Source organism: Scleropages formosus, chromosome 3 (assembly GCF_900964775.1).
Source record: "Scleropages formosus chromosome 3, fSclFor1.1, whole genome shotgun sequence".
Lineage (NCBI taxonomy): Eukaryota > Metazoa > Chordata > Actinopteri > Osteoglossiformes > Osteoglossidae > Scleropages > Scleropages formosus.
The window spans coordinates 25,498,536-25,570,624 of NC_041808.1; the positions used below are offsets into that span (position 1 = coordinate 25,498,536).

The following is a 72,089-nucleotide window of genomic DNA, read 5'->3' on the forward strand; positions in this document are numbered from 1 at the left end:
TACATTGTTAACACTGATTATAGATACATTATGAGATCCAATGTGTCCATAATAGGAAAAATGGACAGATTCATCAAAATGTTACTTCTCATGGAACTCTCATATGTATATAGAACACTGTAAGGTTATTTTTAAGCAATTTTAAAGTAAGTATTATGTCTATATAATGTAATTTACACATAATTTCTAAAACAGTATTATAGAAATCAATTTTCTTTCAGTTACTTAAAAACAATCAGAATAAGATAAGAATTACCATGGATAACAATTCCTAGCAGAATGACTAGGAAGTGCTCATTTGGAATAATAGCAACAAACTTGAATAACTTTAAATATAACATGACTTCAGTAAAAAAAAAAAAAAAAAAAAAAAAAAACATAACACATAACAGCATCCAATATGTAATAAGATGAGTTTATATGTAGAATTTGTTTCTATACTCTATTATTAAAATTCTGTGGTCTGTGCAGCAGGTGCAGCATTTCTACCTTTGACTTGTGGACTGAGTGCCTGAATGATTATGTTACTCAAAGGTCATCAAGCCTTTCAGTACAGTACGTATAAAAGTTCCTTAGCATTTTTAATTTGCCTTTACATTAGCAAGTAAAATGGAAGTGACATTGTTTTAAAGAACTGAAACTTATTACAAATAAGTTTAAAACAATCTGATCAGTAAATCTGTCCTCTGTTATACAATTATATCAAATGCTCAAGTGTATAAAAGCAACAGCATGTTCACTTGAATGCCATATGATAATAATAATACTGTTTAGCTAAGTTTCACATCAGTATAATACGTTGTTTTATTATAAACAGATGTACATTGTAATACAAACAAATTGGGTCCTGAATTACAGTCCCTGTGGAGAATCATGATAGCATGTCAATTAAACAGAAACGCCCAAAAGGTGAAAAAAACTCTTTTCAATCATATTCAGCTGACCACGTGAATTTGTTCATTTTGAACTGAAAACAGCTGCAGTGCTATTGTAATTCACATCTGCAAAATCCATGTAATACCCCCCCACCCCCCATGCAGCATGTTTTACTGCACTTACCTGAAACTTTTCTCCAAAGCCACTTACACCATTAAGGTACATACAGTTATTTGTCTGTTTATACAATTGGGCAGTTTTAATGTAGAAATTTAGGGTAAGTACTTTGCTCAAGGGTATTAAAGCTAAAGATAGGATTCAAACCTGCACCATTTGGGTCAAAAGGCAGCAGGTCCTACCACGACACTACCAGCTGTCCGACATGTCTATCAATTTTTCTGTTATTTGTTTTAGTATCAATAAAGGCATTGCTGTAGTTTAGTATTTACAAATCAGTATTTAAAACAGGCTAATAGCTTTTGACATTGTGAAAAGAGAGACAAAGCAATATTTCTGTGCAAAGCACAATGACTTTAGCAAGTACCAGTAGTATAGCGAGGAGATAAGCTTTGGATGGTATGGATTTAGAAGATACATGCAGACCACATGAACATTTACCTCTCCTGAGGTGTAAGTTTCAGAAAAACAGACAAGTTTGTTTTCTGACTGAAATCACAGTTGCCTGCAGGACTGAGAACCTGTCGGATAGCTGAGCATGCACACACAACACAGATGTAGACCTGAAAGGGGTCTGGTAATAGATCCTAGAGAAACCCCATGATTCCAGCTTTAAAGTCACCCTTTCCTTCAAAGTTTCTTCAAATGGGCCCTAGTTTGACCCCACGCTTGCTTGAAAACAATGAGGCAGGCAGCTGCTTTGGGATCCCGCCTCTCTGGCTTTGTGTTAAAGTCTCCTCAGACCATGGTCATCAGTGCACGGGCCTGTCCTCAGGCTGATGTCATCAATGGCGATCTCTCCACTCCGTCCCCGTCCACGGTCACCCTTCAACATCACCTTAAACAACATGGAACAGAAAAACAAGGGTGTTCATTTTCACCTTCTATCTATCTATCTATCTATCTATCTATCTATCTATCTATCTATCTATCTATCTAATTTAACACTTTTCCTGCTGATCATTGAAAGCTGCAATTACAATCCTTTTCGCAAAGTTTATGAATGTAACTTACTTTGCAGGACACAATGAGCAAATGTCAAATTCAGAACACTGAAGCTGAAATTACATAAACATTCAAAAATCTGGAATCAGCAAGGAATTTTCATGTTTTTGATATAATTGATACTCTTATTTACAAATATAACATTGAATTGACCAGAAATGATAGTCAGTCCATTGACAATGTCAAAACATTATTTTTATTTCATCTAACTGTTCTCTGCATCAAATTTTACATTCTTCAAAGATTTCTCCATTTTGCCAGCCAGTTCATAAAAGACAGTACTCTGGTTTCCTGTTTCTTCACCAAATAGGTTTTGCATAGCTTATAAGTATCCTTCAGATTGTTTACTGGTGTATGATGAAATTTCACCAATCAATAGCTGAGTGCAGGGAATGACATGATGCAGTAAAATAGATTGGTAACCTTTCTAGTTCATTATCTGTTGCACTCTGTGCAAGGATCCCACCTTACCAGCACCATAGCAGCCCCACACCATTATACTTCCTCCACCAAGCTTAACAGAAGGCGTCAAGCACTCCTCCAGATTCCTTTCCTTTTCTCTACCTCTTGCATATGTTCTCCTTCTTGATCCAAGCACTGCAAACTTAGACCCATCCATCCATCCATCCATCCATCCATAAAACTCTTTTCCAGCTATCCACCATCCAGTGTTTGTGTTCTTTAGCCATTTTGCATTTTATTTGCCAGTTTCGGGTGTGGCTTTTTCTTTGAAAATCTGCCTCTAAGGCCAGAACCTCTGAGTCGTCCTTCCACTGTTACACATAACACTAGGATTTGGCATGTACTTTTTAAGGAAGCGGCTAACTCAGGCGTCTGCTTCTCAAACTACAGACTCTGATATATTTATCCTCTTGCATAGTAATAGCCATTTGGGACATTAATAATGAAGTCGTGGCTATATTTTTATATCAATGTAATGGTACCTTGATAAAAAAGTATCAATACTTTCAAAACCATAAATGTTTCTGAGTGATTTCAAATTTTTTAATGCTGATGTACCTCACTCCTTCTCTGGCTTTTATCTGTTAAAACTTATACTATTTATATATATTATTAAGTTGGATCTTTTAAGGCAGCAATTTAAGATCAGTACATTTACTATTGAATAAATCCTACAGACATCTAAAGTAACAACTGACACACATTTCAGCATATAGTATATTTAAATGTTATAAAAATCACACACACCTGATCCAGTAATAAATTTTATAATGTCCAATGGAAATCATGGAGACCAAAATGGCTATTTCCTTCTTATTATTTAGTGCCATTTTTTGATTCACTTTGTAAGCTGAGTATTTTCTCAAAACCGACTTAGAGCTACTCACTTGTTTGCTGTATCATGCATTTCAAAAGCAGTGTCCTGATATCTAAACCTTCAGTTAAGTTCATGACCTTAAAAACTATGATCCCTCTTCCCAAAATTAAATTCCTAAGATTACGCCCTCAACCCTCACATCCCTGTCCTCCTCCCCTCTTTGTCAGGTGGCGTACTCACGCTCTCTAGGCCGGATGCCCACAGTGTGATTTGGGTGCTCCTCCAGCCTTTGCCCCCAGTCCTGCCCCACACTGCTGGGCTGTTCTGCTTCCCCTTCCCCACAAACACCTGCAGCATTCCAACATGATGGCCCTCCAGTTTGTGCCGGAAGGACAGGCAGATGTTTCCAGAGTTCCAGGGTTTTGTCAGGGGGAGGACCAGGCATGCCCCCCGCCCCCTTTTCTTGCCCACCACCTCAGGGATTGTCAGGTACTTCCCACCTTCACACAAAGGCATGACAATCAGCATCACTTCAAAAATTTGTATACATGTCTTATACATTTATATTTATTTATACAACACTTTTCTCCAAAACGACTTACAACGTTAAGCTATCTACACTGTACTCATTTATACAGCAGGGCAATTTTTTCTGTATCAATTCAAGGTAAGTACGTTGTTCCATGGGACTACAGTGGGATTTAAATCTGGGTCTTGAGTATGTACAGCACTGGATGTGATCTTTTAATAAATTAATTAATATTGGTTAGATTATATTTTTCTGTAGCAAAATGTGTTTTACATTAAATAGCAGAGTAATTGGTTCCATAGTGTTTTTGACACTGAATAATTGCTAACGATATATGTAAACATTTATTTTACATCTCTATGTTAGTAATTATGCAAGTAAAAGCCAGGAAGAAACAATGCAATATAAAATTAAACTTTTTGTTGTTGTTGTTGTTGTTGTTAATATGCCTTAATAAACAAAATTTTACAAGCAATTGATCATCCGTTTCTTTACCTTCTCTTTTCTCTGGTCTCCTGTTTTAATTTTTTTAATCAGTAATTACAGTACAATACACCAAAAGATCTAAGGATAGGTTGAAGGTGCTGGTGGAAGAACAGATGAAGGTTTTGACCTTGTCTTCACCCATATCTTGTACAAACACAGCTTAGCCTCTATCTCTGACTGACAAAAGCCTATAAGCTGCAGAAAACTGTCACTAAATCTCTGCTGAGCCAGCCTGCTTATATGTCGTGTGACCTTTACAACAATAAAGCTTTACAAAGCCATGTAGCTTTATCCTATTCTCGGCAGGCTGGACTGTTTGCTGGTCCTTGATCATGTTAGTGAAAGCAGTAAAATTAGGCCTGTGCTTTACTTCTTTAAAGAATCAAGCTCATTTTAAATCAGTGAAACGATCCATTTCCACTTAAATTTCACACTTTGCATAATTTATGGCAACTATCCTTGTCATCTTACAATGTTATAAAGAAAACCTTTCATAATTTCACATCAACCATTTGTCCAATGCAGGGCTTGTGGTAGGTGGTCCAATTCAAGTTTGTGGTGGTCCAGAGTCTATCTTAGAGGCATAAGGTGTGAGAAGGGACCACCCTGGCTGGAAATCCAGTGCAATCATACAAAGTCTGGGCAATTTAGGTGCACCAATCCATGTCTTTGGACTGTGGGAGGAAACCAGAGTATCCAAAGGAAACCCACCTGAGCACAGAAGAACATGCAATCTACACATAGATTGAGTCAGATTAGAACCCATAGCAGAGGAGCTATGACTCACCAGAACTACCCACTGCTCCACCATGCTGTCCCTAGAGATAAACCCCTGTAGCTTAATACAAAGAAAAAAAATACATGATATATCAGCAAAATTTATGGACAGTTTTCCACAGCTTATAGGCTTCCGTCAAAGTTGTTGACATCTATCCAATAACACTAACCATTTCATCCATTAGTGCTGCCAGATTTTGCACTACTCATAACTACAATTCATAAATGCCTTGTCAAACAACTAACCATTTTAGGGCCATACCTGAGGGATCTGTGATTGTTTCCCAGTGTAAATCTCCTTCTCTGTCTCTGATCCAACCACACAGGCCATTATCAAAGGCACAGCTTAGGAAACCTGCATCTACAAGAGAAAACCCGAAAGGCCATTAATGTTGGTTGATTGAAAATGAACTCTTTCCTACATATTGAGGCACCATAATGACTGCAGTTAAGTAAAGTCCTATACTGATTTAAAATTAAAAAAAAAAAAAAAAACAATCAGTCTTTAAAACCAAACCCTAACTCTGTAAAGCTGTTTTCTTGCATTAAGTTTCAAGAGCTATGGAATGTATTCTGTTATGTTGCTCACTTCACAAGCCTATCCAGGCCCATCTATATCCATAACTGAACTCATGAAGAACTGTGTCTGACTGCTGCACACCTAGACTGAAGCCGATGAAAAAAATACTCAGGAATGAGACGTTTCATCTGCACCGGGCACTCAAGCCTTTTTTTGTCCAGGAGCTGCAGTCATTATTGTGAACTGGTTTACATAAAATTTAAAAATCAGTCAGTGAAGTATTGACTCTGAATCTTATACTTGTCAAAAGAAAGCTTTGTTTTGCTGCAGTTCATTTATGCGTAATGTATACTTTTACATTGGTCTACTTTTATGGACATGTTGGACTTACATTTGCATTTATTCATTTAGCAGATGCTTTTCTTCAAAGCAATTTACAATAACTACAAGCTTACCCATTTAAACAGCTGGGTAATTTTTACTGGAGCATTTAGGATTATGATACTAGTGTCCAACAGCCAGAGGTGGGGATCAAACCCAAAACCTTTGGGCCCAAAAGGCAGCATCTCCTGCTTTAAGGGTTAGCCTCCATATAAGTGGGACCACTAAGCGGGCAAAGGTTACAGGGCTTCATCAAGTGTTTGGATACTGTCTTACTGTCATTCTTTTGAAAACTGTTTTCTGGAAAGCATTCCAAATTTTCTAGACACTGCTAGGAGAAGGAACTGCCATGCTTAGAATTGATAAATTCCCCTTTTCAGTTACTGGTGTACTTTTTGTGCGCAGCCTGACATGTGGGCACAAGGAACCCACCAAGAGCAATAAACAAATAATCTGTACGTCAGCCAGACATAAACGAACACAGACACAAATTCTAAAGTAAATTATGCAGAAGATGACAGAGTCTGGGGCTTTTTGAATACTGCAGAAATTATTGATGCCGTGCTGTCTTGTGGGGAAGTCATGAAATGACTTTGACAGCACAGGACTGCTGTAACCTGGGCTCTACTGGAAAATTTTCAGCAGGATAAACAGAAGCTGACATGAAATAATGAGCCTAAATATCAACTCAGAAGTGTATAATTGTTTTGGGAGATGGAATTTAGACCGGAGAGTTCATAGGACAAATAACACCCCTTACAAGTGGGGAAGATAAGCCATCTGATGTCCATCGCTTCTGATACATACCTCATGTGGCCGTGAGTTTAGCAGGTGCTGGATTTAGCTAGCCATCTTCAGCTTTTGGGCCATAAATTTTACACTGAATGTGACATTTAGTCATTTTGTAAAGCATCAAAGTGCTGCAGTTTCATTCTGCTCTTTTAGGCCAGGATAACTGCTTAGTCATAAGTCTTATTATTTCCTTTGGCTTCATTTTCAAATGCTTCAACTTTTCAAATGAATTTTTGCCCCAATTAGACACAGCAGGCAGGGAATTGACAATGTTTCTGAGCATTACTAAAGGTCTCCTTCAATTTGCCTAGGGCACCTGTTCAGCTCCTGCTTCTTCAGAACTTAGCATCTGCGCAAATGCTTTGCAGTCCCACCTGGATAACTGACTTAAGAATGAATATAAATATGGACCTTTCAAAAGAGTGACAAGGGTTTACCTGAATCGTCTCGCAGCTCCTCTGCAGTGTTGCCCAGCTCGATGTCAAAATCAAAGACGTTGTTATGGCCGTGATTGCGGGGAACTGGAAAAAAAAAAACATTCCATCAGTAACCCAATATTTTTTCTACTGTGCTGAAAGGAGCAAATTATAAGTTATGAAAACTTTTCAATGCGCTGCCATTTCTAAGATATTATAAGATATTCTAAGATGCATATTAAACTGAATTTGGTTTAACATGCCATTTCCTATATTTTATTAAACTGGATATTTTTGGATATTCCTCTGTCAGATTTTCAATACCCTTTCTGTAGTAAAAATATGGCCTATTTACTAATTTAAATCACTCTTTAAAAACTGACATAAATCCATACAAGTAGAGAGTAAAAACAAAACAAGGAACATCTCGGGGAGGTTTACTTTTACCCATAAATCAAAGACATTAAAACTATAAACCTTAAGTCAGGGAAATAAAAAAAGTAATAACAATAATAATAGCAACAATACATTAATAATTTTGGAGTAACACTTTGGACAGACACTAGCTGAAACAGAGGCAGAAGAAGAAGAAGAAGAAGAAGAAGAAGAAGAAGAAGAAGAAATCAAGTACACAGCAAATGTAGTTCATGTATTAGCCAAATACTTGTGTTAATATAAAAATGTACATACACAGAAACAAAATAAAAAAAGGCTATATTTAGTTTAATAATTAGAAATGTTTTTATGGAGAGAAGGTGTTTTCACTGCAAGTGTAAACTAACTGCACTTAAGTATTATGTGTCTGCATCTAAGTTTCTTTTCCTGTTAATGTAATGCACACGTTGTATTTTCTATGAGATGTACATTGCTCTGGAGAAAAGCGTCCGTTAAATGAATACATGTAAATCTAAATGTATGCGTTTAACAAAAGAAATGTACAATCATCTCTATTTTGCATATCTATAGATCTCTTTAATGACTCCGTTTTATTCTGTCTCACAGAACCCACAAAGCACAAACAGTACTTGACAGTCTCCTTGAAAACTAGCTGAGTAAGTGGACCCAAGTGACTCATTCCCTTCCTGGGGATGAATTCGGTAATCCTCACATCTACCTTTTCGCCTTTACTGATACTTTCAATATTGTTAATTTAGACTCTCTCTCTAAATCAGCTCAGCAGAGTCCAGCAGCGCATGTGAACCTGAAAATCAATATGGATCTTTGAAATACTTTCCAGCAATGACAATTCACAGCCATTCTGAACTCTACCTACTGCAAAGGACATGCATTCATACCGAACACAAATTTAGTATAAGAATGGTGGTTGTCAAGGGTACTACAGCATTAGGTGGGATTTGAATTGGGTTCTTTGAATGCAAGGTAGCAGCTGTAAGCACTATGTCACCTGTTGCCTACTTTTTGGTAAATAGCTCGTACTCCAGAGCCCCTCTTCCACATGGCCAAGCTGCACTGAAATGACGTTGCAGGACATATGAGCCTTTCAGTGTAAGTGCATACAGCAACGAAAAGTCCAGTGCACCAGTTGGAATTTTCTCCTTTTGTGTTGGCAAAGCACGTCTTTGTTTAATATTCAAGGAAAACTCAATTTCTGTTATTGTGCTCAGAACCGAACAGCTGGAGAGAGCTGAGAAACAGAAAGGGTCGGGGGGGAAAAAAACTGTAGCAGCAAATTCAAGGCTAAGGTTGTTCATTACTGCAGTGAGTGCCTTTGTTTCCGCTTTCACGGCTGGCGAATTCAACTATGCTCCTGCTATTAAGGCTGCAGAATTCTGCGCATCTTGAGATGTGAAGTCATCTGCTTGTTACAGTCAGGACTCTTCTAAAGCAGCGTGGTGGCCTTGAAGACAGCAGCCCATGTTCTCCTCTAAACTTAAAAACAAATTACTTCAAACCACACAGACGTCAAACACCAAACAGGCTTCAAGCAAGAAGTTCATTAATTATTCCAGGCAAATTCTCCTCCAGGCAAAATCAAAAGCTAAAATTTTGAAACAACTTAAAAACAAGAATATGCGTAAACAAACAGTTTGAGACAAAGTGAAGGACAGGCTGCGGTATACCATAAACAATTTGCCAGATGTTTATAAAAGAAACTGGCACAATGGATCAGTAGGTAGTGCTGGTGCCTTGCAAAGCCTGAGTTGTGAGTTTGGACATGGGTTTGAACCTGACTCCCTTAATGTGGAGTTTGCTTGTACTTCCCGTGTTTATATGGGCTTTCTCCAGATGGTCATGATTCTACTCCCACTGCAAAGATGTGTCTCAGGTGAATCAGTGAGTCTAAGTTTCCTGTAGTGTCATGTTTTCAAGTGAATGAATGAGTTATACTCATTGAATATATGTTCCTTTGGAAGAAAGTGCCTGGTAAATGAATAAACGCAAATCACATTCAGTAGCTGCCATAACTAATAGAATTTTGGCTAATGTTTTTTGTAAAGAGCAGCATGGGTCAGTTCCCGCCAATTAGTGTGATAGTTTGACCCATGGCCTGCGCCATATGTCCAGCTAATCTAGTGTGAAGGTTGATACGGGCAACTACAACAAGCCAGGGTGCTGCAATGGGACACATTTTGGTGAGATGGGGCATGCCAGCAATGGGGGAAAATGAGTTCAAGGGATCTTTGCATTCAGCTAACTGAGGCTGTTAATTCCACACATGAAAACAAATACTTCTGTGACGGACTGTGAGGCTTCAAGTTTGGTGTTATGTTTTTTCAGAAGGTATCCACACATTAACTACTATCAGTCATGCTTGTAGCAGCCAGTGAAATATTCATGACCTGTTATCTTTTATGGCATGTGTTAAATCATTTTTTTTTTTTTTAAATCTCCAGTTTCCACATTTGTGTACAGCTGTAAAATAGTGTATGGTAATCTCAAAGCAGTCCTATTTGGCATATGCAAATGTGAATTCTCAACAAAGCATACAGTACAGGACTGAAAGGCTACTTTCCATATAGCTGTACTATACAGCTACTGCAGTACAGGGATACTAACAAAATGTTTTTCAACCCTGACGTATGTTTATAGAGCAGGGTAATTTTATTGCATCAACTTAGGGTAAGTATTTTGATCGAGAGTACTATAGCAGGAGGTGGGATTCAGACCTGGGTCTTTTGAGCGCAAGATGGCAGCCTTAACCAATATACCACTTGCTGCCTCTCTTTACATTATAAACATTTGTCTTTACATTTTTATTCTATCTTTATAATTTTTGTTAATACAGTTAGCAATAAATATGTGACTGGCACAAATGCTGTGATCAATTACATCAGGCCATCTGACAACAATTTACTTTATTCACTTTCTTGTGATACATACAGCTCCATCTGTCCCACAGGCCAATGATGTTGCCCATGGCTTGTAGTACTATATTTTGACAGGTTCTGAATTTTTCCATCACACTGAGATTCAGTGGTGCCCCATGTCACAGTTGCTTCTTCCCCTCCCCTGCTGTACTGTGAATCTTGATAATGTCTGTATTGAAGGGTGGCAGAGCATAACTGGCAAAATTCAACACAGCTAATGAAAAAATGTTACACTTCCATCTAGGCCCCACCCCCTCACCCTGCCAAACCACAGCCCCCCCATGTACACAGTAGCTCTGCACTGAATGTGCAATGAGTATCTCATTCCAAAACATTAAAAAATGATGAATGGGGGGTTGAATATCCTGCCGCTCCTATAATTAACTTCAGGGCTCTGTATGTTTTGGTGAGCTGTGATAGACGAACAAACACTCCAGCATGGTAATGATCTATAAAAGAGGCTGCAGGTCACATTTAAAGAACTTGGGTTCAAATCCCACCTCCTTCTCTATTACTCTTAATCAAGGTACTTACCTTAACTCAATAGAGTAAAAATTACCCAGCTGTCTAAGTGGGTAAGTTATAAGTACTTCACTATTATTAGTGACTTTGGAGAAAAACATTGGCAACATACATAAATTAAATATATATAAAGAGCAGTGTAACTGAAGGTAATAAATTAAATTAAATTTAACTTCTCCCAAAGTAATGTTCCAGAACAAGCAAATTTTATTGCCTTCCCCCACATAACATTTCTCTTCAAACCAAGGACTGATATTAATATTTCTAATCTGTATTTCAATTACATCTTACAGATGGTGGAAATACATTTGGAGGGAGCAGATTTTGGCCAGGGTCCTGCTCTCTGGTGGGTCTGGGCTTCAAGCCCTGCTTGGACTGCATTGTGACGGACTGGCGTCCCGTCCTGGGTGTGTCCCCTCCCCCTCCAGCCTTACACCCTGTGTTGCCAGGTTAGGCTCCAGCTTGCCTCAACACTACTCGGGACTAGCGGCTTCAGCCGATTTGCATGTGTGAGTTTCTGGCCACTAATGTGTTCAAGTCAAAAAAAAAAAAAAAACACATAAAGAGCTATACTGAAAATTGCCAGAATAGGGATGTTTGATTTATACATGAGAAAGTGGGGTTTTGCACTTACTATGCACATCGCCCCTCTGCTTCTGAGTGACCGACTTCTGAATCTTGTTGTCCCCGGTGCTGACTTCTGGCACAGATGTAGTGGGGTTGGGCAGCCAGTGGGTTGGAATAGGTGAAGCCTGTGTTGGGAAGGCTGGGCGCCGGGTTGGAATGGGTGGAGCCCGTGTTGGGGACGCTGGGCGCCGGGTTGGAATGGCTGGAGCCCATGTTGGGGAGGCTGGGTGCCGGGTTGGAATGGGTGGAGCCCGTGTTGGGAAGGCTGGGTGCCGGGTTTGAATGGGTGGAGCCCGTGTTGCGAAGGGCGGGTGGTGAGTGGAAATGGTTGGAGTCCATATGAGAGTTTGGGTGGGCCTCTTCGATGGTGTCATTGCCTTGGGAGTGCTGCTTCTGTTTGTTGGTCCAGGTGTGGTAACGGTCCCTCTGGAATTTGAGTCTGGAATCCAGTTACCATTACCTGTGTTGTTTGTGACATTCCCTGGCCTTGGGGGATCAATAATTACCTTTGGAATGGCTGCAAAGAAAACACACAAAATGAGTTTCCAAAAGAAAACTTTCTAGCAACAAATTCTAAAAAACACAATCATTTTATCTGCTTGCAACTGTTTTGTTTCTGAATACAATAAAGATGAAAGACATGGGAAAAAATTAACTACCCTCCCCAGCAAAACAAGAACGAAACTGCATTCTCCTGCTCATTATCTGTGTAAAGACAGTTCAGTTCAAAAAACTGCCTGGTAAAACGATGTCATTGTCACCACCACTCGCAGAGCTCAAACCAGAACTTCCGGTCCTTGTTACACAACCTCATCATCCCTTCAGCTTGAACACTGGCTGTCGGTGGCCCGCACCTTTCTTGTTGTTTGTCATCGTACTCGGAAATGTCAGTGTAAGAACGAGTTGCTGCTAGGCCAAGGTGATTAACGCGAGCGGTGGGTTTATTAGAGTGGTTTATTGATTTTTTTCAAGGAGCTCGGGAAGTGAGTGACACTTAGATTCGGTGCTGTAAGATGGGGCCCAACCCCCAACGGCCTTCAAACGCTGCGCAGACAGGTGAGACTCAAAAGCGGTTTATGTGTTCTAATATGCTCTATGTGGGCAGTTGCAAAAAGTGTGGCGGGGGAAAAAAATGCTGGCACGTTGTCCAAAAAAATCCTCTCGATGGAAAAAAAAGGTACACAGTGACAGGCAGAGCGACATGGAAAAAGGTAATGACAAAAAGCACTCGGCTGCTGGAATCAGATACAGGCCTGGAGGACAAAACAGCGGAACTAAAAGACTTCTCTTGGAATGGAATAAAAATAAAATCAGACACAAAAAGAAAGAAGTAGTTAAAAAATGGGCACTCCACTTTCATCCCTTTAAGCACTACAACCTGGAAAGGCTATTTTAAAAAAAGGATTTGACTAATATTGAATAATCAGTTGACAATTTATATTAAGAAAAGAAAAAAAAAACACATCCACTGCAGAGCAGTAAATGCTAAGTTATAAGGCATTGAAAAATATGGGCAGCACATGGTGTGGTGACAGTTACTATTAGTGTTGCATTATTACTAACGAAACAGTTTTAACAAAGTCTTAATTTAATCTGGGTCCTAATGTAGTCCTAATTTATTCTAATCTGACTCTTAATGGGCCATTGGTAGGTAGTGTAGTGGTTAGAGCTGCTGCTTCGGCCTGAAAAACATGGCTCCAGATCCCATCTCTTGCTGTAGCGCCCTGGAGCAAGGTACATACCCTAAAGTGACAGCATCTCAGTGTGTTGCTTTGGAGAAAAGTATCACCAAATCAACAAAATTTTTTTAAAGAATGAAATGAATTCCTGTAGAGGAAACATGTGCATTTCAATGCAAACGCAACCCCCACATCTATATCCTGCACACCCCCAGCGAGCGGGTGCACTCACTCTTGCAGCTGGAGCCTGGTGTGCCAAAGCCATTGGTGCACTTGCACTTGTAGGAGCCCGGTGTGTTATGGCAGGTGGCAAAGCCAGCGCACCGGTGCTGGCCTGAGGAGCACTCGTTCACATCTGAAAGAGCAGGAGAAAGTGAACGGGCCTGCCACGAAGCACCGCACAAAGCATGGCCTCTCTGGTCCACACAAGGCACCCATTGAAGGTACCCGGGCTGCTCGCCCGGAAGCCGCAGAGACAAGTCGGCTCTGTCTCCCTCGTGAGTTGAGCAACAAAAGACTCAAAGAGCTCTGAGCTGCCGGTGTCACAGCTTCCTCCTCTGAAAGCTTTATAGTGAAAAATACTCAAATCGGGGGTCCCTCCTAGCCAGGAAAATTATTTTGCCACATATTGTCTTCACATGTATAGAAAAGTTGTAAAAGATTTTTCTTTAAGTTTTAAATATCGATTTATCTATCTGTTTGTCTGAGTAAACCAACAATAAGGTTATGCAAACACATTTTAGAATCCTTAACCCATTGTTCTCCGAAGAATTTTTGAGCCATCTGTTATGACATTATAGAAAACTTTCAATATCATTAGGATCCGAAATTATTTCATCTCAAGCTTATGTCAATATTGTGACATTGATATTGGAGTAAAGTTGTTCTAGCTATTTTATTCCCCAAAATGAATAAATGCTGATTCAATTTGGATCTGAACATGTGGCTTTGGCTTTGGGTGAATGGCACCAGTTTGTTTTTATAAAGCCAGGTGTAACACCGATATGTATTGCTTCTGTCTGGAAGACAAAGAGTGAGTGTGACTATCAGCACACAACTACAACTTGGCTGATAAAGTCCAAAATTAGAATCCAAAGCTACCCACAAATTTAATTTTAGAACCAGGAAAAGTACAAACCTCAGAACTTAATATTCAGAGTTCCAAACTTACATTCCAAACAACTAATACATCTTCAGGGGAATTTATTCATTTTTAAAACATTCTTTGATCTCATATAATATCACTTAAGTTTGGTATCTTCATCCAAAACATTACTTCAGCAAACGCTAAAAGGATCTCCACGTGGAAACCTGAGGCAAGGCAGTTTGTGGATCTTTCCAGAAGGATTTGAATTACCATTCGCATTCCAGAACAGCGACTCATCACACAAGGCACGTTCAACACAGCAGCACTTTGCCATAACGTCCCACTTGGGGGGCCCAGTGGTGCCCGCCTGTTTTCCTTCTATCCAAACCCTTAATTAATGAGGCTCCACAATGCAACTGATTGAATTTTGACTGCTGACACGACAAATCTTGACAGTTCCAAATTGTTTCTGATAACCGCTATTAGGGCCATGTTTGCTGAGATGAAAAAAACAAGTAAAACATTTTAATCTTATCACAATGAAATTAGTTCATTTAATACTTTATTGATGTGTACTAAGATGAACTCAACCTGAAAAACAACTAATGGTTCTTTCACTGGAAACGATCTAAATAAAAAATGTTTTAAAAAAATAAATAACTGATGGCATTGAAGCCACTGTGTTTTTTAATGGAAAATTGAATGAATGAATGAATGAATGAATGAATGAATGAATGAATGAATGAACTTTTTCATCCCCAGAGAGAACATGCACTAGGCTATAGCAGAAATGAACATACAACAGACAGACAGAGACAGGAAGAAATAAGACAATGAAAGTTTCAACACCTGAAAAACAGTGTCTACGCTTGTTTTACTTGCAAAGAGTGAACATAACACTATATTTAGTGTTCTGAGATAGTTGTAGCTGTAAAAAGGTAGTCTATGAATAGCTCCATCTAGTCTAATCACTGAATAGTTCACAAGAAGGGGCCTACACACAGCGAAGCTTCTTACCTGCACAATGGTACTTCCCACTGATGTAGCGCAGTTCGAATCCTTCGTGGCACCTGCAGACATAGCTGCCGAAGGTGTTGATGCACTTGCGGAAGCGCGGGCACATGGCTCTCCCCAGTGAGCACTCATCCACATCTGAAAGAAGAAACCGAATGCTGCCGTCATCCGTGCAAAAGTTTGTTATTACTACCCTACTAACTCCTCTTTGGAAGGAGTGTTTCGACGATGGAGACTCCCCCAAGAAACTGAATTCATCTCTGGATGTTCCTGCACATGAATGAATAATGCATGGGCCACCAGCTTTAATTTTAGAACTTCAAAGAGGTACTGGTAGAGTATAATTTTAATTTATCATTTTCACATGGGGCAGAAGTTGTGATGAGACAACCTTTAGCCTCACTGCATACAGGAGGCACCACAGTGAGGTATGGTTAGCTGTGCCCCAGGCTGAAGGGTGAGGTGACACACCCAGGATGGGATGCCAGTCCATCACAAGGCACACCACCCAGACCCACCACACTGTGGGCCCATGCCAAGCCCCTGTTTAACTTCTTACTGTGATTTACCCATTCCTAAAGCTGGCTAGTTTTCATAATATCAGTTGAGGGTAAGTACATTGCTCAGCGCTACTACAGCACTGACTCAAATCTGGGTTATCTGAATCTGAAGGTGGCAGTTCTAACCACTACACCACCTGAGGACCCAGGTTAAAAGACATCTCCGTTTTGCATCCTTTTCACTCACCATCAGGAAGCACATGGACACTGCACAGTGAAAGGAGTTGCCTCACTCATACATTTTCCCAGCACTTTCCTCCTGTAATAACTGTTTTGATAAATGGTGCAGTTCCATAAAAGGCAACAAATGAAAAATGAGATTGCCTATTGTACATAATAAATTCTATAATAAAAAACTAAGAAAAAAGAATCACAGTTCATTAATCAAAGGGTTTCACTTATATCAATGATTTATTATTCCTTTATAATTACCTTTCTTTTTATTTAATAAGAAAAAATTACAATACAGTCTCCTTTCCCAATTTTCCCAGTAACACAGAATGTTAACATCTTCTTCAATCTCTTCGGTTTGAGAGACGAGTAAATCATGTGCACTCTTTTGACAAAGACTTTGAATCCATCCTAAACATAACTTTGGAGACATTTTTCATGCAAAATCCCATGTTAATAACATTTACATTTACTCATTTAGTGTACACTTTCTCCAAAGTGATGTACTGTGAGTGAACAAAGTGCATCAACAGCAAAACAGAAGAACTTTAGGTACAGACATTCGACTTTGAAAGTACAGTCAGATCAAACAATACCACCATTTTTGACAGTACACATTTGGTTGCACATAAAGCTGACAGGAAATACAGAGGTGATTGCAACAGATGGTGTGATGTTAATTTAGGAAGGACTTTGGATTAATTAACATTCTTTTGACTTCAACGTTTACATCAGAATGTTCCAAAAGAGATCCAAGAGATGCTACAGCGGTTTAAACCAAAAGGAGTTTCTCCAGAAAGGAAGTCAACCAAACCGGACCAGACTATGGGTAACCAGAGCCGTTTATGCAGTTCAGTGCTACATTTGCATTTATTTATTTGACACTTTTCTCCAAAGTAACTTTCGGTGTTAAACTACTTAACTTAAACATCTATAAGGCATGGTCATTTTTACTGCATCAATTCAAGCTAAGTGCCTTGATCAAGGGTACTATAATAGGAGGTTACATTTGAACCTGGGTCCTTAGAGTGGAAGGCAGCAGCTCTAACCACTACGTCCCCTACTGTTCCATTTATTGTTAACAATGATCTGTCTAAGTAGGAAAGCATTTTCTTAGGTTGGCCCAATGAACCTCACTGGCTGCTGCTTCCTTCCAAGAGACCGAGGTGTGCCACGCTCATTTGGGAAGCTCATTAGCGTTGCAGACATATGAGGCACACACGATTCGAGATACAATTAGAGTGCCACCGGCGCAGCAAGGGGAGAAGACCGATAATTTAGGGACAATGTTTTCTTATCATAGCCAGTGGGGCGCTCTTTGATATTCGCCACTAAAATTTCTAAAGCAGTTTTAAAGGAAATATCACTTCAGACACATGCACCCACACACACACACACACAAAGTGCAAAAAAAAAAATGAAAAGAAAACTAGGTCTAAAATATATATTTTTTTCTTTCTTCTTTCATTTCTTAATGTAGGTATGCAAATGTTTCTGTGACATCAAAAATATGCCAACATTTGGCTGTCATGTTTCTGTCTTGTTGCTGTGTGTTAATATATAGGATGTGGATAATGAAAAGTTCACACCAAAAACACCAAGTCTGTCAGTGAACTGAACATCAGTATCAACCACCCAAGTCACTAATCTTCACATCTCAGAAAGAAAACACAATTACTTACACTTTTTGGTGAAGTTCTGATTGCAAGGAAAACATATTTATTCCGTTAGATGACTCTTTTCTCTAAGGTGACATATACTGCTTACACTAATTTAGCATTTTATACAGTTTGATAGTTTTTACTGTATCAGCTCAGGGTTAGTACCTTGATCAAGGCCAGTATAGCAGAGCAAGTCCTTCTGGTTCAAGAAGGTAGCTGCAACCACTATGCTACCTGTTGAACCATGAAGCCTGTAATAAAACTAAATGAACGCTAAATTAACACTTGGACTAGATTAAGACTATTGTTTATTATAATGGGTGAAACTTGATCAGCAGCAGTAATTATGTCATTTCCACTCAGCATTTTACAGAGTGTGACCAGCAGATGTACTGGTACATACCCACACATGTCCTGCCATCGGATCCCAGCTGCAGCCCTGGTGACGGACACTGGCATCTCACTTCACCCTTCACCACTCCACAGCCGTACTGGCAGTTGGCCAGGGCGCAGGTGTGAGCATCTAGGGGGCAACAAAACGAATTGTGGGATGGGAGCATACTCATGTTTACACATACATTTGCACATCCGTGATTAACCAAGGTTAACCCCCCGACTGATTTCGTACAACGTGAAATCCCATAATGGTCGCCATGAACACAAAATTACTGTTACCCCCACGGCCTCTGTGCAAGTGTTTATACTCTCGATATTCTTAAGGACGACCATTGGGGCACAGACAAGAAGGAAAACCACAGACTTGCTGGAACATGATAACTGAGCGTAATTACATTTTTTCCATTTCTCATCCCTGCAGCACTGCCCACCCACCCCTCCCAAACCCTCCCTCCTGATTGTAATGAAGGGACCACAAAGTAGCACCATCTAAAGTACTTCATTCCCCCCAACCCTTATTTTAGCTAAACCACAAACAAGAACACCCATTTGTTTTTTTTTTATATAAAACTGAAATGTTCAGCAGATGCAGGCTGAAAGACAATGGCAATTTATAAAACCAATAAACGCACTGATGAGTAAACAATATATCACGTATATAGAACACAGTACTGAGTCGTCATGATTGTTTTCAGTGATGTTCTTGTTATTTCACTGTGCTTCTTTAAAGATGCTGCGTGAAACAAATGATTTCATCATCATCTTCACTTCATCATTATAAAATGTATTACTTATGACACATATTCATTGACGTATCTGTTCAAATATTAAACTGTTGGGTGTTATATTTTCATTTTTAGCTAAACTTATTACTTTAACATATAATGTCTGCTGCAAATATGTGTAGTATGTGATCGTTTGACGTTTCCATTATCTGTAATCTTGTAAAATCATTCAGAGTCTGTCTTCTGGATAGAGAAATAATAATTCCTATACAGGAATAAATAGCATTGTCTTGCATAAAATGATGTCCGATGGAGACGTTGAAAATTTCATGACTTTCTATTCTTCTTGTTCTTATGCCTTCCACTCCTCCTGGGGCTGTAGCTGGCAAGGTTTTTATGGTGTGGGGTAGCTAGCCCCTCACCCAACCCTCCTCTGTTCTCAGCTGGGCTTGGGACCACCCATGGCGGAGTTACTTTCAATCATATCACACGATTTTTCGTTTAAAGTGGTGGTCTGGTAACAGAATGGCTGACAATTACTATTCTACTGACAATCATAACCCAAAAGAATGCTTTAACTTTTTTTAGATTTTGTTATATTTTCCTCTTTTTAGATTTTTGTAGTCAGACAGTACTCTTGTGCAGGGACAGCTTGAAGCTACAAATAAGTATTAATGTTGCTTGGACAGTCAACTTAATGTCGGTTTCATGTTTTTCAGCAAAGGTCTTTTAAAGGAACATTCTGTTGCTGACAGGGAGACTATGCAATTAAAATACATTACACTAGATATGTTGTAGGGATTTCTGGGTAGACATGCTATGACAGTTATGTGAATATTGGAAGTTTACCTATTTTACTTTGTCAAAACCAGGCCAGCAGATGGTGTAGTGGTTAGAACTGCTAATTTCATTCATGAAGATTGATCACTGTAATGATAACATGATTTAAGGGAGGAAATAGTTGTAACGTGTGCCTTTTCTGCATGGCCCAAAGAACATAAAAGCACAACGGTATTTATTGTATATAAAGAGGCAGCAAGTTGCACTTTCAGGGTACTGGGTTTGCATCCCAATTTGTGTATTCCTGATCAAGGTACTTAACCTGAGTTGATACAGTAAAAATTACTCAGCTGTTCAAAAGGGGAAATTGTTAAGTACTGAAGAGACAAGTGTCAGCTAAATAAATAAATAAATGTAAAGATAAAACTGTCATCCTGTGATGGGCTGAAGCCCTCTCTGGGGGGTACCCCACAAGTCTTTTGTCCTTTTGCCTTTTGTTTAGGGAATCGACTCCAGAACACTGTGACCCTGATCAGGACAAGCTGTAAGTGAAAATGAATGAACAAACAAACTAACTAACTAACTAACTAACTATGTCATTATAAATCATTGAAGGTTGTGTACAACGTCTGCCTTCCAACAAAGAAGGTTAACTGTTGCATAGAGAACACTCCAGATTTGCAGTTTACGTCTTTACAATTGTGGTTAAATCAATATGCCCATTACAACTCAGTTTAGAAACTACGGATAAGCCATAGGAGGTTGGAAAAAAAATTCTTTGAGCTTTTCTGTTTCTAGGAACATTTTGAGAAGCCTGTAAAGATGGGTCATTGCTGGGCACAAGAACAGGACATTGAGGGCGAATGACTCACTTCCACACGTCCCATCGGGCATCATCATGTAACCACTCAGGCAGTAGCATTTGTAGCTACCATAGGTGTTCATGCACCTGTGCTTACAGGGCCGTGGCTTCAGTCCACACTCGTTCAGATCTGAGCAGAGGGGAAGAAAGAGGGTCAGCCGGGGAAACCAGTCAGCCTGCTGCAGACCGACAGCTGGAGTTCAGGGGTCAGTCACAAACATTAATTCAGAGCATGCTTGTTTATACAAAAAGGCACGGTGCTGAGCACACTGAAACATGCTCTGCACCAGCAAGCCTGTTCCATCTCCACTGTGATTTAAAGATGCACTTAAAAGGACCCGCTTATTATCTGGAAATATTTACCAACTTTTCTTATTTTTTTTATTTTTAAAATGCGCTTCCAAAGCTGGTGTCTTGGTAAGATTTTGGACAACATTTCAAAAACCAGTCACTTCTGATCTGAGATCAAAATAAATATTCCCTTAACACATAGTTCAATACTTTTTTCTTCTTTTGCAGAAAAAATTATGACAAGAAGAAAGGCATATAAACAAGAATGAATACATAAATTCAGACAAAACTTTTGACACCTCTGATGTCAAGCATACTATGTTAACTCAAAGTGGTCTACACACACACACACACACACACACACACACACACACACAGAGACAAGTACACATGCATGTACATAATACACACTATATAGCTCCATGTCCAAGCACATCACCAATGTCCTCTTGGACATCTCCTGGCAAGGTGACCATTTTCAGAGCACTAATGGTTCAGAAGCATCCACTTGGACAGTAGACACAGTTCCATAGAGAGGTCAAGAGCAGTGACATTGTCTAAAAATAAAAATCTAGAACTTCGAAAATTCATGGCTTGGGTTCATGACAAATATTCCTGAAAATGAACTACACGGCACTGAAAATTAACCTCCCAGCTATACCTGGTGGGCTGTGGCATTTCCCACTCCATTGACTCTGGGAAAATGCTTATGATGTACCCTCTGGAATGGTATGCTTGGTACATCTGACAGATGATACCTTATTCCAACAGATGAATGGTGATGCTGCACTCTAATACAGATACGCGGTGTGGATGATAAGTGACTGATTCAAGCCTCTCTGACTGAGCTCAGCTCGTAGTTGTTTACTGTCATTCATTACCGCTCTGTGCGTACATCAAGTCGCTACTGGCGGAAAATATTATGTAATGTTTCCATTTAATGTGATAAAAAGATTTAAATAAAATAAACTTTCCAGTTTTTTATTTGCAAAGAATAAATATATAAATGGACCGGTGAGAACTATTTCATATTTACAAATATTTCAGTAATACATGTAATGAGAAATGGAACAGATAAGAAATATCTTTTTCAGGTACAGCACAATACGTTTTTCTTTTTTTGGGGGGAAAAAAACATGCACACTATTTATTTGACTGCATGGTTCAGGTACTGTACTTTGGCTTCTTGTCAACAGGAGCAAAGTGCCTTAGTATCTGCAAAACACCACACACCTTAGTCACCATCAGTTCAGGTAAGCACACCAGTCAAGTCATTGACCAGTCATTTCAATTGATCAAGTGCATGGTTAATTTAACAAATCAAAGCATAAAATGAAAAGGAAAGAGAATAAAACAGATATTTGTCTAGTTTCCTGGAGAAAGCATGGGGAGAAGATGGAAACTCCACAGAGACTGAACTGCATTGGAACCCACAGCTCATATGCTGTGAGGCTCCAGAACTACCCACTGCGCCACTGTATTGTAATGACTGTCTGATGATCACAGTTCACTTGGGCAAATGATTTGAAGGCATCTTCGACTGTACTGCAGTGTTGCTCGTAGTACAATAAATGTTCCTATTCCCATCGCAGTGTAGTATATGACTTCTTGAACAAAATGTCGCCTCTAAATCTTCTGCTAAAAATAGAACTTTAAAAGGCAGTGTCAGAAGATCTTCCCACAAACGGGGGCAATCTGTACTTCTGTCAAGAGACAATCAAAAAAATCTTTCAGTAGATAAGAATTCTCTCGGAAGATAAGAAGCCAGACTCGCATCATGGCTCTAAGACATCACATTAAATTTCAATTACATGGCTAGTTTGGCCGCAATTTGGCGAAAAGGACCCGTTTTACGTGGTGATCCACTTCACCGTGGCAATCATCTCCAGAGTCTGATAGTTCTTAGTATAAGTATCTCTTTATTACCCAGCTGTATAAATGGGTAAGTAATTGTAAAAATGTTGTAAATTGCTTTGGAGAAAAGTGTCAGCTCAGTGAATAAATGCAAATATAAGTACATGAAATTCAAGTAGAGAAAAGCAAGATTTAATAACTATGTTTAAATTGAAAATCAACCTTTAAATAGAAAATATCTGAAATACATTGTATTCATATAGAACTTCAAATATATACACTGTTCTTTTCAGTGATTCTTTTTTTAAGCTTGGGATGTGTCTGTTATGCAATAATCACACATAATGGTGGTGTGAATCAGTGCATTAGCAGCACTGTATAACTGGCCTAGTCTTCACCCAGAGCTGTACTGCGAGCACAATGTCTGAAATTTATAAGCCACTGCAAAGAAGGTGCACCCTTCATAAGCATAAAACCGTGCAGAGACAAGCACAGTAGCTAACATCTGAGCCATAAGGCAGCAAGACCCATCTGTAGACATGTGCTCTTTGGCCTGGGTGAGGCTGTTAAAGTGTGATGGACAGATGTCTCATCCACTCGGAAGAATGAAAGCAGCCTCCTGAAGAGTCTCACTATCACTAAATGGGAAATAAATAAATAAATGAATGAACAAACAAATGAATGAATGAGTTATAAATAGATAGATAGATAGATAGATAGATAATGTAAATCCGGATTTACGTAAAAAATTCCTAGCAAAGAAATGATTTACTGATAGCGCTTTTATTTCACGCAAAATATCTGAAATACGTTATACATAAATTGGTGTAACCAGACAAGGCAGGAAGCTGCATCCTCCTAGTTCTTGGGTGTTTTAAACCATGAACGCATCTCCTCTCCTTAGTAAAGTGCTTTTTTTCGCATATTTTCTACCCTTTTCATTTTTTACAATGCCTGATGGTAAACGCGCGTTTTAAGAAAAACGAGAACTGTCTCACAAGCGTACAGCAATTGATTTGGAGATGACATTGAAAATAAGAAGGAAATATAAAGGTGGGCAGAGATTATTGTCTGTAGCATGGGAACAAGGTTTAGCCGTATCGACTGAGAATACGATAGTGAAGGATGCTGCACGTATAAAGGAGCATGTGAAAGGAGCAGTTAGCATGAAAACAGCAACAATAATAATGAAGAAACGTCAAGGTGCAATACCTGAGATGAAAAAATTATAAATTAGTTTAGATTAGTTTAGTTAATTTAGTTTCAAGTTTATTGTCATAGATACAAGTACCATGTACATGTATCATGAAAATCTCCCTGAATGCGTCTCCACAGACTATGGGCAAGGACAATAGAAATACTGCACAAACAAAAAAATGACAAACAAAACAGTGTCAATGACAGTAAATAACAAAAGCAGCAATGACAGCAATAACAATTATTATTAAAATTATATTAAAATAAATATAAATATATATATATATAATATATATTTATATATATAAATATATAGAAAAAATTAGAATTAAAAAAGATTAAAAAATTAAAAAAAAAAAAAAAAAATTGGTGTGTGTATCAGGATTTGTCTATCCTGTGTCTTATGCTCCTACTTCAACGATGAACCTCGGTGCAGCAAGTGGTAGGGAACAAACTAGGTTTGCTTGAGACTTTCATGTCTGCAGTTATGTCTCCTTCTCTCAATGTAATGCATAAGTTGGACTTTTGCTGAGATGTACGTCGCTTTGGACAAAGCATCTGCTAAATGAATAAATGTAAATGTACAGTGTGTGTGTGTGTGTGTGTGTGTGTGTGTGTATATATCCTTATAAAATTCAATATACTTGGCATAAAAGTATGACTCCAAATATGCAACGAGTGAATGATTAACTCAGGCAATGTTGACAGATTATTTGGTCTTAAAACAAAGAAACTGGAAAGCTACTGAGAAAAAAGCAAGATTTCAGCAGGAGCACAGGGAGAGTTTCGCTGTGTGGTTGTAGATGCTAGGGATTGGTGTGACATCATGCCAGCCACACAGCATCACCATGGGCACCACCCAGCCACCGCGGCCGCACTAAGATAAAGAGGAAAGCAGGGCTGGTCTCAGCAGAGGCAGGTCATGCAGGGGGTGTAGCCGCTTGGGGGCAAGGCTCTGTAATGGCTCACCCGCTGGACGTACCCCTACTGGCTGGTTCTCCATGGAGTGAAAGATGGGTAGGCGACTGTCCCATATTGGGGGGGCTACGAACTGTGATTCATCTTTATGAGGGCCAAAAGAAGAACAAACACAAGCAGACAATGAATGAAAATATTCAAAAGTTAGTGGTTAGAACTCATGCCTTTCCATTGAAGGACACAGGTTAAAAACCTACTACTGCTGTCATCCCCTTGAAGAAGCTATTTACCCTGCACACCAATTTGTAAATGGGTAAATCAGTGCAAGTAGCTTAATATTTCAAGTCACTCTAGAAATAAGCACGTTATAATGGGTTACATTAAAAGAAATAAGTGGAAGAGAATTATATATTTACATCAGGATGAAAAAAAGATGCAACTTGGCCCACAGACATACAAAAAGATTTTAAAGCACAGTATTAAAAAGACAAAATCTGTGTTAAGAAAATGTTATCCAGTGTAATCTACTGGGATTCATCCTACAAATGTTAAACAGTGATGAGCTTATTTATAACAAGCAGGGACATTAAATGCAACTTATTCATAAAGCGTCGATTAACAAAAACAACACATTCTTGATTAACGTGTAAACCTGTGCCAAAAAACACAAGAAATTTGTTTTTTTGCCGGTTTTTATAACTAAAAAATATTAATCCATTTTGTTAATACAGAAAAAATATACAGACTGCTTTTTTATCTCTAACATACCCAGGCTGTATTCCATCTGGACAGTAAGTTTTGCTTTGAAAAAACAGTTATCCTCATATAAAATGCACAAAATGCCTGTAATGTGTGTTATAAAACCACCTTTTTTAATATACAGTATACTGTACACCATTAGAGATCAGCTTTTTATCAACAAAAATAATGAGAAAAAGCTGAATATTAACTAGAAATAGGGAAGATAATTGTGTCATTATTGTCTGAAAGCTTTATGACAAGCCATCTCTCAAAGGCGCAAAGGGATTCCCACTGTCTGCCTGACAGCCTTTTCAAACTTTTGATCTTATTCGGTTTGGCAAATAGAATTTGCTAATGGTAATGTGAGCACATTGTAGAAAGCATTTGTTCATCTGTCAACCAAAATTGCAGAGCTATGAGTGCAGCAGCCAGTCTGAGATGACGTACAGCACAGACTTGGCTGGAAGGAGATAGGTAATTTCTACATTTGTCAAGGGACTTCTCTAGTTTCTTTAGGGGGTAATTAGTACTTTGGCACACAAATCTTAAACTCCTTCCTGCTTCTAAGTCTACTACTTCATGATGATAATTTTATTGTGTCTTCAGCCCACTCTTTCTGACATTCCTCAGTGATGCCTGCTTCTATGGTACTTTTTTTAGAACAGTCATGTAAAACGAAATTTGAAAATCATAAGATGTTGCTTTGCATATTACCAAAATGGCTTAGAACAGTAATTGGAGCCTACTAATGTACAGAGTTGAAAGAAGTTAAATGATTTTGAAAATTATGACAGCCTATTAATTCACTATTAAATTCAATTGGTTCTCTGTATGCCCCCATGTTTCCAGGATCTAGATCGCCATGACTCGGATGATGAACAAGAGGTTACTGGTAGTGAGTGATTGTTGCACTTGGGTCCTTTGAGTGTAGGGCAGTACCTCAAACCTCTACACCACCTGCTGCTCCCATGTAGAAAGTAACAAGTCATTGCCTCATTGATCAAAATGTCAGCATTCTGGCCAGCAAGTCTGCCTTTACCCTCTACAAGACTTCAGCACCAATTGTGGAGAACTCATGGGTTGTGTAGTGTTCAGCGTTCTGGCTCACCTCTTCTCATTTACTACATTCCACTTTAGTCCATACAACATGTATGGTCCTGCATCATGAAGTAGGGAGGAAATCAGATGTGACACAGCAGGAGTTGAGAGAATCAACATTTTATTGTGGGAGTCCAGACACACCTAGACCATTTATCCACTTCCTTCTTCTCCTCTGTCGGGCTTCTCTGCTCCTCATAATCAAAGTCCCTTAGTTAGCACTGCTAGACCATGTACTAGCTCACCTTGATTACAGGCCTTTCCAGTGTACCCCGGGAAGCACCTGCACTTGTTTGGTCCAATACACTCCCCATATTTACATCCATGCTGGCAGAGTGCTGTTGAGATACCGGGAAAAAAAAGAACAAACAAATCAATTTCATGTACAGCAGGACCAACAGGAAATAAAACTCCGTACAGTTCATATATAATGGTGCTCTTAGCAGTAGCTAAAGGAAGACACACATGTGAACTACTGAGCAAATAAAATATTATCTTATTGATCTTTACACAACCTATATAATAATGGATCGATGTTGCATTTTGAATGAATCTTAAGGCTTTCTAATTAAACAGATGTGAGTAATTAACGTAAATACACACACACACAGTGGCTGAAACCGCTTGTCCCAAGCGGGGTCGTGGCAAACCAGAGCCTAACCCAGCAACACAGGACGCAGGGCTGGAGGGGGAGGTGAGACACCCAGGATGGGATGTCAGTCAGTCAGAAGGCACCCCAAGTGGGACTCGAATCCCAGACCCACCAGAGAGCGGGATCCGGCCAAACCCACTGCGCCACTGCGCCATCACACCCCCTTCATGTAAATACAGAGCTGTGAAAAAAAGCATTTGTCCTATTTCCAACAGTACTGATTTCCAAGCAGCTGGTAGCATAGCACTTAGAACTGCTGCATTTGGAAATAAAAGTTCTTTGTTCAAATCTGACCTAATGCAGTAGGTGAGGTATTTACCCTAAATTACTTCAGCAAAAAAAATTCTTAGTTGTATAAATGGATACATAATTGTAGATAGCTTAACATTGTAAGTTGCCTAAAAAAACTGTCAGGTAAGCAAATAAATGTCTTGTACCATTCTGATATTAAATTTAATCCGATTTTTTTGTCAGCTCTAAGAGTCTATGAATGAAGCCCAAGAAATAAAAAAATAACACCAGTACTGTTTTTCAGTTTTTTCCTTAGTGTGAAAATGTGCAATCATGTGTGTGAAAAACAATCACAGTCAGTAAGTTGTTGTATTACCTTTAGCTGCAATGACTGTAACTAAATGCTCCCTGTACCTGTTGAAAAGGGTCTCACATCGCTGTCAAGGAATGTTGCCCCACTCTTCCATGCAGAACTTTTGGCAACATTTTGGGTTTTTCAGTTTTTGCCACAACATCTCACCTGGATTCAGGTAAGGACTTTGAATAAGTCATTCAAGGAATTACATTTTTTTTTTAGCTATTCTGATATTGACTTGCTTGTATACTTGGGACCATTGCCTTGCTACACTGTGTTTATAGACAGGCCTGGAGAACACATATGGGACTCAGAACATTGATCCCCCTATTTCCCATAGAGTTTGCTAGGTCTTAGCGCGACCGAGTGTCTGGTGGTATAACTGGATGGGTGAGCTGGACTCGTTAGCCTTGGTTGGCAGCCAGCCTAAGAGAAGGACAATTCTGACTCCAAGCCCAGGCAGATGAAACTCATTAGCCCTGTCAGGCCATCCATCTAGAAAAAGGACACTCCGACATAACACCTACGACCTGGGGACCTCGCTGTCACCATCCCAGCTTGCTAGGCCATGACAGATGAACCCCAGATGTAAAGGGTCGGGCCAGTACTGCGCACACTGCACTTCACCTAATAACTCCACTGCACAGGCTTGAAGGGAACACCCACGTCTACCACCAACATCATCATCAAGCCCTGCAGTGATGGGAAAGGGGCAAAACGGCAGGTGGAAGATGACACTGGAAGCCGCAGTTCCAATACTGCATACAGGTGGTCCAGGTGTAAGGGTCGTCAGATGTTGATCCCGGAGATGACAACATCATTCGGCAGCACCCTGAATGACTAAGCAGCCTTCTCTAGGGACAGCACTGCTTGCTCCAAACGGAGAGGGGCCTTGAAAGGTGGCCTAACCAAAGCTCATTTCCATTTCCCCCAGCTGGCTGGCTGCAGTCAATGAGCATCTTCAAATGCAATCGAACAACAACAAAGAAGAAAAGGTACACGCCTACCTCACAAGTGTGCTAGGACTAAAGCTTGCATCCTGGAACATCAGAACCACGCTCAATACAGAGGACAGCGATCACCTAGAATGAATTTCTGCTCTCGTTACCCATGAACTTTCAAGGCTGAATATCGACATCACCGCTCTCAGAGAAGTCCGCTTCCCAGAGGAAGGCATCCTTCAAGAACATGGCACAGGCTACACCCTCTACTGGTCAGGCAAACCAGAGACTGAGAGAAGCCTTTCTGACATTGGCTTTATGGTCAGGAATTCCATTGCCTCCAAACTTGAAAACCTGCCAACGGGTCACTCAGACTGCATCATTTCCATGTGCCTCCCATTTCAGAACAAGCAGCATGCCACACTCTTCAGCATGTACACCACAACTCTTCAAGTGAATCCTGCAGTAAAGGACAAGTGTTATACTGATCTGTGCAACCTCATATAGAATGCCCCTGCAGATGACAAGGTCATCATACTTGGCGACTTCAATGCCAGAGTAGGCAAAGATTCAGAAGCCTGAAAAGGAGTACTTGGCAAACACGGTGTTAGAAACTGCAATGACAATGGGCATCTTCTGTTAGAGTTCTGCGCGGAACAGCAACTCGCTATCACCAACACCATTTTCCAGCAGAAAGACAGTCATGAAGACAACCTGGATGCATACTCGGTCCAAGAATTGGCACCTCATAGACTACATCTTAGTGCACCAGAGAGACTTTCGCGATGTCTTACTCACCCGAGTAATGCCCAGCACAGAGTGTTAGATGGACCATCGTCTTGTACACTGCAAACTTTGTCTCTACTTCAAACCCAAGCCAAAGAGGGGAGGTGCTCCAAGGAAGAAGTTTCAGGTTGGCAACCTCCAGTCAGCTGAACTGAAAGCTGACTTCCAGGTGAATCTTCAGTCGAGGCTTGAAGATTCTGGTTGCCTCACAGACTGCTCTTCAGAAGCGCTTTGGGAACACCTAAAAACTACCATTCTGCAGACCTCTGAAGATATCCTAGGGTGTTCCACAAAGAAGAACAAAGATTGCTTTGAAGAAAACAATCAGGTGATCCAAGAATTCCTGGCGAAGACGAGATCTGCTTACCACATGCACCTTGCTCAGCCGTCCTGTCCTGATAAGAAAGCAGCCTTCTGTCTTATATGCAGCAACCTCCAGAGCAAGTTTCGAGAGATTCAGAAGGAGTGGTGGACCAACCTTGCAGAGAGAACTCAGCTTTGCACAGGCATCGGTGACTACAGAGGGTTTTATGAAGCCCTAAAGGTAGTGTACGACCCGTCACCCCAGGTCCAGAGTCCCTTGTAAGCACTCTTCACAGACAAGGTGTCCATCCTGAACCGGTGATCAGAACCTTTCTAGACTCTTATCAATGCCAACCACATGGTCCAAGACTCAGTAATACATCGCATCCCACAACAGCCAGAGAAAAAAAAACTGGACAAGATCCCTACCCTTGAAGAGACTGTCAAGGCCATTAAGCAGCTGAAAAGTAGCAAGGTAGCAGGAGTCAATGGAATCCCACCTGAGATTTGGAGGCTCGGGGGCCCAACACTACACAACGAACTCCATGAGTTCTTTGTCTGCTGCTGGGAACAAGGTAAACTACCTCAGGACCGCCGTGATGCAGTCAATGTCACCCTATACAAGAACAAAGGGGGGGGGGGGGGGGGGGGGGGGGAGTCAGACTGCTCCAATTATCAGGGGATAACTCTGCTTTCCGTTGCCAGGAAAATCCTTGCAAGAGTACTTCTGAACAGACTAGTACCAACCATCGCAGAAGAACTCCTCCCAGAGAGCCAGTGTGGCTTCAGAGCTAAAAGGAGCACCACCGACATGGTATTTGTTCTCAGACAACTCCAAGAGAAATGTAGGGAACAGAACAAGGGACTTTTGTTGATCTTACCAAAGCGTTCAGTGCTATGAGCAGAAAAGGTCTGTGGCAAATCATGGAACAACTAGAATGTCCCCCAAAGTTCCTCAATATGATCATTCAGCTACTCGAAGACCAGAGTGGCCAAGTCAGACACAGAAATGACCTCTCAGAGCCCTTCCCAATAGGCAATAGTGTAAAGCAAGGCTGCATTCTCGTGCCAACTCTCTTTACAATCTTCTTCAGCATGATGGTCCAAAGGGCTACAGTAGACCATGATGACGAGGACGGTGTCTACATTCAATACCACACCGATGGCAGCCTGTTCAACCCGAGGCAACTAAAGCCCAAACCAAGACAGTGGAGAATCTCATCCAAGAACTACTCTTCACCAATGATGCTACCCTTGTTTCCCACACGGTGACAGCTCTGCAGCATATAACATCCTGTATTGCAGAGGCTGCTGAGTACTTTGGACTAAAAGTCAGCTTGAAGAAGACTGGAGTTCTCCACCAGCCTGCACCTCAGGAAGATTAACACCCTCCCCACATCACCACTGGCAAGTCAGATCTGAAGATAGTCTACCAGTTCAGTTACCTGGGGTGAATCTTCTCCTCAGACTCCAAGGTCAACAAAGAGATCAACAACAGACTGGCAAAAGCAAACAGTGCATTCGGCAGACTGTACAATTGAGTCTGGAACAACAAGCATCTGAAGAAAGGCAGAAAGATTAATTTGTACGGAGCCGTTGTACTGACCACCCTCCTGTATGGCCTCGAGTCGTGGGTCACCTACCATCACCACCTGTGACTCCTTGAGCGTTTCCACCAGCACTGCCTCTGCACCACCCTCAACATCCACTGGAATGATTTCATCAGCAATACTGAAGTCTTCAAACAGGCGGAAGTCACCAGCATCGAGGCCATGCTGTTGAAGACGCAGCTGCGCTGGGCAGGGCACATCTCCAGGATGGAGAATCATCACCTGCCCAAGATTGTACTGTAAGGTGAACTCACAACTGGCCACCGCGGCAGAGGTGCACCGAAGAAGAAGTACAAGGAGTCTCTGAAGAAATCTCTTGGTGCCTGTTACGTTGACCACCGCCAGTGGCCTGCTCTACCCTTTGACCACGAGGCCTGGAGACACATCATTCACCAGGCTGTCTCTTTCTTTGAGAATGCATGTAGGGCTGGTCTTGAGGACAAAAGGAGATGGAGGAAACGTGACACTGCAGTACCAAACCCATAACAGACTTTTCCTTGCAGCCACTGCAAGGACCTGCCTGTCCTTCATTGGCCTCACCAGACATCAGCGAGCCTGTAGCAGACTTGGAGAGCCCCCTTCCTAAATCTTTGTTTGCAAAGCCAAACCATAAGATGCTGCAGATGCTAATTCTTCTGAATTTTGCTAAAGGTTGTGGATTTTGTACATATGCAAAAAGGTAGGTGATGCAAAGAAAACCACAGTATTCCTGTTATGAAAGCTACAGATTTTTGCTCCCCAGCCAAGAGGTACTACTGTCACAGATCTGCCAAATCAGACATGATGGCCAGTGATTTGAGAATATAGCCACGCTCATAATACTGACATTAGAAAACAGCTAAGAAGTGTGGTAAACAACACAGAGCAAAAATGGTAGACAGTGTTTTCAGCAAGGGGGTGCGGTGGCGCAGCGGGTTGGAGCGGATCCTGCTCTCCAGTGGGTCTGGAGTTCGAGTCCCACTTGGGGTGCCTTGCGATGGACTGGCATCCTGTCCTGGGTGTGTCCCCTCCCCCTCTGGCCCTATGCCCTGTGTTGCCGGGTAGGCTCCGGTTCCCCGCGACCCCTTATGGGACAAGCGGTTGAGAAAGTGTGTGTGTGTGTGTGTGTGTGTGTGTGTGTGTGTGTGTGTGTGTGTGTGTGTGTGTATTTTAAGCAATAGCGGTGAAATGCTTACATCTATCTTCCTAAAGTTCATATCCTTTCCTGGAAAAAGTGTTTGATCATGTTGCAGTTTCCAACGGACATGAAAGGAGAGTTGAGGATTTTGTAAAGATTTTACAGTCCACTAGAGTTCACTTCAAGGAGATCATTCCATTTCAGATCACTGACCATTTTCTGCGTTCCATGGCAAATATACAGTTAAGACTAGGCAGCCGATTAAATATGAGTGCAAAAGCTAAATGTGGATTGATAAGCCCTAAACTGCTGATAAACCCACCTCAGTCAAACAAAGAAACCTGCAAGCCTATGTTATTGCTCATCCACGCTAATTGCTTAACTTCCAAAGATAAGCATGGAAAAAATTTTTATTCACGATATCATTTTATATATTTACATACATATACACACACACACTTTCTGAACCACTTGTCCCATACACACAGACTTTCAGAGCTGCTTGTCCCATATGGGGTTGCAGGGAACCAGAACCTATCCAGTAACGCAGGGCGAAAGGGACACACCCAGGACAGGACGCCAAGCCGACGCAAGGCACCCCCCGCGGGCCTCAAACCCCAGACCCACCGGAGAGCAGGACTGTGATCCAACCCACTGCGCCACCGCACCCCCTATCCCCTTGTCCTATATGTATGTTCCATTACAGAGGAAAGGGTGGAGGAAACCTATCTTGCAAGTGCTTGCTTGAGGAAGAACATCTGCCCAGCAAAGAGGATATTGACTGCATTCTTTCAATAACCTGTAGGCATTGTGCTCAGAAAAAAAGTCAGGTAACAGAAGTTCAGCAGATACCTGTTCCCAACACTTTTCCCAACAAGCCTCCCTCTTTCCCTCTTCTCAGCCACTGGCAGTGCATATCTAAGGAGGCTGTTGAACCTGGCCTCAGGTGGTTGGTGCTGCTGTAGTTTACTGGAATGAAAGCTGACGCACTGAGCAAATATACAAACCCCACTTCGAGGAAATCCTTGACCATGCTTTTCTCTTGGCTATAAATCTCTGTCAACTCCGGCAGGTTCTCCTGCCCTCCCTAAGCAGTGGAGATGGAAAATGATGAACTGAAGCCTAACCCAGCAACACACGGCGCAGGGCTGGAGGGGGAGGGGACACACCCAGGACGGGACTCCAGTCCGCCGCAAGTCACCCCAACAGGGCTCGAACCCCAGGCCACCCAGAGAGCAGGCCTCGGCCATCGCACCCCCACCTTCTGCAAATATCCAGATAAAGTGAGAAGTAAAGCATTCGCTACACAAAAGGAAATCTACCTACAGTATCAGTTAACCCAGGATTTATTCCTTTTTTTGCTCCTTCAGGATGCAACTTGCCAACATTATTTTGAGAAATGTTTTTTTAACCTCGGGTTTGACACATTATCCCAACTACTCTGTGCATTAAGACGAAAGGAGCTGCGAAACAAATGTTCAAAAGAGGAAATACTTTTTTCCTAAAAAAAAACCACACTATCAAGCCATATTTGGTCTCTGAACAAGTGCACATTCCTGAAGTCTTACAAATACAGATTTGCAGATACGCGTGTGCCTGTGCTCACCCCCACACACATATAACGGAACACACAAGATCACAGGAGAGCAGTTAAAATAAAAGAAAAATATCAACATTTACAAGTGCACAGAATGGTTAAAACAAACCTGAATTTGCAAACCTTTAAAATGGTAACACCGCAGTAACATTTAGAATACACACCTAACTGCCTATTATTGCCTTACACTAAATAGTAGAAAATCACCATATGTTAATGGTGTATTAATGTCACACACACACACACACACACACACTGTCTGGAGCCAGAGCCTAACCTGGCAACACAAGGCATAGGGCTTGAGGGGACACACCCAGAACAGGACACCAGTCCACCACAAGGCACCCCAAGAAGGACTTGAACCCCAGGCCCACCAGAGAGCAGACCCCAGTTCAACCCACTGCGCTACCACACCCCCCCAACATGTATTAATGTCCCCCATGTTAAATATCTGTTCATGGGTTTTTCTAAAGCTTCAGCCAGCAATGATGTACATGCCATGCTGAAGAACATGGTGCATTATATTTTCTTGCACTTTCACTGAATCTCGAAAGAGAATAGTCGACTATTTTAAACTCTGGATAAACCAAATCTCTGCAGTAGCAGTTACCTCCTAAGAGGCTTAATGTCACTGGTCAAGAGTACATTTCCTGCATTGCCATAATACGAAGGCTTTGAAAGATTTCAGCTATTCTGCACCACTTATTGGATTGCTTCTTAATTCCTTATGTTTATCTTGTGTCAAACTGTTTCTGTGGTGATTCATGATTTTTGTCAAATTTTCCTGGTCTAGAAATGTTCTTTTACATAATAGCAGAAATTTCATCAATACAGCACTTGTGTTTGCACACATAGACAATGTTTTTGTGCATTGGATATGCACATAGTAACCCTCTCTTAAACATGGATGGGTCATCAACATTCAGTTTGTTTGATGAAAGTCTAGTTAAAGAAGTATTCTCACTCTTTCTGAGTACATCTTCCTAAGACAAGCTCACAGCTCACACCACTGTAAGCATAACCGAACATAGTTTAAATATAAAATTGTCAGGTAACATTTGCACCCGGGCCGAGGAAGCTTTCCGATTCCTAAGGTTTTCAGGCACAGAAAGCATCACACTGCATCTTCTCTAAATCTGCGTACAAGCTCCACTTCATCACTCTTTCACAGCAAGCGGAGCAGCTGGCAAACCCGGTGTGCCGAAGACCAGGCATTATTTAAATTAATCTCTGCAACCAGGGTCCTATAGCATAAGGTATCTCTACGCACCCTCAGCTACGTAAAGGCCTGTTTTCATACCAGTTCCAAAGAACTTTTCCACTCCCATTTCTGTTTTTGCGAATGTTCTGAAGTCGTCATTATAGATATAAATGGGTCTTAATTACTGAGCCTCTTGTCTTTGCTGATCTTCAGTATTAATAGTCATATGTTTGTATATGAGATGAATCAGGGAAAGTTCATACACATTCAAACCACTGTGATGACAGAATTTAGGCACTACTTGGTAAAGCACCTGTACAAGGGGAATACTGGTTAGAGCCACTGCCTACTATTGAGAGAAGCTGGGTTCAAATCTTACCTCTTTACTTAGTGCCCCTCATCAAAATCCTGAATTGATAAAGTAAAAATTACTAAGTAGCATAAATGGGTTAAACAGTGCAAGCAGTTATGTAAAAAACATGTCAGCTAAATAAATTAATTTATTAATCGTAACGGTATTATAATCTTGAATGCAATTGTATCTGAAACAAGTGTCTCTTCCTCATTCAAATGCCTCACAATATTTGTTGCCAACATTAAAAACCTGCATCTTTTTTACATTTATTTGCCACTCATCACTACCATTGCCATGCTGTCATTTTTTTGTGTATAAGCATTTTTGTGATATTTTTAGATTGCAACATATGTAAAGATGGATTTTCTGACTTAATGCATTTAAACATCTCCACTAAGTCAGAATAGAAGCCCAAGCAACTCAGAGAAACATAGTTTCCTTTATGCCCACAGGCCCAGTTTCTTAGTTGTTGCTGCCCCCATTGGCTATGCTCCTGGTCAATGAGAGTAGGGGGGGAAGCAGGTGTCAGACAGCTCCAGGTGATGCCTTGAGGCACCTCCATCTCCTCTGTGTTGGTGCAGCTAAAGTAATAGTGATTTGTGCCGGAAAGGAGGGAGGGTGCAGAGACCCCCCTGTGGAAGGAGCAGGCAACTCACGCTGACAGTGGCCCCAGGAGCGGCGGGTCCAGCCCCAGCAGCAGTCGATCCTGGCACCGTAGCGGCACAGCCCGGTGGAGGAAACCATCTGCCTGGGCCACCTGTTTGAGAGTCATCACAGGTTTACTGGCAAGATGCAGGCACCCAGCAGGACACATTCTCAGCTGGTCTCCTCCCACAAATACACTCGGTCCTTTTGTTTGCTTGTATTTCTCTTGTCCATCCTTTCATTCTGAGTGTTGATTAATGTTTCACACACTTCATACCTTCGACATTCATTATCCATATATTTCCTCAGTCAGCTAAATAGTCGTACAATTCAACTGTGCGGCTTAGGTCTATTCGAACCCGCACAGCTAGATACAGGAACAGCTTTTACCCCACTGCTGTTAGAGTATACAACACTAACCAATGTGTTACCTTTAGTAACTAGAGTTGGACTGCTCCACCCAAGCACATTGATAAATTACATTGCCACTTTAAGCATTCTCATTCTCATTCTCTCCTTCTGAGTTCTCTGACTGTCAACTGGCATTATTGTTACTACTGTTACCATTATTTATTGCTATTGCTGTTGCACTACTCACTGTCATTGTCATTGTTTTGTTTGTGCAGTATTTCTATTGTCTTTGTCCATAGTCTGTGGATAAGCATTCAGGAAGATTTTCATGATACATGTACATGGTACTTGTATCTATGACAATAAACTTGAAACTTGCATGACCGGACTTCGGGTGATAGGGCTTTGGAATGAATGGACAGTCTAGCACATCACAGTAGCACATTTCAGCAGTTCTGAGTGAGAGGGGGAGATCATTCCACCAGAATGGAGCCAGAACTGAGAACCTCAGCATTTACATATGCTGACTCACATAAGGGGTTGAAGAACGGTCTATTTGTCTAAGTCAAGGGTTGTCTATATATATGTGTATGATAATTGCATGACAGAACCCCACTCCAGCCTATTCACCTGGTCATGTGAAGATGAACTGTACTTGAAATAAGGAAACAAGAAAATGACTCATCAAGCTAAATAGATTCCAGGAAATAATATTTAGAAAATCCCTTAAAGATATCTAAATGTATATTTAAAAATGCTTTATTGTAAGCATTGAGGCTCCAATATTTGGCATTCAAAGCTGCCTTTCTGGGCCCGCCAAACCATCTCCATTTCCAGGCACTGAGATGCTAATGCTGCCCAGAAGCCAATCAATGTTTTAAAAATCCTGATAGAAAACATTAACAAGGAGTGACACATTGAGCCAAATGCTTGTCTGCTGTCTAGAAGGGCAAACAATGCCCTGATACATGCTGTGCATTCCAACTGCATAGGGTCAGCAAGAAGCTTGCTGTGAGATTCATAACCATGACCACTGCAGCCCCACCAAAGGTGTAACCTACTGTGTTAAGCAGTTAGAACACACACAACATTGACAACTGCTTTTTCAGAGGCAAACCAGAGCCTAACCCAGCAACACAGGGTGCGGGGGGGGACACCCAGGATAGGATGCCAGTCCACCGCAAGGCACCCAACACAAGACTTGAACCCCAGACCCACCACAGAGCAGGACCCAGTCAAATCCACTGTGCCACCACGTCCCCCATGGTTAAAACACTTAATGACAATTTTATTGTTTAGGCAACATTTTCACCCAAACAGTTAGCACTATTATCTGTTTAGCCATCCATCCTTCAACCAATCATTAATCAACATCTGCACTCCAGAGCCCATCTAGAGGCAGTACACCCAGTGGACAGGAGGCCAGTCCATCAGAAGGCAATCACTGACACACACACACACACACACACACAGAAAGTTCAAGTCACCAATTCACTTGAAACATGTCTTCAGACTGTAGGAGGAAACTCATGTGAATACAGGGAGAACATGCACACGAAGCCAAATTTGAACCCACATCTGAACATACGCCACAGGAGCTGTGAGGCACTAGTGCTACCCGCTGTGCCACCATACAGTTTGCTTAACCATTTATAACTTTATAGCTTTTACTGGAGAAAGTACCGAGGAACGTATTATAACAGAGCACTTGTGGGGACTGGGCAAAGCACCCTTCAGATCACAAGGCTGTGCCCTTAACCATTGCTCTATCTGCTGCCCTGCTGAGATGCATCTGTGAGGAGATTAGCCACTTAGATGCAAAAAAAGCCTATCCTGAGACAGACACCCCCAGTTAGAAGGCATCCATTAGCAGATAATGACCAGATTACAAACATTTAGCATTTGGGGAAATTAGCATTGTCAGCACGGCACCTCGTAATGGAAAGAGGCATAGATATTTACAGAATCAAGGTTCATTACGTTACTCAAAGCACCATTCGTATCATTTCACGTTAATGCCTCACACCAGTGTAAATGCGCTTATGTCACAGAGTCTGTGTCGCTTATTTATTTCAATCCTGAAAGCTGGCGATGATTATTTTGCCAGCAGAGATTTTGGTGAAACACCATAAACAGGCCAGCATGGTTGGACTGAGTAAAAGCAAGAAAATGGTGAGGGCACTCTGTAAAAGCAGGAATGTGGCTCCCAGGGCTGGGACCATAGCTGACACACTCAGAAAGACACACTGATCCACTCAGGGTGGGTTGCAGCCAAAGTGACCAGCATTGGCGGGCCCGTCACAGCAAGTTCTTTTGCAGATACTTCCCTGTTTTCAAATTCATGTTTCTTAGACGTTAATCTTTTTTTCTGTGTTTGTGTACATGAGTGCCCGGGTGCATCCCAGTGCCCTTTGCCAAAAACTCAAAGCATTACAAGTGGTGGTTTTGACTACATGGGTCAATATTCTTTTCTGAGCAACAAAACAAAAATGCTATAGCCAAAAGTGAGCAAGCTGGAAATGAACGGATAAGGACATTACCTCTGAGTTAAGTGTCATATGTCAAAAGATTTTTCCATTACATTGCCTAAGACTTGGAAAACAATCGGCAATTAGAAGGGCCAAATGACTAAAAGTAAGATTAGGCTTCATAAAACTTTTACAAATGAATGTCGCTTATAAACTGATTTTAGTATTTTAACCAATTTTCCTAGCACACTCAATCATGGCACGAGGCTGAACACCTGGCTAAAGCACAGCATCGCAAAGCTAAATGCCTAGCGTTTCAATTTATAAACCTCTTTCAATAACCTTCTGGGTGTCGTGTGTACCCAGGAGGAACCAATGTTGTCACCACAGTTCCATGGTCACAGGTTCAAATCCAATACCAGCTCAGATTGTGTCCATAATCTCCTTATTCCTCCCACATCCCCAAATACATATATAGAATGTGATGGGATAGGAGCCCCATCCAGCATTGCCCTGTACCTTGAGCCTGGCCTTGCAAGGACTAGCACTATATTACATCTCCAAGGTGAATCATGTGCGCACAGTAAAACTGGCCATTTTAAATCAAGGGCTATGAGGAAACATGGACAGGCTATAATAACACTCCCAGGGTTGAGTTAACACTGAGGGCTTTCTATAAATTCGCTGTGTTTTCAAAATATTAAATAAATTACTTGATGAACTCTTATTTTAATTTATACTTGATAAATTATTGATGAATAATGTGTCCAAACACTAGATGAAATAACTTGTCATGCTCTATAACCTTAGTGGGCTCAGACTAAAGTATTGAAACCAGGTTAGAATTATAACTGCTGTCCATGATTTCACATGACTTGGTGGCACCTGTAACTATACAACTTATTACAAGTAACTCATTGCCCAGGGCTTTTCACTAATGACCAGTACAAATTGTGCCCCATTCAGATCACTCTTTATTCACAACCATTATCCAATAACAATGTAATGATCCCCGACCATGACCTTGGTATGTTATAAACCCATAAACACATTAACATGTCACAAAAAACATCCAGTATGCCAGTATAACTGTGCAATGATGCTGAAATGTAGATGTTCTGCAGACCACACCTCTGCTCACCAGGTATCTTTCTGAATCACTGGATCCTTTGAGAAGCTGTGGAAACCCAACGCCAGGCCTTCTGCATGCATCACAAGAATGGGACAGTATCCAGGGTACATTACACATCCATGGCACACAGTTAAAATGTTTGCATTTCTCTACCTTGTCATCCATCACTGCTTGCTTTCGTTTCCCACAGTTCACCCCAGTGGTTCTGTTCATGTTTCACCAAAAACCACTAGCAGTGTTAAAACCAGCAGTGTGAATATGATCATCTGTGAAAAAGAGTAACCAGGATCAACCATGTTAATTCCCTCAGAACTCACCTATCACTGTAGATTGTACTGTTTCCAGATATAAAACTAGTGTAAATGAAATGATGAAAACAAAAATATTGGCAAAGCCTGCAGGAAAAGCTTGTTCAACTGCAGGTTCCAAAAAAGGAACCCAAGGTTCCAAGTCTTTGCAAAAGGGAGATGGTGTCACTAGAACAACCTGTTAAAATACACATCACAGAAGCTTTTATTTCCTAAAAATATTTACTGTAAAACTTCTTCCCGCCCTGCAAAAGAGGAATTTTACTTCCACAAATCCTAATTCACAGTCTTCTGACATTCTTGCACCGGCCCCATTATAAAACTCATTCGAAGAACTCAAATCACTGTCTTGCTCTTTACGGACTACAGCCTCTTTATGAACTCTAGCTGTATGAAATCATGTCAAATGTTACACAGAAACAAGGGTGCGAGAAGCGAGATCCTCTGCTGGAAGTGGCTGAAAACAGTCCAAGTCCAAGAAGATGCACTAACCTGTGATAGGCAACAATGTTGACAGATAAATAAAAATGAAATTTATGTAATAATTGCACACACACAAGCACACACAGACACACTGTCTGTCTCATAAAATAAGGAATTTTAAATTAAATACCGTAAATGTGTGAATAAAAATAATAAAACATCAGTCAGCGCATGTTACCGTGTTACTTTCTTATTTTCCTTTTCGTCGGTAAAAAGAGGATGGAGATCATCATGATGAAGGTGATGATGTACCAGGTACATTCCAGGGCTGCTTGCAGCAAAATACATGATGTTTGAGGTAAAGTACATGAGAGGCTCCGAGCGGACCGTACCTGCCGTCAAAGTCCGCACTGGCGCCGAAAGCACAGCCGCACAGCAGCGCCAACTTCACCCACAAATCCATCTTCTAAATGCCCCCTTTCCGTGCACTTATGGAAATAATAATCAGCTTCTGCTTCTTAGAAGCGGTCCGGACAGGTGATGGCAGCGGCGAGCGGCGGGTCTGAGCGCTGCGGCGGCGCGCACGGAGGAGAGGCGCGCTCCCGGACGCTCCAACAGCGCACGCACCGGGGGTCCTTCGGGGAAGATGTGCCGCTGTGATCCTGGGACCGGATCATTTACCGTGTGTCCGAGGCGCTGCCGATCGAGTAGTGTGTGGCACCGCCGGGACTGGGGCCGTGAGCGAGGCGCAGAGTGCACTCTACAGGCGCAGCGCATCCTTGCAGCATCCTCGCCACTCCGTTGCCCAATCATACTTTTGCGATAACAAGAATTTCAAAGTTTAGCGGCGTTAAAAAAAAAAGAAAAAAAAAAAAAAACACACCGATCCCCTTGCTGTGAACCCCCGGGCTGTGTTTTGCTAGAATTTGACCCATTTACAACTTTTCTCATAAATATTTCTTTCATCCGTCTCCCATAGAATTTATGACATCCTTCGCACCAGGCATCTGATCACATAGCATTAATGATCACCACTGTCACTGAATTTCTCATATACTCACGTTTTGTACATCTGTCAGTGGTGTGTGTGCAGAGATCAGACTGTAGAAAAAGAATGGTTGAGACTATAATAAAGCCAAATAGTATTATATGCAACATTCAGGAGTTCACACACTCACACACAAACACAGACGGATATTATCATTTCAGGCAGATGAGGTCTATAGATGACAGATTGGAAAAAGAAGTGCGGAACTTGTGTTAATGATTAGGACACAAGTTGTTTACAGAGTGTAACACAGCTTATTCACTAAGGTGACTTACACTGCTAGATACACTACATCACTCATCCATACATCAGCGAAACACACTCTCAGTGTCACTCACACACTATGGGGAACCTGAACAGCATGTCTTCAGACTGTGGGAGGAAACCCATACAGACATGGGGAGAACATACAAACTCCACATAGACTAAGCAGGGACTGAACCCATAGTCTTTCACACTACCCAGGCACTGTAAGACAGCAGCACTACTCGCTGTTGCACCATGCCCTTCTATGTTTGAGGTATGTTCAGTCGTGCCCTGTCTATGTTCTATAACAACAGCCTGCCCAATTTTAGAAGAGAACACTAAAAATCCAAGAGTTAAACTGGAATGTTTCAGTGTAGTAATAAGTGCGCATAGGCAATTTGCAATGCATCCCATTGTCAACTTGTAACTCTTTAATGACACTGGTGGACTCTGTGCACCATTGGGATTCTTCTGTTGTCATATGGATCACCACTGAGAAGCAATATACAAACTGACATTAAAACCATTTAAGAAAAAATGCAAAAGTGTACATCAGAAATACTGAAAAACTATCCTTACATACAAAAATCATTTGAGTAATAATGCATGTATCTTAGAGCAAATTATTAAATTTGTGATGAACGGCTCTAGTCTAATAGTTATTTTCTCTCAAAATACATATCGTACTAGCTGTACAAGTTTTTTTTTTTTTTGTTATTGCCATTTTTCCCCCTGAGGGAGTTAGTTGTTGGCCTACCTAACTTAGTTCAAGGCTAATTTCAAATACTCAAACAATAATTTGTTACTATAGCCTTTCACAGCTGGCAAATTGGGAAAAAATTTGCCACAACCACATATTAAATGTCTGGGAAGTAAACCACACACACACACACACACACACATTTTCAGAACCGCCTGTCCCATACAGGGTCACGGGGAACCGGAGCCTACCCGGTAACACAGGGCGTAAGGCCGGAGGGGACACACCCAGGACGGGACGCCAGTCCGTCACAAGGCACCCCAAGCGGGACTCGAACCCCAGACCCACCAGAAAGCAGGACCATGGTCCAACCCACTGTGACACCGCACCCCCTGGGAAGTAAACCAGCTGACCTGAAATCATCCTGGAAGACAAGGTTTTTGGATTTGTCAAAAAATACATTTAAATAGGAACGATCACTTGAAACAAGTAACAAGTACTCAAAGAGTGAAAAAATATAGCATTAACAATGAAGCTCTATTTCGGTTGAGTACACTAATGATATTCCTTGAAAAATACCAATAAAAGTAGTGTATTAGTTAAATGTTCAGCTGTTGTGGTGTTGGGGTGGTGTGTAAGATTTACAAGCTTTCCATCATTAGTAATTTAACTTACATAATTCTGCTCTAGTGCAGTGTGAAATGTGGAGCACTTGTTGTCTCATTTATATTATAATTGTATGGACAATTACTAAATTTCAAACAATACTGCCAGAAGGAAAATAAATAAAAAAATACACATCCATTACAAGTGAATAAGAATTTTTTTACAACCACATTATAAAAAACCAAAATGTTACTGTTTGGCAGTTTAATAACGGAAAAAAACACTATAAATAACACATTAAAAGTTGTATCTACTCACCTTTGTTTTTTCAAATGCCCAGCTCCCATTTTGTTATCTTTCCCTTCACCATATTAATGTTTTACCAAAGGTTTTCATTTCCACCTCAGTGGCTGTGTCTGTCTGCAGAGCCAAGGGTGGCTCTCAGAAGAAAAAATAATGTGTGAATTCTCTCCTAGAAAGAGCTGGCAGTCAAAGCAAAGAATGTGTGGTTTTCCTTCAAAAACAGTTTTACACATTTGTGTCTACAACCATTCCCACTGAGACATCACTAGCATTCCCAGAATTCAGATGAGAACCGGTGCATGTTTCACTATTCATCTAGCACAGCCTGTCTCCCTATTGCTTGGCCCAAGTAGATTAGCATTAGGGTCTTCAAAAAACACACATTTCTTTTGGAGATCTTAGCAGCTCCTCAATGAAGAACATACACAGGCTGAAACCATTTGTCCCAAGCAGGGTTGCAGCAAGCCAGAACCTAAACCAGCCACCCAAGGTACAGGGCTGGAGGGGGAAAGGACACACCTAAGACAGGAGGCCAGTATGTCACAAGGAGCCCCAAGCAGGACTTGAACCCCAATGCCACCAGAGAGCAGGATCCAGCCAAATCTGCTGTGCCATTGCACCCCCTGTAAAGGAAGAGCAGCTAAAGTAAAATTTCACAAGTGACAATCACATTTTGCTTTGCCACTTGCATAATTAAAACGTTGTGTCTTGCCCTCTCATAATTATTGTTTTTGGTGTTCTGTTCCCCACAATGAACCAAAATTTTCACGTTGTATTCATATTATAGATGTGATAATCTATAAGGCACTTACACCCACTGAAACATTTTAGTAATGAATACACACTCAGAGCACTTTATTAGGAACACTACACTAATAGTGAGTAGGGCCTAGCCTCAGTTCTTCATGGCATAGATTCCACAAGATGTTGGAAGCATTCTTTTGATATTCTGGTTCATGTTGACGTGATTGCATCATGCAATTTCTGCAGATTTGTCAGCTGCACATTCAAGTTGTTAGTGTGGTACAGTGGCACAGTGAGTAGTGCTGCTGCTTTACAGTACCTGGGTGGTGCAAGAGAATCTGGGTTTGATCCCTGTTCAGTCTGTGTGGAGTTTCCATATTCTCCCTGTGTCTGTGTGGGTTTCCTCCCACAGTCCAAAGACATGCTGTTCAGGTTCCCCCACAGTGTGTGAGTGACACTGAGAGAGTGTGTTTCACTGATGTATGGTTGAGTGATCCATTATAAGTAGTGCCTCTAGCAGTGTAAGTCACCTTGGTAGACAAGGTGTGTGGGCTAGTAACACTACGTAGTATCCATGATTGTAAGCTGCTTTGGAGAAAAGTGTCTGCTAAGTGAATAAATGTAAATGTTGTGAGTCTCCTGTTCTACCATATCCCAAAGGTGTTGCATTGGATTTAGATCTGGTGACTGGGAAGAAGACTGAACTCATGCTCATGAAACCAGTTTGAGACAACTTTTGCTTTGTGACTTGGTGCATTGCCATGCTGGAAGTAGCCATTAGAAGGAGGGTAAATTGTGGCCATAGTGGGATGCACATGGTCAGCAACAATGCTCAGCTATGCTGTGGCATTCAAGAGATGATTGATTGGTATTAATGGGCCTCAAAGTGTGTGAAGATAACAATCTCCACAGCATTACACCACCAACACCAGCCTGGACTGTTGACATAAGGCAGGTTGGCTCCATGGATTCATATTGATGATGCAAACTTCTGACCTTACAATCTATCTACTTCAGCAGAAACTAGGATTCATCAGACCTGGCTACATTTTACAGTCTTCAACTGTCCAGTTTGGGTGAGCCTGCACCCACTGCAGCCTCAGCTTTCTGTTCTTGGCTGACAAGAGTGGTCATGGTCTTCTGCTGTTGTAGCCCATCCACCTCAAGGTTTGACGTGTTGTGCATTCTGAGATGCCTCTCAGTTGCGCATGAAAATCCCTGGAGATCAGCATTTTCAGAAATAGTCTAACCAGTCTGTCTTGTACCAACAATCATGCTACTGTCAAAAATCACATTTTCACATTGTCAAAATCACATTTTTTTCCCCATTCTGGTGTTTGCTGTGAACATTAACTGAAGCTCCTCCCCTGTATCTGCATGATTTCACTGCTGCCATATGACTGGCTGATCAGATAATTGTATGAATAAGCAGGTGTATAGGTGTTCCTAATGAAGTGCTCAGTGAGTGTATAATATCTGATGACATGGCAAAAAAGCTGAACAGTTTGCCCCCTGGGCAAACACAATTATAACTAAAGCAACTTTTTATTATTGGGAGAGAAATGCTGTGGCCTGATGGGAATGCATTTTTTAAATCACGAGTACCTAAAAATTATTACATCAAGAAAAATTCTGACAGCTGACAAGAATTTGTGACAAGCCTGCTTAATCCTGTTGGATATTGACAGATTCCTCACCTCATAATTTGTCTGATGTCACTTCCAAGTTCCATTATGACTCTGAGTAAAATTCATTCAAACAAATTCATGGTTAATTGGCACTATTAACTGTATAACAATATTGCAGGAATTATTCAGGACTACTAGCTTATGACTGGTTAACAACATACAGTTGACAATATGATGCACGCAAGACATTTTTGCGCACCCATATAATTTTTTTGTCTGGCACATGTATGAGAAGTCTTTGAGAGAAAGAGAGTTGTGTGGCTGCCAACACATTCTTAGACACCTTTCAGTTTTGCATTGCTCATGCAGTGTTCGCATAGTATCCATTGTAAGTCGCTTTGGACGCAAGCGTCTTCTAAGTGCATAAATGAAAATGTAAATGTAAATTTACTTGAGTCTATTCTAGCTGGTTGGGACCACCTCCTTGCTGAGAACTCGGTCACATGGCAACTGGGGAACTGCTCTGTCTGCTGTCCTGAAGGGTGCAAGTGCAAGGGCCACAATGACAAAAACCTCAGGAGTTCCCAGACCACCTTCTTGAAACACTGATGACTTCAAAGAAAGTGTTTCATTTTTTCCAGAAGAGTTCCTGAACAAATATGTGAATATAATACAGTACCCCTGCTTCACGTTTATCTTAAGCTGACATTTACAGTTTATCAGTAAGTGCTTGCACAGACACTGGGGTAAAAAAGGTCGAGCACTGACTTTTCTGAAATCCCAAAAAGAGGTCATACTGAAAGCATATTACACTTATATATGTGCTTCTTTGTTCAGAGATGGAACATCCACAACCGTTTCAGCTAAGGGAACAGAATGTTAATGTTGCAGGTGCACTGTATTTTAGATTCTGCAGCAACTTTGTTTTATTGTTCATCATAATGTCAGGATCTTAATCACTGTGAAGGGAACCACCCCTGGACATGCAGCATTAATGTACCTTAAAGCTGAGCTGAAAGTTGATCAGTTTTTACACTAATCTTCTTCAAGTGAAAGAAATTATGGTGATAGGCAGGTACAGTAGCTGGGAACACAATACACAAATAATTTCAGATTTAGAATATTTTGGTCAAAACATTTAAAACAAAGGGAATAATTTATGGGAAAATAACTATAATAATAATTAATGAAGAAGATAAATATTACAAGGAATTGAAATAATTGAGTTCTATGAGTTCTGGTACAGAACTGCCATGTTTCCAAGAAAGTAAAAAATAAAAGAATAAACAGTAAGCAAATAAGAGTGTAAGTATTACTAATGTATAATAGCAAGGTATATCTATCAGTGTACCTAGTGAAAGCATTTTTAAACAATTTGTCTTCTATCCCTTTAATGTTTTCTTCTACATTCTGCAATCCCCAAACCTTTAACCGGTAACAATCTCAAACTCCCAGATCACATCCCTGATCTACCAAGGTCTCAGAAAAACTATTTTCAACTCAGAAGGAATCAGACAGTATAGATGGTGAAAAAAAAATACGTAGTGAAAATCGTGACTTCATCTTTTAAAAAATCCATTACAGTATACCTGAGTTTCCTTTTTCTCCATCAAGACAAAAGGACTTTGGTTTAAAATGCAGCACCCACACCTAGGTTTCCTGAATATTGCAGATGCAAGCAGCAAGGTGAAAAATCGTACAAATAAAGTTCATTTAAAGCACGCATCAAGCACACATCAAATAATAAGCTACTGTACATTCAGGCATTTCTTCTTTTTTTTCTGAAAAAACAAATATATATAAATTTTATATATTATATATGTCTGTATGTATACATATATATATGTATGCGTGTGTGTATATACTGAATATATATATATATATATATATATATATAGGGGAGAGAGAAAGAAAACCCTTGGAAGTCCAAGTCTTGGAAGTCATTGTGTTTCCTGATGCATTTTCTAAAATGGGTCTGCAACCTTCCACGTTTCATAGAAAGAAGTGCATCATGTACATCATGTTTCAAGTGCTTTTGCAAGCACACAACAAAGAGGCATTTAATAGCTCTTTCTTTCACTTAATTTGGCCCCAACATCACTCTTGAAAGTCCTGCATCTGAGACCAGAGCTGGAACAAGGATATCATACAAAGAAAAAGCCCATAAGTGGGAGCTGCTGTCTTTCTCTCTCATACTCAACTCTTCAGATGTTCCGACTGCCATTCATTTAATCTTGTTAAGGAGTGCTTAGATGGTGTAGCACACAGTTTTACATTCTTTCCCACTAATTTTCTATAGATGTTATTCAGATTAAGAATCATTCTCAAGTATACACTAAGAATGTTGATGCTTCATACAGTGGCATACTGGTAACAAATACAGCTAATAAATTTATACTAAACACTGCTTTTAAAATTCTTTGAAACCAAACTGGCTTGAAATAACCAAATATATACTGTATGTAACATTTAAAAATGAGTACCCTGTGGAGCAGAAACACGAAAGACAATAACTCACTATCAAGGAATTCTGTCATCTCCTCCATTAAAACCCTCATGCCGATCTTCTTACCAGTAAATGAATGAACAACTCTCCTCAGTATGACTGATGGCTTCACAGGCTGGAGAAATGCAAAAAAAAAAAAAAAAAAACAAACTGTGTCACACTACAAATAGCAGACTACAATTTCTTCAGTATATGGCTCATTTAAACAGAACGTTCCAGCACACAAAGATGCACTGTGGACCTTACTTCCATATCCATTTCCATGGATGCTTTCTTTTAATATCCCAGCTCTCCCACTTTTGGAACCAGTCCTTCACCTCCTCCAGTCGTTTGTCTACAAGATAAAGAAGGAAGTCTCATCCAAAGCAGATCTTCAGATAGAAGACACAATTACAAATAAAGGTGCAGGAATGCTGGTCAGAGCTGAGATGCTCAAGAGCACTGTGAGCAGGAGGTAATAGGCAAGATTCCCCAAGGTGCTTCTACAAGCAGGTTCCCATGTAAAGGCACAGTTCAGTGGGCATTATACCGTATGCCAGGTGTGCTCCTGGAACTCTGGGTAGGGGAACCTCTCTTTTTCTTCTAAGGTAATGTCACCATGGGTGTGTGACATATTTATTCTTGCTGAACTGAAAATATTGTTTATTCATGAAATGTTGGCTCCACCTTCACACTGACCATACAGATTTCGAAAACCATCCGTATAAACAGTAAGCCAGTAGATTTTGTTTCTGTAGGGAAGCCAACTGAATCCTTTAAAGATTTTCTGCCTTTCTCTGACTTTATTAACTAATTCTGGCATTGACCACATCACCTCAGTTTCCCTTTCCTCATCTCTAACATTATGCACAGTATATATTAGGCTTGTCAGGACACACAAAGGAATAGGCCAATAGGGAAGCTTCTTAATGCACAGGAAAAACACACACACACATTTTCTGAACCACTTGTCCCATACAGGGTCACAGAGCCTACCTGACAACACAGGGTATAAGGCCAGAGGACACACCCAGGATGGGACACCAGTCCATTGCAAGGCACCCCAAGCAGGACTCAAACCCCAGACCCACCAGAGAGCAGGACCCAGGCCAACCCACTGCACCACCACATCCCCACATGAAAAACAAAAGGCTTTTATTTGGTATTCTGTGTGTGCTGTGCCATCACAGTTTTTTAGATACATTTCTTGGTTGGCATGATGAACTCTGAGTTGAGTTCTTTTCTTAAAAAAAAAATCATAACAATAATAATAATAAAAATAAAACTTAAAATGTGTGTGTGTGTGATATGGATTGGCATGGATTAAGATGTCATGGATTACAATAACAGATGCCAGAGAAAAATTGTTCAGCTTTCAAAAAAATGAAAACTAAATAAATAAAACAAAAAACTAAAACAAAAAGACTGAAAAATTTCACGATGAATTCTAGAAAAAAAATGGAAGGACTACTCCATTCTTCAAACTGAAACACTGAAACGTTACAAAATGTATGATGGCACAGGAAGTAGTGCTGCTGTCTTATCATACCTGGGTGGTGTGAGAGGAAGTGGGTTTGATCCCTCCTCAGTCTGTGTGGAGTTTCTATGTTCCCCTTGTGTCTGTGTGGGTTGCCTTCAGGTGCTCTGATTTTTCTCCCACAGTCCAAAACCATGCTGTTCAGGTTCACCCATAGTGTGTGAGAGACAGAAAGAGAGTGTTCCACTGATGTATGGATGAGTGACCCATTGTAAGCAGTGTCTTTAGCGGTGTAAGTCACCTTGGTGAATAAGCTGTGTGGGCTGGTAACACTACATAGTGTTCATTGAAAGTTGCTTTGGAGAACAGTCTCTGCGAAGGAAATAAATATATATAAAGACACTTTTGGTAAAATAAATTCTTTCTGTATATGGAAAAATCATCAAATCTGGATACAATCCCAGAAACATCCTGTCTTGCACTGTATTGCTTTGATTAATTATTCAGGTCTACTATAAATGATATGTCAAGTAATAAATTCTTCCAAGAGCAATTACAGTATGTAGCGTTTAGTATATTTTTGCACAATTACAAGAAACCTATTACAGTACCTGAATTATGTACCTGTAGCTTTGATGTTCTCTTCATACTGCATGAAGAAAAAGATAAGTAAACTAAACAAATCTGAAGACTGTTCTGTGAATTTTTTATATCTATATAATTATTGACACATGGTAACTGTCTATTTTCATGTGTTAGCACACATCAGTAGTCCAGCACTGTATGTTTGAGAGGTGTTTGAAGAGCTTTTGCAAAGTGGAACAGGTCTCCATGGATTGTTTGCTGTAACAATGAATGGTCCTCATTAGATGAGGTACAAATATAGGTCTGTTTGTCTCAGGTAGCTGAAAGAGGCTTTTTTCCTGCTCTTGCTCTATGCTGATGTTTAGTCTTCAAAGGTGAATTTGCTCAAATGCACATATGGACAGGAGCACACCAGTTTTCAGCGCATCTGCAAACTCTAGTGATGAATTTTAATGCTACCAGACAGGTGCCTATGTTGCGAAGAAGTGAAAATAATCTTCTTCTTCTTATTATAATTATTATTAGTAGTAGTAGTAGTACAGCATGTAGTATTTGCATTTATTTAATGATTTGGCACTTTTCTCAGAGCAACTTATACTGTTAACTTATTTACAGTTATTTACTTATTTATACCAAGGGTAATTTTCACTGTGTCAGTTCAGGGTATGTACCTTGATCAAGGATTCCCTCGCAAGAGCTAGGATTTCAACCAGGGTCTTCTGTGTAGTAAGTGCCAGATCTAATTGCTATGCCTCTTGCTGGTTTATAAATAAATAAATAACAAATAATAGGCCCTATTTATTATTGTTTCATGTACACCTCTATTTGCAGTACAACAAAATCAAGCTTGTATATACATTATCTATATATAGAGCATGATATATCTATGATGGTTAAGACAATGCAAGATACCTAAAAAATACACACACACAGTCTGAAACCACTTGTACTGAGTGGGGTTGCGGCGAGCTTGAGCTTAACCTGAGAACACAGGGTGCAAGGCTGGAAGGGGAGGGGACACACCCAGGATGGGACACCAGTCCATCGCAAAGCTCCCCAAGCAGTACTCTAACTCCAGATGTAGCAGCGAGCAAGACCCGGCCAAACCCACTACACCACCCCGCCACTGCCTAAGAAATACTTCAACATAAAGCCTTAGTGCTGGTAGTGTTGAGAAGAAAGATGCATCTGCTGGAGTTTTCCAACCTAATAAGAGTGAAAAGGATGTTCTCTAAGCTCTCCAGCTCATGGACCATAATAGCTCTGACAAGGTCAGCATGGAGCAGTATCTGATGGCAGGTTGCTTGTGTGGTGTGAAATTCCACTGTTGCTTTGCCACAGGGTAGACATCCAGGGACATAAGGGAAAAATATACTTACTTTCCATGCAGATGGGAATTACCATGCTAGAAATTGTATTTGACAGCCATTAGACATAAACATGTGAACAAGACAGTCAATCTCATCCAAAGCATGGTAGATTATTCAAGTATGTATTTCAAATGTGCTGAAGGAGGAATTACCATCTTCATTAGCTTTCCTTCTCTGGATTTGCATTCCTTTCACTGCTGCAAGTCCTGCTAGAAGAGCTCAGAGAAAATAGTCCAATTGTAGCCAACAGGAAATTTGTGCTTTTTAGGCCCAAGTAATCTTCTCTTATCTCTAGTCACATTTTTTCTCTTCCTTTCTTTCTCACAGAAGTTTCATTATCTTGGTGTTAGAACTTCTAGAAACTCATTTTTTCTAATGTAGCCTCACGAAGTGACGATGTACGGTATATGCATATACCAGTATATTTGTGGAACAGCATATTCTGGTTATTTTCATGACAAAATACTTTATTTAAAGTAAGATGCAGCTACGCCTGCTTTGGCTGAGGTTCATTTGATTAGACAGAGCCTTCCTCTGTTCTGTCCTCACACAATTCCAAGGTGTGAAAAGATCTCGCCTGGACTCCACATGAAGACCACCATACCAGCACCCCAGACCCCGCTGCACCACTATGTATGGTACAGCCTTTCACTTGTCAACACATCTCTGGCAAAGTGACAAAACCATTTCATAGCTGTTCATGAAGTTCAGACGAGGGTTATTCAAAGGAAGGATGGACGCAGGTGCAGCCAAACCTGGCCCTGAGGATTCTGGGAAAAAACATGTACAAAGGGTGACTTCTATGTACACTATCTCCCATGGAGTGTTCACTGATATGTTTCCACCATGCATTTCATAGCTTTTATTGCTAGCATATTGCTGTCAGGCTAAACTGTTTTGTAAATGGTGGGGGCATTCTGCATTTTGGGACAACTGGTAGCACAGAGGTTAGCGTTGCTGCTTTTGGATCCAAAGGTTGCAGGTTTAATACCCACCTCTGGCTCTAGTACCTTTGAGGAAGGTACTTATGTGAAATTGCTCCAGGGAAAAAAAAATCACCCAGGTGTATGCATGAGTAAATGCTTGTAACGGTAATAATTTTAACCTTAACATTATAAGTCACACTGGAGAATATCAGATTAATGTGTGTTCTACATATTGCTCGTATTGTTTAAAACTACTTATGATGATTGCAGAGTGTTCATGTTTTCCAGTGATATTAGTGTCATGTGCAAATTTTACTAGAACAAAAATCTATCTATCTATCTATCTATCTATCTATCTATCTATCTATCTATCTATCGGAAATACATAATGCATTATCATTCCTGCAATACATGAGGACTTTTAAACTAATTGTTGCTCTTGCTATTTTGTTCAGCTTTAATAATGGCAATGACAGTATCTGGGAAACTACTGGAGGACACAATATCCATTTCTCATGCTGAGAGAAGAGTTCTTGCTACATTTTCAAAATCGAGCTGGGTTCATCTGGACTGGTACTCAATGTGCATGCAGAACACACAGGGAAAAGACGACGAAGGATGAATTCTGAGTAAACCTGCTAACTGTGCTGGGGCAGGTATATGTACAGTGTCCCCAGTGTGATTGCAGAGTCACACTGAAAAAGGCCCCAAGGTGGGAAACGAAGGACATTTTGCGAACACAGACAACTCAGGTCAAAAGGCACTCTACTTCTAGGCTGCTCTATTAGACCGGAGTAACTACGAGCCCTCTCTTCACAAGGTTTTAGTCCCTATACTTTTCAATAAGAAGTGAGAGACTTGTCACAAAAGCATCAGTCACCGAGTCATTTATGGTTATGATGTAAAGACATACATTATGAAAAGGAAAATTGTACAAAATTGTACTCCAGGAGCTTTGGAAAAGCAACTTGTCTTCAGCTGTCAGTGAAAACAAGTGTTGAAAAAAAATTCAGCTATGTCCTCTATTAGATGTGCATACACACATTTCTGAGCATCCCAGCACCACACACACGCGCGCGCGCACGCATGCACGCACGCACTGGCTGAGGCTGCTTGTCCCAGGAGGGGTCGAGACAAGCCAGAGCCTAACCCGGCAACACAGGACGAAAGGCTGGAGGAGGGAGGGGGGACACCCAGGATGGGACGCCAGTCCGTTGCAAGGCACCCCAAGCAGGACTCGAATTCCAGACCTGCCAGACAGCAGGACCCGGCCAAACCTGCTGCGCCACTGCACACCCCCCAACGCCACATAGAGTGTAAATGTCTCTTTGTAATGTAATTATTAGCATAGTGGTTAAAACTAGTGCCTTTCATTCAAAAGGACTCTGAGGTTTAAATCTCAACCCCTGGTGTTGTATCCTTGATCAAGGTACTTACTCTGAACTGATACGGTAAAGTAAATAAATAACTTGGCAGTATAAATAAAAAAAACATTACAATGTGTTTAACGTTATAAGTCACTTTGGAGAAAAGCAGTGACTAAATGAATAAATGTAATAAAAAATTTGAACCATTTAAAGGGGTGAAAGAATCTTCTTATTCTCTAAAGAGTTTTTTGTAGAGTTTTTCTCTACTATTCAGGTGTTGTATTGTCTAGAGGAACTTTCTTTGGACTCAGAGGACCTGGGTTCAAATCTCACCCCTGCTCTGGGACCTTTGATCAAGGGACTCAGCTTGAATTGATACAGTAAAACATTAAGCAGCTTTTTACATTTATTCATTTAGCAGTTGCTTTTCTCCAAAGCGAAAAGCATCTCATAGAAAAGACAATGTGTACATTACACTAGCAGAAAGAAGACTTAGATACAGACACTTGATTCTAAAGTACAGTTAATTTGTTACTTTCCACCACATGAACCAAAAATGGGCAATGGTTAAATTTTAAATGGATGCATAACTTATTGTAAGTTGCTTACTATTGTAATTTGTTTTAAAGAAGAGCATCAGCTAAATGAAAAATGCAAATTTATTATTGTTGCCCAAAATGGGAGAAAAGAAAATATAATAAATTACAAGTAATGAAAAATGCAAATATTATATTATAACATATAATTATAACAAACAAAACTAACAGTTATAATAGCAGCTAATGTTGTAATGATAGTTCTGAGCCCCAGAGTAATTCAGCACAATATCATTTAGCCCAACAAATCAGCAGCTGTGTTTATAAATTCCAATTATCGTATGCCGTTGAAACACGTCCTTATTTCAACTTGATAACTGCACAGAACCACTTCATGCATTCCTACAGGAAGAGTATAGCAGACATTTCAGCATATGTGTAAGCCCTGCATGCCCTTTGGTGGAGGAAAAGGTGTTTCAAGGCATTTCTCAGTGCTGTTCCCAGTTCTCCACATTGACATCAGTTTCTCAGAAGCTCCTCGTGGCCCCTTGAGCGGCTGCAGTGGTGCACCCCGGACACCTTTGAGCATTCAGCCCCCCTTTTGGAAGCAGAAGAAAGCATTCCTGTGGCTCGTGGGACATGCTGAAGAGGGCAAGGCTGATCTTGCACTTCCTCGAGATTATGTGTTGCTGAATAGAGGTCCAGAAAAGAGCCCGTTGGCTCTTTTTCACCAGTCTGGGCCAGGTACAACCATTGTTTCTGTTTCCAAGCTTTCCTCTGCTTCTACTCCTGAAAAAAGCTCCTGTAATTAACTATACAGCATAAAATCCTACTATTCAACCAAAACATCTGTTTTCCAACCTGAATCTCTGAGAGCTGAAGGCAAAGTGGTAGGAATGAGTATCAGGCAATAACTGAATATTTCCGCTAGATGGTAGTTTCATGTATTCATTTATGGAATATGAAACAATATATTTCTGCACAAAATAAATCCCTTTATTAGCTGCGGACTGGAATCAAAGAGTGTCTATTGATGTCAAGATAGATAGATAGATGGATAGATAGATAGATCATTTCACTGAAACCTTTTGTAGAATAGTCAGGACCCATACATGGAAGGGAATGTAACCATTTGTTTATACAGCTTATGTTTATAAAAATGTGTGAGACATTGTACAGAGTATACTACACACACAGGGCAACATGTTCTACATGTTCTGAGTCAGTTTTATTATGTCATCTCTCCTTCTATGGCTGATGTTTATACCATCCTGTTCAAGGATTAAGAGTTCTAAAAATAACAACTTGTTTTATGGTCTTCACTCCAACCACTTTGTTTTTTACTCTAAAGGGGGTGTGTGTATAGGTGTGATTCAGTGCTCAGTTCAATCTTTGTACATTTTAGGACTAGGATTAGGGTTAGGTCTCTTATTACAATAGAAGGTCTAGGTCAATAAAATGACAAATGTTATATTTGTCCATGAAAATTAGATTGTAAAATGCAAATGTTATTTAGCTGTATGAACAAATTTCAGCTGCTCGATGTATTCATAGAGAGGCAAGAACGCAGCTGAGAATGTTCCAAAAATTCTACAAAAAGAGATGTTCTCACTGACAAAGTGATGCTTCCCAGGAAATGCTACTTTTGCAAACAATATTATAACCCACAAGGAACCATCTGCTGAAGCTCTTTTCCAGCACCCCACACATGAGTGAGACACAAAGAGGTGCAGTATGTGTGGTGGTTTGAAGCTGCTGGGCCTGTCAAGTTCTACCTTGCTCATGGAGGCCATCAAGCAGGAGTGCAAAGTGGCCATGACAGAAGGACAGTCGGGGGCAGCAAGTCATATCTTAGTCGAGAGGCCACCCACCAACATGTGAAGGCACCTTGTGGTACACGAATACAGAAATGATTCATTGTCTTCAAAGAGCATTGTTTGCCTTTGAAACAAAAATGAGACCTCTAAGGCACAGCCATTGAACTGAACCCATTTGTTATGTGCGTTTTCTTTTCAGTTTAACAAATACGCTCTAAAGATAATATTCCTTACAAGTTGATTAAAGCGCTACGCCCATGCAAGTGTGTGCATTTGTGCTTGTGTGGGTTAGTGTGGGTGAGTGCGGGTGGGTGTATTCATTTGCTCAGGAAGCGCACCATGTGTAGGCTCAAATCCATTGGCAGCCTGAAGTCGCATTTGACGGTTTCCAAGAATGTAAAGAGAACTGCGCTCTGCCTTCCCACAGATCTGCCTTCCTGCCACAGAGACAGATGTTCAGGACTGCAGGAACAACCTGGTGGAAGATTATATATATGTATGTACATGGCATGCATTTCTGGCATTTTAGATAAAATGTAATACAGTGGGGGGTGCGGGGGTGCGGTGGTGCAGTGGGTTGGACCACAGTCCTGCTTTCCGGTGGGTCTGGGGTTCGAGTCCCGCTTGGGGTGCCTTGTGGCGGACTGGCGTCCCGTCCTGGGTGTGTCCCCTTCCCCCTCTGGCCTTACGCCCTGTGTTGCTGGGTAGTCTCCGGTTCCCCGTGACCCTGTATGGGACAAGCGGTTCTGAAAATGTGTGTGTGTGTGTGTGTGTGTGTGTGTGTGTGTGTGTGTGTGTGTGTGTGTGTGTGTAATACAGTGTACCCATTGTGGAGACAACAGCATTTTAAAAATCTGGTAAAACTATTTGTGTTTATTGTTATTTATACTTGTTTTTCTTCTAGTGGTGTCTACTAAATAGTTGAAGCCTAAATAACACACACACACACACACACAACCACTTGTCCCAAGCAGAGCCACAGGGAGCTGGAGCCTAACCCAGCAACACAGGGCACAAGGCTAGAGGGGGACACACCCAAGACAGGACACCAGTCCATTACAAGGCACCCCAAGCAGGACTTGAACCCCAGACCCACCAGGGAGCAAGACCTAGTCCAACCCACTGTGCCACCGCACCCCCACACCCCCCAGCCTAAATATCACTTTAACCTTTTTTTTTCATTTAAATCAGAAATGCTTTTATGCGCTTCTATTAGATGTTGAAGGTCACTTACTTTGCCTAAATTACTGTAGGAAGACAAATAAAATATACATCAATTTCAACATCATTAATTTGATTCAAGGTGTGATGCTGGCTGGGAAATCAATACTTCTAGAATCCAACGCAGCATTTTTGTTTCTCAGTTCTAGCCTTGTACTTGATGTGATTGGATTTTTTGTTGGGTAACGAAGGATGATCTTTACAAAAAATTTCCACCCTTATTAAATCATACATTTCCACCAGTCAGAAATGCTGCTTGTAAAACATATCTGCCAATAACAAACACATACGGTACATAACAGATGACTGACTTGATCCCTTTTGCAAAACCAGTGCCAAGCAGCAGAGAACAAACACAGCTGAGATATTCAGGACGAACGGCAAATATTTCTCTTAGGAACAGTTGTGTTCATACATTAATGTCAACAGTTTGGAGATGATTCACAGAAGCAGTAAAGTTTTACCATCCGTGTGACTGAATAGCCTCCTTCGAATGATTGCAGTGTGTTTATAGCTGTGTGCAATATGGTCTATTTATCATTACAAGTCACAGAGGGAATCTTCTGGCACACACAACTGCAGAATCAAATATTCATAATACCACAGCTTTTATATCTAAGGTCATTCGTGTTAATTCCCTTTGAGTGTTCTGCATAAGAAAGAGACACATTGACATGTGTAAAGTACACACACACACATTTTCAGAACCACTTGTCCCATACGGGGTCACGGGGAACCGGAGCCAACCCGGTAACACAGGGCGTAAGGCCGGAGGAGGAGGGGACACACCCAGGACGGGATGCCAGCCCGTCACAGGGCACCCCAAGCCCACCGGAGAGCAGGACTGTGGTCCAACCCACTGCGTCACCACACCCCCATGTGTAAAGTAACTACAGAACAAATTCAAAGCTGTGTCTGCTGTGTGTCATGTGGTAGATATGTCTGGATGTTAAACACACTAATATAGCCTGTGTGATATAGCACACACACACACACATTTTCAGAACCGCTCATCCCATACGGGGTCACGGGGAACCGGAGCCCACCCGGTAACACAGGGTGTAAGGCCAGAGGGGGAGGGGACACACCCAGGACGGGACACCAGTCCGTCACAAGGCACCCCAAGCAGGACTTGAACCCCAGACCCACCAGAGAGCAGGACTGTGGTCCAACCCACTGCGCCACCGCACCCCCTTCGTGTGACATAGCATTGGCACAATATTAAAAATGTTTAAGTGGCATCACTTACACTTGAAAGAAAAATTGTCACAACTGAGATAAAGAGGAATGGGTAGATGTAAACTGGCAGGTGCCATGCATTTCATTTATGACCCTATTCATGTCACTGAGCAGTGCATGGACCAACGGGAACACGTAACTTGGCACATTTAGCCGTCCTGGCAAACGGGGATTCAATAGGTTTATAGCTCACCTTCATAATGACAACTACTTAATTAACTGTATCTACAAAAGTGGTGCAGATGCAAGATGTGAGAAGACCTGAAGAATAAGTCAGAAACTATTAGAATGGCTTACTCTACCTGATATTTTTCTAACTAATTTTATCCATATTTCATCAAAAGTTCATAGGATTATTAAGCTACTTCCAGAAATATTTATAATGAACTGTACTGTTTCTTAATAATGAAAATTAAATAACTTTCATAGGTGTAATAAAAAAGGAGGGTTGTTTCCCTGTAATACCCCAGCAAGCCTTTGTATAACTCATTACACATATTTTTTTCAAAAGTAATTGTGCATTGTATAGATTTATTTATTCAGCGGATGCTTTTCTTCACTTATAGTGTTAAACTTTGTGCAGTGATTTACTTTTTCATATAGCAGAGAAATTATTAGTCTATAAAAATAGGGTAAGTACAGGAAAAATATAGTTAACACAAATGTATAACTATGTTGTATTTTAAAGAATTACAGTTATTCATGATAGCTGAACCTTTTCACCAAAACAATTTTCAATGTTAAGCTACTCACAAGTCACACACACTGGCAAAAACTGCTTGTCCCAAGTGGGGGGGGGAGGGGATCACAGCTAACCAGAGCCTTTCTTGGAAACACAGGGTGCAGTACTAGAGGTGGATGGGGACACACCCAGGATGGGATGCCAGTCTGCCACAAGGTACCCCAGCAGGACTCAAACCTCAGATCCACCAGAGAGCAGGACCTGGTCAAACCCGCTGTGCCACCGCACCTTTTCTACTCACAACCATTTACTCATTTTAAAACTGAATGATTTTACTAGAGTAATTTAGGGTAAGTACTTTGCTGAAGAGTATTACAGCTGGAGGTGGAATTCAAACCTGCAACCTCTGGATCCAAGCACAGCAGCTCTAACCACTAACTACTTGTGTGATGAACGTTGGTGCACATGGTGAAGGAAACAAACTTCTGTACTTAAGAATCACACACCTGCAGCTATGTCTTTTTCTCCTAATGTGATGCACATATTGTATTTTCTGTGAAATGTACATTGCTTTGGAGAAAAGTGTGTGCTAATGGATACATGTAAATGTAAATGTAACCACTACACTACCAGCCGTCCCAATTATACGAAACAGATCATTTTTGGTCCATCCAGTACTGAACAAGTTATTATGGCACTGCTGACCATGGACAAAAATAGCATCTAAAAACAAATAGAAACATATAAACACAGCTGTCTTCACTCCCCTGGGTGACAGTTTTATGTGTTGTAAAACCTGTGCATATAGGTTTCTAAATCTTTGCAGTGATAGATTTATTGATTGTTAAAGTTTTAAAGTAAAAGCTAAGGGGAGAGAGAAGGGTCCATTTACTTTGATGATGACTGCACTCATCGATGCCTTTGAGTGTGTTTGTCACAGAAGAGGGCGTAATGGTTAGCATTGTTGCCTTGTACTCAAGGGAACCAGTTTTGAATCCCACCAGCTGCAGTACCACCCTTGATCAAGGTACTCAGCCTGAACTGATGCAGCAAAAAATTACCTTGCTGTATAAATAGGTAAATCAGTGTAAGCAGCTCAACATTGTTGAGTTGCTTTGGAGAAAAACACCAGACAAATACACACACACACACACACACACACACACACACACACTTTCAGAACCGCTTGTCCCAGACGGGGTCACAGGGAACCGGAGCCTACCCAGCAACACAGGGCGTAAGGCCAGAGGGGGAAGGGGACACACCCAGGACGGGACGCCAGTCCGCCGCAAGGCACCCCAAGCGGGATTCAAACCCCAGACCTACTGGAGAGCAGGACTGTGGTCCAACCCACTGCGCCACCACACCCCCTTACCAGACAAATAAATAAATGTAAATCTAAACTCTATTGTACTGTAACATTAACAGCATGACCAATACCTCTGACCCGAGTTCTTCTGTTTCAGTTCTTGCATTTACAGCCTCTCCGAGGCTGTCAACAACAGAATAATATCCCAGGATGCTGCACTATGAAATGGTACCATATTGTTTTTTTCAGACCATGGATATAATAAAGGGCACTGAACCATCTACAACTGTCTTCCCACCACATGCCGACCGTGGTGAGTAATGTGTTGGCCAGTCTCTGACCGATGTCGTTGTACCCCAGTGGGCTTTGCTCTGGGCTCGGAAAAGACCAAATGGGGTACTGACATGTCAGGGTTATGCTGATGGCCTCTGCACACGAGAAAGGGGGTTCACACAAACTCTGCGGCCATCGGGCTCCTTGCCAGCATCTCCTGGCATGGTCCAGCAAGGAGCTAAAAGTTCAGGACTCTTTTAAAAGTAAATGTCAGTCAATAAACTCGTGCAGGGTAGTGGAAAAGCTGCATAAATCATGTAACTGGGAAAGAAATAGGATTGGAAATGATGTACAAATGTATCCAAAATGATGATGCATGATGTATAAGTCAAAAATTGTAATTGGTTTTGTATTAGTTTCAATACAGTATTGAGCATTGTAATAGGACCAGTTTCTAAGAGTTTGTATATATTACAGTATGTTGCCACATAAATATCACACCTGTGTTTTACACTGTTTGCACCTCTCATGTATCATGCTCCAGCAGAGTTACAGTCACTCTGTGCTGGAGGTGAGTCAGACACAAGCCATGGTGTAAAACGCTTACACAGTTAAATAATAAGTGTTACTTTGATTGAATAGAGTTCTTTCAGTGCCCTCAGTAACAGGACTGGAAATAACATTGAATTTGTTGGGAATTTCTCAAAAATTATGGAATATAGATATAATTACTTTTGCATTATTTTCTGTTTTCTTCGTTGTATGAGAACCAGGTTCTTGGTGTTCATATAAATATTGCTGCATTCTGCCAGATGAATAACAGAATTCACAATTCCATTTTACTCCATTTTCCCCTCCTGCTTACGCACTTCAGCAGAAATTATGCGCATTCTCTGCTAGAGGTCAGTTAGACATGAGTCAAACTGCAAAAAGTTTTGCAGTATCAAAGTTAAATAATTACATGTGTTAGATGGCTGCTTCATACTATTAGTTAACATTAGTAGTTGTGAATCAACAAAGTTGTGTTAAGCTTTACCAAATATTATTAGTTAATCAGTATTTTTTCTTGATTCACTGACCTGTTTCAGCACCAGTTCTGTGAACAGGAGTGATACTGGCGGGACGTTCAAGGTGAGCTCATGCTGCCAAGGCTGGCACATCCACAAACATTCAAGAAGCCAAAGAACTGCAGCCAAACAACAATGTCCTTTTAATACCACTGAAAATTCTTGTAACAGCAAATAACACCAGGAGCCAACTGCGCTTTATCAGACATGGAATAGACAGCATTATCTAATATTTTATCAGCAGAGAAAGCATTTATGAATTAAAGACCAGCAGGCAGGATTTAAAGAGGTGTCCGAAACAGGGATGGAGATACACTCCAAGAGTGGAGAAAATCTGTGCACCATGGGGGGGGGAGGGTGTTGAGTCCTCATGAGCACCGTGTTCAGCCCAGCATCAAGTGTTCATCATGAAGGGCCTTCAGGGCTGTCTTACTCTCTACAAGTTCTTTTCTTAGATTGGTCTGTACAAAAAAACTTGACTTGTGTGCGTCATTGTCTGAAAATAGAAATGACTTTTAGAACCCAGAAGGGTAGCCTTGTCACTACAGTACAGTAAAGAAATACAGTAAATACACACACACACACACACACAAATATTTTTTTTTACACATATATAATATAGATATGTTTTCTTTCCAAGAATTTATTTAGTTTCCTGGGTTATTTATTTCTATTTGCCTCTCTTCCTTCCTTATTTCAAATATATTTTATCTTTGCATGACCATACTATTGGGGGAAGGGTGGTCTGGTCATAAGACTGACCAGTCATGCCAATGTGTATATTTGTGATTTTAAAAATCATTTGTGCATGGTAGTAATCTTGGTGTATATAAATAATGTGTTATATTTTAACATTGTGTTGTTTCTCTAACCACACAAAAGAAAAATTATATATTATCATGATTCTGTGTTGTAAAATGGTACAGCATTTATGACACTTCTTTACTAAAGCTGCATATGAATTTTATGTTATATAATGAAAAGTTTTATTGAAATAAATCACTTCAAATATTGAAATGAATTGATTTTTACATAATTCATGTTCCACTTTTGATTTTTTTTGGGTGAGTGCAAATTAAATGACACAAGAGACTGTTATGTAAAAAAGAACACACATCTTGGAAACAAAAAATGTTGCTCTTATGTATGCAAGTCAGAAGCACATCGTCAGTACAAATAATATGTGGGGTAGATAAAATTTGCAATGCAGAATTAGCACGTAACCTTGTGACACTCTTGTCAAGATTGCTGCATACAAAAGATGTCAGAGCAGATACATACACCTGCAGTTCTCCAAAACTGCATACACAACTTTTGTTTTTAATGAAAGGTATTTGCCTTTGTAGCAATACATTGTTCCAATATTCCTCTGTATTCTATATCTTCCAGCTTCTCTACTGTTTAAGGTATTTGACCTCAGTAAATACTGGCAGTCACTTTACATTTACTCATTTATTTATTTAGCAGATGCTTTTCTCCAGAGCAACTTCCAATGAATTCTATTTAGCATTATCAGCCCACACACCTTATTCACCAAGGTGACTTACACTGCTAGATACACTACTTACACTGGGTCACTCATCCATCCATCCATGAGTGGAAGACACTCCCTCTATCACTCACACACTATGGGTGAACATGAACAGCATGTCTTCAGATTGTGGGAGGAAACCCATGCAGACATGGGGAGAACATGCAAACTCCACACAGACTGAGGGGGGATCAAACACATGTCCTCTCACAACACCCAGGTGCTATGAGACAGCAGTACTACTTGCTGTGCCACCATTTACTCGTTTAGCTAATGCTTTTCTCCAGAGCAACTTGGAATGTTAATCTACCTGCACTTATTTATCCCTTTGTGCAGTTGGACAATTTTACTGGAGCAATTTAACGTAAGCATCTTGCTTCAGGGCACTACAGCCAGAGGTGAGATTCAAACCTGCGCTCTCTGGAGGCAAACGCAGCAGCTCTAATCCTACACTAGCAGCTGTCCCATATTGGGCAGCAGCAAAATAAATATGTATTTCTAAACATCCCTGGAGACAGCAGCTATTATAATGGTTAGAGTGAACAACTTTGGACTCAAAAGAACAAGGTCTGAATTCCACTTCCTGCTATAGTATCCTTGGTCAAGGTACTTACCTTGAAATGATATACTTAAAAGTATCCAGCTGTCTAAATGGGTAAACCATTTGAAGTAGATTAACATTGTTAGTCACTCTGGAAAGAAAGTGATTGCTGAATGAACCAAAAAAAGGTTAAATTTACTTCTTTGTATGGACCCTGAATGTCCTACAGATAGTTTCAATGAATACATTTGTGTGTTTTCGTGAACATCTTTAAACATTGTTTTGTCACATTCCCGGACTAATTCTTTTGGTTTGACTCTGGTAACTTTGACCCACCTTCTGTTAATACAGGATGTTTATTTTGTCTAAATGCGAGATAAATACATGTTAAAAAAAATCAGTGATTATTCAAAATACGGATAGGAATGGATAGGTGGAACTAGTCTACATTTTGATTAGACCTTTAATTAAACAGGAGTAGGTATCAAAACAGCAAGATTGCATTTATTATGGCGATCGAGAGCTCAGCATGAGTATTCCAAGCAGTTGCACTTTCCAGCGTGGTTCTTGGTATTGGAAAGAGATGTTTTTCATATTCTGTCATTCGTTAGGCTGCTTCATTCACTGCAATTTCACTGGTACGGTTGCTTCGGTGTCTGGTGCAGGATACATTCTGTAAGCACTGTAGACATAAATTGATGATTGTGTGAGATGAGCATGAGCAGGACTTATTGGGATTTTGAGCCAGATCAGCATTCCGAGCCAAACATTTAATTTGGCTACTGAGTCAGAGGCTGTAAAACAGTGTCCCGAGAGTAGCCATTCTCAGCTCAGGGGAGTTTTGATGCCTCGCACACATAAATTTTATAATATGGGAACAATATCCTGCATACCAAATTCTATTTGAATCTCTCATCGTTGTACATTTGCATATAAGGCAGAAAGTAATGACACAGATCTGTGTTATTAGTAACACTCACCTAAGACTGAAGGTTTCCAGTTTAATTCCCAGAAATGGGTCTCCTGTTGTACTCTTGATATAAGTACAGTACTTAATGTAATATGTATACTGAAAGAATTCCCCCCTTAAATAAATATCTAGTGGAGGCACTCTGTACACATATGTATTTCTCTATATCTGTTTTTTGACTGCAAAAAGTAAGCAAGAGATGATGATCAGGATGCTTGTGCTTAGAATGATAAAATTTATTTTCCAGTAGAGGCTAATAATTTTCAATTATACTGTTTTAACCGTTCTCTCTGAAATCAGCACGTCAAGATCACAAGAAACGAGCGAACCTTGAAAACAATACTCCTGTTCTTTTGCATTTCTTTTGCAAGTTCTTATAAACGACACAAGTTTAATTAGATTTGCACAGAAATCAATTGTCTATTAGTTAATCTGCTGTCTTGGCAGAGAAAGGACAAAAACAAAATGCAGCATGAAGTAACAATTATCTGCTAACCTATCTGCTGAGAAAGTTTTTATTGGTATCTCTAAATCTTACAATTAAAGCATATAATAGGTCCATGGCTTGAAAACACACACATTTTCAGAACCGCTTGTCCCATACGGGGTCACGGGGAACCGGAGCCTACCCGGTAACACAGGGCGCAAGGCCGGAGGGGGAGGGGACACACCCAGGACGGGACGCCAGTCCGTCACAAGGCACCCCAAGCGGGACTCGAACCCCAGACCCACCGGAGAACAGGACTGTGGTTCAACCCACTGTGCCACCGCACCCCCCACACACGGCGGCTTGAAAACAAATAACAGATATACCCCATTACCCCCTGGCAATGTAGTTTCACAGTAAGTCCTACAATAAACATTACAATTGCTGCATTTCCTTCAGCTGACTGGAGGTCGGTATGAAGTCCAGAGGTCACTACCCATCAAACACATCCTGGCACATAATCTGGACTAGTTTTTGTAAAAAAGAAATATTAATGAATAAACTAAGGACTATTTCATAGCTATTGACTGCTCATTTGGTTCCCAGCCTCAGCTGTCCTCTCCTTTAACTCCCAGTCCTGCTTCCCCATACCTGTTCCACCCTTAAGAAGGAGTAACACTTAGGAAGGTCCTCAATTTCATTACAATGCCTACAGTTATATTCTCATGCAAAATATAAAAACAAGGGAAGCTTCAGAGGGGCACGGCGGCGCAGCGGGTTCAGCCAGGTCCTGCTCTCTGATTGGTCTGGGGTTTAAGTCCTGCTTGGGGTGCCTTGCGATGGACTGGCATGCCATCCTGGGTGTGTTCCCTCTCCCTCCAGCCCTGTGTCCTGTGTCACTGGGTTAGGCTCTGGCTTGCCGCAACCCTGCTCAGGACAAGTGGTTTCAGGCTGTGTGTGTGGAAAGATTGATTGTTTTGTGAGACCTTTTAGCTTTTCCAGTCACACAAGGAGTCTTAAGGAGACAGGTCAGAATGCTGTGGAAATTGTGCAACGTTGTATTCTTGTCTTCTGCTCATTATTGACATCTGGTATAACAAGGATGTCTGTGATGTCAAATGACATTTTCAAGGGCTCACTGATAAGGTTAGTGAAGATGTTAGGAAAAAATTGCATTATGCATTTAAAAGACTTCCACACTTGCCACTTTTGAATCAAGCAATCTCTGTCAAACAAATCAACTTGGTCCTTTATATTCAGAGCTTGATTGTGTTGCAGCCAAGACAAGAAACAACAAACGATGAAGGATAAGGATTAGAAAAAAACTGAAGAAGTGAGTGAGTTAACAATGAATGACAAAAGGAAATGGAAGAGGCAAGAAATAATGATTAAATAACCAAGTGGCTGCATTCTAAGGTGCATACAAGAATCAATGCTTGAGTAGCCATGAAGAAAGAGGTACGACTTTTCCCAGTGGGTTAGTGAGGTTCTGACTGACCAGACCAAAAACCAGCAGGCAGCTACAACAAATCAACCAGAACAATGGACCAGGGCACACACAGACACACACACATCCTTCACAACCACAATGCATGGCTCAGCCAGGTCTAAAAACGATGGCACAGCAGGTAGCCAAGTGTTCATAAACCAAAGTCAAGGCAATGGCAAATCACTTTCATACCCTCCTTCAGCAAAAAAGGGGCTGACAAAATCACACATACAACAAGGGAGTGCTTAAATGCAATTTCTTTATACTGCACTAATTGGTGCAGATATTCTGGTGACTACTTACAATATTTACATAACACAAAGACACTTGGATAATGGTGGCGTTTTTCTGATGGCAGATCCAATTGGTTCAAAATGGAGAACTGAAAACAGGACTGATGATGATGGACAAGGATGGCATGCAACGTATAAAACGGACCTGTACAGGAGCCAAAAATGCACAGAGGAAGGAATAGCAAAATAACACATCGAAAACCTGTACAGGAATGTAACAGTGAAATGAAGTTTGTTCTGAGTATGGGTTTTTGGAGAAAGGTGTCTCCAAAATTATCAGTGCAAATATAAATGTAAATGAACAGTTGCTATGAGTCTACTTGGACTCCATAGCACTGACCACAAGCCTAGAAAGACCCTTAGAGTCAAGTTTTCCACAGAATTAACCCACTGATTCAGAGATGATATGACACAATAAATTAACATGACAAAGGCACAGTTGATTGGTACTGTAGAATGCAGGAAGACTATAGATAATATGAAGTTATGGTGATGCCAATTTTTTTCAGTGTATTTGGATTAGTTGCTATTTTTCTACACACAGGTCTGTTAAGAATACAGTAAGGACCTCACACACAGGAGCAATTAGAAGAATTCATGTTTATGTCAGCAGAGAACGCTTCATGTCTCTTTGTGTTTCAATTTTGTTTTCAATTCTTTTCAGAATCATTAGTTATTAGTTAAAGGGGGTGCGGTGGCGCAGTGGGTTGGACCATAGTCCTGCTCTCTGGTGGGTCTGGGGTTCAAGTCCCGCTTGGGGTGCCTTGTGGTGGACTGGCGTCCCGTCCTGGGTGTGTCTCCTCCTCCAGCCTTATGCCCTGTGTTACCGGGTGGGCTCTGTGACCCTGTATGGGACAAGTGGTTCTGAAGATGTGTGTGTGTGTGTGTGTGTATAGTTATTGTTATTAGTTTTGTTTTACAAAATTTGGTTTGTAATAAGTTGATTTACTATTACTGTTCATTTGTTTCTTTTTTTGTGCCATTGTTTAATTTGCCACATTTAGACTATTTGGTTGGTGTACGGTGTATTGACACCTACATTGGTAGTGTTTCATTGTTCAGTAGGCAGTAGGTACTAATAAGGGCTTATCTGCAGCATTAGGGGGGGTGCGGTGGCGCAGTGGGTTGGACCACAGTCCTGCTCTCCAGTGAGTCTGGGGTTCGAGTCCCGCTTGGGGTGCCTTGTGGCGGACTGGCGTCCCGTCCTGGGTGTGTCCCCTTACGCCCTGTGTTGCCGGGTAGGCTCCGGTTCCCCGTGACCCCGTCTGGGACAAGCGGTTCTGAAAATGTGTGTGTGTGTGTGTGCAGCATGTAACTTCTGGGCTAAAGTGAGTTCAACTCCAGCCCAGCCAGGAATCTTCACAATTTCTCACTGATAATCCTGTGAATGATCAGATTAAGTTAATTCTGGCCACCCTGAGATACATTTATAGGGTGTATAAGAATTTGACTTTATGGGGAGTTTCATGTAATACCCTTACTTTGGCTTGCAAGGCATTTCTAAAGATTTAGGAGGACTGAATTTGGATCTTCCATGTCTACTGACATACTACTGAATGGCGTAAGACCAGAGCCACCATTGGGTCTTCTTCTCAGTTATAGTTTGGCTCACACTGTGTTAAATTCTCATCCTCCATCAGCCTTCGTTTGCTAGTTTAGCTTATTATAATTTCAGTGACCATGGGCACGTTTGGACCGTCTAAACCAAGTCAGTTTGTTCAGTCACTGTGAATTCATTATATTCCTCAATTTCTTTTGCTTTTTTATTAAAGATTAAACTAATACATAAAAGTCATATCATATGTATGTACATTTTGTTTGTGAGTGTCTGGTACATAATAACTACAAACAAGCTAAGTGAGGGCAGAGAGAGTTCATACAGTTTAAAGGAGTAATTAATGAAGGGAAATTACTTTGTTATGTTGTGTTATGATAGTTGAAGTTAACTATAGAAGTAACTGTGTTCCTTTTATTGGGATTTGATTGTATTTTAGTCTGAATGGGTATGCGTTACTGCAGCGGACTGGGTTTAGATGGGGCAAAGAAGGACACACGGGCAGTGTTCATTATGAATGTTTCGTGGAACACCAGCATACAGCAAGAGGTTTTGCTGCACACTAATGGAAATAATGCTCTCAGGTCGAGGACCCCTTTTCCTCAAGGACCTGCACCTCAAACCAGCCTTTCCAACCCTTTTAGCTTTTTTCACACTTTTCTTTCCTACTCACAATGCCCAACAGGGACACCCCCTTATAATCCCTATCAACCCCCTGAGCGGTTGAACAACTATTTTAAATGTTTCCTGCAATTCCCAGCTATTTACAATAAACATATGTTCCCACTCGAATATGACACTCCTCAGTAACGTGGGTCGTTACATTATGCTGGCAAAAAAAAAAAATATATATGCTTTTTAGGAATTAGCAGTGCCAAAGGCTAGGTGGTTTTTCCCTGAGTCAACCACAATAAAAACAAGAATAGTTCAATGCTTTAATAACTATTAGTCCTTAAAAAATAGATGCACAGTTCAAATATCAAGTAATAACTTTATTTTCTATTATTGTAGCTTTCACCAAGAGACCATCTGTGCTCATACATCCATTATAATACTGATGTAGCTGCTTGGTTGCACTCAGAAGCTTCCGTGCAAAACTAGTCTACAGTAAAACAAAGGGCATTTATGAATTCTCTCCATGTACACAATGGGAAAGCGTTTTGTTTTCATGTTCTCTCCATAGACCATACTTTATCAGCATTCACAAAGTAGTTGTGACACAAGAAGTGTGGTGATAAACAAAAATCTTATTCCAAAGGACCAAAACTCTATTTGTTCTAATCTTTAGAGACATAAGATACAAAAACCATGGTGCACGGTCTTGTTCTTCGAGGATGGCTTGCACAGTTTAAGGTCTATGGTGGGACCCGGTGGGTAGAGAGGAATACAATGAACTTGTTTTCTATAGTCACATGTACCGCTGTTGTTGCCATGGAGATACAACAGCACTCACAAGTACGGATAAAATGTTTATATAACATGAACATTCACTTGACTGCCATATTTACGTTCCCAGTTGAATTAAAAATAGCCCAGAAAATGAGACAGACAGCAAAAACTGGTTGTAGCATCAACAACTTAACAAAAAAGATTAAAAGCAACTATTAACAATGAAAGAGTTGAAGCAAAATTTAACAGAATTCCTTTTTCACAAATAGCATTTGGTCAATATTGCTATGTATGTGAACATACAATACAAATCTAATGAGAGAATTCTTTACTGACACTTCTTTCCAAAACAACTAACAGTGTAAAGCCAGTGTCACTGCTTTACCCATTTATGGTAATTTTTACTGTATCAACTCAGTGTAAACACCTTGATCAAGGATACTACAGCAGGGGGTGGGATTCAGACTTGGATCCTTCAAGTACAAGTCAGCAGCTCTAACTACTATGCTGTCTTGCACTATACAACAGTGCACTCGTATCAGGTAAAAAAATCTAACATAAATTTATCTAAATTCCTAACATACATACTGTACTATAACTAGAATAAAAAGGGTAGTGAAAAGGAACATTCTCTTATGAAAAAATCATAAAACAGTTACAGACAGGCAGCATGCACTGACAGTGTGGGGCAAAGAGCAGCTAATGTTTGTATTAGTGAAGCATATTTGCACTCATGTCCACACCAGGGTGGCACATGGCTCAGTTTGGCGCTTATGGGGAGTCGCTTGAGGGGAGGCAGCGAGAATCTATTCCAATATCACTCAGCACGTCAATCAATAATAAGATATTTTTCTTCCCCTACTGCATGCAGCACGCAGTGACTCCTCTGGAGCTTGTCTCCGTAACCTACTCAGAAGACAGAGAAACCATCTTTTTTTTTTTAAATTAACAGCACTGGGTCAGAGCAACATGGAGGCGGTACACTGAGAAAATACTAGTACATCCAGATAGATAAGGCAAGAGCAAAATGTCACTATATT

General features: G+C 40.7%; 1 protein-coding gene across 2 annotated transcripts; it reads right to left on the reverse strand.

The window, feature by feature from the left end:
- Positions 1 to 1,229: 1,229 nt before the first annotated feature.
- Positions 1,230 to 41,884, reverse strand: LOC108931731 (nephronectin-like). Of its 2 annotated transcripts, XM_018747714.2 has the most exons (12): positions 41,618 to 41,884; positions 36,555 to 36,655; positions 26,996 to 27,088; positions 20,662 to 20,781; positions 18,292 to 18,411; positions 15,500 to 15,634; positions 13,628 to 13,750; positions 11,724 to 12,233; positions 7,260 to 7,343; positions 5,392 to 5,490; positions 3,578 to 3,837; positions 1,230 to 1,891 (listed from the first exon to the last, which is right to left on the reverse strand). In XM_018747714.2, the coding sequence occupies exons 1-12, from the start codon at positions 41,686 to 41,688 to the stop codon at positions 1,781 to 1,783; spliced, it is 1,827 nt and encodes a 608-aa protein (XP_018603230.2). In that variant the 5' UTR covers positions 41,689 to 41,884; the 3' UTR covers positions 1,230 to 1,780. The 2 variants fall into 2 exon arrangements, with proteins under 2 accessions (XP_018603230.2, XP_018603231.2); XM_018747715.2 differs by lacking the exon at positions 13,628 to 13,750.
- Between the last annotated feature and the right edge of the window lie 30,205 nt (positions 41,885 to 72,089).

Coding starts and splice junctions, on each gene's coding strand:
- LOC108931731 (XM_018747714.2), bottom strand. CDS start 41,688: ATGGATTTGTGGGTGAAGTTGGCGCTGCTGTGCGGCTGTGCTTTCGGC. Junction 36,656..41,617: donor AGTGCGGACTTTGACGGCAG/GTACGGTCCGCT, acceptor ACTCTCAAACAG/GTGGCCCAGGCAGATGGTTT. Junction 3,838..5,391: donor AACAATCACAGATCCCTCAG/GTATGGCCCTAA, acceptor CTTTGTGTGAAG/GTGGGAAGTACCTGACAATC.